We start from the raw sequence: 72089 nt of genomic DNA on the forward strand, positions 1-72089 counted from the left end.
CTGGTGAGAGTAAAAGCTTGATGATTGGTTAAAATCACCCTACCAACCGTTTTAAGCTTTCAAATTACTAATCATGTTTATCTGTATCTTGACTGGAAAATAATTTGGGCTTTGTAGCAGTGTGCAGCACTGATCCTATTAGGCCATCTATAATAAGCTCCACCAGATTTAAAATTAAAAATAATTTTTAGCTGCATCTAGCCCGGAAAATAATTTTGGGGCTCCGAGATGCGCAAGACACATAAGTGCCTTCTTGCTGCACTACCTGCAGCATGACCCTCATATTGTCAGAATTCGAAGTAATCATGACTACTGGGTTGCCACACTCTTAGATCCCCCAAACTTTTCGATCAACCTTTTCATTTTAATAAAGACCAAAAAAATGGTCATTTTTGAAATTATAAGCATTAGCAGGTTGTTAGAAACTGAAATCAAACAGTTTTCAACTCAAATCTTTATTCTAGGTGATGTTACATTTTCACATAGGACCCCTTGTTCGAAAGGAGCTTCTGAACTCTCTCGTCCATTGAATTTGTCAGGTTTTGGATGGTTTCTGCTTCAATTGTTTTGCATGAGGACAGAATACCCTCCCAGAGCTGTTGCTTAGATGTGAACTGCCTCCCGCCATCATAGACACTCCTTTTAATGATGCTCCAAAGGTTCTGAATGGGGTAGAGGTCAGGGGAGCATGGGGGTCACACCATAAGTTTGTCCCCTTTTATGCCCATATCAGCCAGAGATGCAGATGTTTTATGTGCAGCATGAGATGGTGCATTATCATGCAGAAAAATGATCTTGCCGTGAAATACACGGTTCTTCTTCTTGAACCATGGCAGGAAGTGCTGTTTGAGAAAATCCACATACATTATGGAGTTCATCTTTAGCGCCTTCAGGGATCCTAAAGGGGCCGACAATCTCTCTCCCCATGATTCCAGCCCAAAACATTACTCCACCTCCTCCTTGTTGGCGCTGTAGCCATGTTTGCGTGGGGTGTCCATCAACCAGCCATCCTCCACTCCATCCATCTGGACCATCGAGCGCTGCACGGCACTCATCCGTGAACAAAACAGTTTTGAAATCAGTCTTCATGTAATGTTTGGCCCACTGGAGCCGTTTCTGCTTGTGTGAAGTGGATAGAGGAGGTCGACAGGATGGCGTATGCACAGCTGCAAACCTCTGAAGGACCCTGCATCTTGTTGTTCGGGGGACGTTGGAGGCACAAGCAGCTTCAAAAACTTGTCTGCTGCTATGACAAGGCTTTTTTGCCGCTGCTCTTTCAACCTGACGTAATTGCCTGTAGGAAAGAGTCCTCAATTTGCCCTTATCAGCACGCACACGTGTGTACTGTGAATCAGCTACATACTTCTTGATTGCCAAGACACTTCATCCTGATCATCGCACAATGTTGATTGTAGTCATGCCTTGACCTAAACACTCCACAATTTGTTGCTTCTCAGCAGCCGACACATCCTTTTTCTTTCATTTCATTTTGGCAGAAAATGTAGGCTGCTGAATAATGTGAGAGAGCCTTCTTAAGTAGTCTTGCCTTTCATTGGACACACCTGCCAAACTAATTAGCACTGGTGTCTGCAATTGCTTACAGTGATATAAAGAGCCCTGACACAGATCACCATCAATGAGTTTAACTGACAAACAAACAAATTCTTCCCTTATCACTCCTAAACACTTTTTGCATAATAATTTGGAACACAGTGTACATGTGCTTTTCCACAAAACACCAGTGGTTCACGTAGTGAATCTTACAGTTCTAACTTGCCAACCGTGGTCTGTATGGAGTTGTTCAATAAAGGGCCCAAAATTAAGATAACATAGATGGGAGAGGTCTCTATGAATAGGAATTCCTAAGTATTTGATACCCTGTGAGGGCCAGGCAAAGGGAAAGTTGGACTGGATGGAATCCTATATGGATTTGGGGAGGGAGACATCGAGGGCCTCAGACTTCGCTGCATTGATTTTAAAATTTGACCATGTAACAAAGTGATCTATTTCAGCCATAACAGCATGGATGGATATATGTGATTGAGTGATATATACTAGGACATCATCAGCAAATAGAGAGCACTTGTAGTCGGTGCCTCCCACCTCAATCCACCTAATATTGGGGTTATGGCGAATTGATGAGAGCAGGTGCTCCGTCACTAGGATGTATAAGAGTGGGGACAGAGAACATCCCTGCCTTGTCCCATTGGTGATTGTGAAAGGTGATGAAAATGTTCTGACGCGCCCCCTGGGCCTTGGGACACCCGGAGCCGGACCCTTTTTGGTGGATGCTGGTGGTTGTAGTCTCCGTGGCGGCAACCCGGTTCCGTGGCTCAGGGAGGTCAAACCAGTGGCGGAACTATTTATGTGGTTTTGATGTTTAAATGTCCGACTACGCCACCCGTGGATTGCGGTCAGAGTGAACCGCCGCTCCAGGGCAGACCGCTGAGGCTGGTGTTGTGGGTGCAGCAGAGCGTAGCATAACTCCCCACGGGAGGAGTATAGCCTCAGGGCAGTGTATGCAGAGGATGGGGGTGATGGTGCAGGGCAGCAGCAGTAATGACACGGAGTCAATGATGCAGTCCAGGGCCTTTACTCACAGTTCTTATTATCCAGACCACGTCTGCAGGTAACGGCTGCCCACGTCGTACTGTGCTCACCAGGTGAGGGGCTCAGACAACTCCCAGATAACTTTGGAGTGCTTCACAGGACCCCCTTTGTGTGTCCTTTGTCTGGCCTTTCTTACCAACCCTTCTGTCCGGCTGCCTCGGGCCTCCTCTTGGTAAACTTGGCGCCAGTTTCCCTGACCCTATGTGGTGCCTTCCTAGTGGGTGTAGCGAGGGGCTGCGCCACATAAAATGTCACAGCCTCCTGTTTCTAGCTGAGGGTCGTTTCCTGCCTCCACTAGTTTCGGGGACCGGTCTCCCCCTTTGGCCTGACCCCTCCACGCAGGTGGATTCTGGCGTGCGGTGGCGACTCGCCCGTCCGCACCCCTGAGATCCCTTCGTTCCTCGTTCCTGGAGCCTTCTCCGCTCCTCTTCCTTCCTTCTCCCTCTTCCAGGCCTGGGCCTCTGTTACTAGGCCCGCCTCCGGAGCAGAGCTCATGCAGAGCCCCTGCTCCCTGCCACTTCTGCTCAGACTTCTCTGCACTGAACTAAGATGGTGCCCACCTTTTATACTCCCTTCTCAATGCACCCAGGAACTGCTTCCTCCCTGCTCCTGCACTACAGGGTTCCCCTTCCTCAGTGTTCCCTCCCCCCACTCCAGCCAGGGACAGGGACTGTCGTGCCCATCTCAGGGGCATATTGGTCGCCCTGCCCCACGGCAATGTGGTGTAATGCATGCAGGTGTCGGGTCCTGATCCACACTACATCCTTAACTGAGAGTGAGATATCACACCTCTGGGTGAGGTGCAATACCTCTGTAGCAACCGAGCCCTCAGGGTGCTACAGTTCCATTTATCTTCAGCCTAGGTGACGTATTGCGATACAGGGCCGTGATTTTGGCTATAAAAGGGTCCCCTAGACCCCTACCCCAAGCTTTTTAAGAGAATCATATATGGCGTGCCAGGAGACTCTATGGAATGCTTTCTCAGCATCCAACGAGAGTATCTAATTACAAATTTTTAACTGCATCTAGCCCAGGAAATACTTTGTGCCTAGTAGCAGTGTCTGCTAGTCAGCGGATTATCCCAGCTGTTAAGCAAGCTACACCACCTGTAGTTTGGACACTTCATTTTTTCAAAGGAAATGCTTCGGGACCACGGGATACTCAGTGAAGAGCATCAGGAGGCACCCCAAGGCATAGGGGCTGGGACTGGCAGTAGGATGCCTTGCGGTGGACAGCCGAGCTCGATCCTTATAAAAGCTTTTTAACTGCAGCAGCTTTAGTGGACGCTACTGGAGCTGGAATTACGCGGCTGCTGGCATGAGACTTGCCCTCCAATAGATCCTTGTAAATGGATTTAAAGTGTATTCATTCAAATTAGAGAGACAATTTAAATTAAAAAGCTTAGAGCTGCCTCCACCACAGGGGGGCTCGCTCGACCCACCAGCGGACAGGCACCAGTATTGGGAGAGGGGGGCTGGCCATCAGGGTTCACCGCGGCTCTGGCACAAACCCGGCGACACGGAGGTGGCATGGGCAGGAGCGGACTGGCCGTGTCGGCTTCTCACTTTTTGGATTTTAGAAGGGCATGACATGCCTATATCTGTGTCTCCCCCTCCTTTTACTCCTCCACCTCTTTTATTTTCGCATGACTATATGTACTTGTCACTTTTCCATGTGTTAGTTATGTCTTCTGAGCAGTTTGTCAGCTTTTGGACACCTTTGAAGGTGTTTTCTATGTGTTTCTATGTGTTTTTGTTTGCCTGCCATTGGTTTTAACAGTGTTCGAAGGTGTTCGACGAACAGTTCGACGAACAGTTCGGCGAACACACGGGTGTTCGACGAACCGAACCGAACTCTAACACTACGGGGGTGGCTCAACACTAATAACAATAAAGCGCACACCAAATTATATACTTAGTTTTATTTATTTTTTGTCCTAATTAAGGAGTTTTTAGGTTCACTGACCATATTGCCAAATTTTATTTTCTCTAATTATACATCAAGTTGCTAAGAAAATGTTTATTTATGTAACTGGTCTTAAGTAGACACTAGGGTAGAAATCAGATAAAATACTTTACAAGATGTGTTTTGTTTCATTTGAAGGCTGACAGCAGAATTGGCCTCAATATGTGTAATTTAGTCACTATGCTACTGGAAGTCTATAGAAGATTAATGAATAGTCAGGCTCTGTGGCAGTTGTGAAGAGATGCAGGATATAGCAAACTGGCTGCCATCTGTTCACCATGTCTCTTATAGCTCTTTTAAGGAAAACATTTAGCAGCAGGAGATAAGCAGATGGGTAGTTTTTAAATATTAATAATGTTTTGTTGTTTGAAGACATAAAATAATGTGCAATTGTGCATTTAAATATTATTATTCTTTTTTTGCATATATAAAATGAATTTAATTGTAATAATCATGTACAGTTGCAGTTTAGTATACACAAAGAAAAATAATATTTTTCCAACTAAAGAAAATAGTTCAGTGGAGACCAAAGTAGTATTTACACACAGAAGATGACATTTAAAGAGAAGTTTTGCCAGACCAGACGACCTGTAAGTTTAAGTGATCACTGATCCTGTGGAATCCACATTGGAATAATGTGATTTGAGGTTTATGTCACTACACCCTCCAAAATACACTCCAAATGTATTAAATGCTGGTCGAAATTAGCATAGTCAACTACAAGCCAGTACATAAATAATAATAACAATATTTATTTTTATATAGTGCTAACATATTCTGCAGTGCTTTACATACATTATCGTCGCTGTCCCCATCGGGGCTCACAATCTAGATTCCCTATCAGTATGTCTTTGGAGTGTGTGAGGAAACCAGAGAACCCGGAGGAAACCCACGCAAACACGGGGAGAACATACAAACTCTTTGTAGATGTTGTCCTTGGTGGGATTTGAACCCAGGACCCCAGTGCTGCAAGGCTGCAGTGCTAACCACTGCGCCACCGTGCCGCATGTTCTTTTGTGCATGTTAGCCTACCAAAACTTGTTAAAGGGATTTTCCACTTCCAATTACTGAAATCAATGGCTGTGTCGAGGTAGACAGCCAAAGCCACCAAGCTCAGAGATTGACTATGGCAGAGATGTGAGCTGTCGTCGCTGCTGATAAAACATTTGGATCCAAGCAGCAGCAGGACCCCAGAAGAGTGAGTATTTGTTATCCTTAGAGTGTTTCTCATACTTAGAGGAATTTTAGAGCATTTCAGATCTACATTCCTGAAAGTGAAAACAAATATATCAGTCATATATCATCCAGTATGATATATCACTTGCTAATAAGTGCTCCATGGTGGATTTATATGTCACATTGATTCTATGCATACTACCTCTGTACCTGTGTGACCAACTGCTGGCTGACATACACAATTAGGTTCCTGCTAAACCTACAGGGACCAGTGAGAACACAGATCCTTACAGTCTAAAGGGGTTGGTCACATTTTTTTGTACGTGTAGCTTTTTCAAACTGACCAGCACTTCTGTCCATAAAAACAGCTGGATACCTGCTGAAGGATGCAAAATGATCTTAGTCCTTTTCTGAAACCAATAAGAATGTTAATTTAACTATATAGCACATTACTGCAGAATTACAGTATATAGTAAAAGTAATCTAATGCTCTGAGGTTAGAGAAGAGAGAGGAGATTTGTGAATGATCAACTTCTAGTTGAATATCCTAAAATTCCCAGGTCCTGAAAATTTGAACACTCTACAATTCGATTTGTGCAGATCAGCCAAAAAATACATAAATGTCTGGCCCCATTTCACACAATTCACTCACTCAGAGAATGAGCTAATAGAGCCAGGCATGGCCATGAAGGCTTCCCCATAATACCCTACAGCAGTCAGATCACATGGTCAAGCACAACCAATCAGGTTAGCTACCACAGGCAATATAAAACATGGGAGCTGGCCGAGGAACACTATATTATGGTTGTACAGTGTGCAGATAGCAGGTCAGAGCATACAGCTCTTTCCAACAAGCTGTGTTCATTACCTTCAGTAGGTCAAGATTGAAAATCTGAGCTGTTGCCTCAGTCTCTGAATACTAATACCAAAGATTCAAGTGATATACAGTACAGACCAAAAGTTTGGACACACCTTCTCATTTAAAGATTTTTCTGTATTTTCATGACTATGAAAATTGTACATTCACACTGAAGGCATCAAAACTATGAATTAACACATGTGGAATTATATACTTAACAAAAAAGTGTGAAACAACTGAAAATATGGCTTATATTCTAGGTTCTTCAAAGTAGCCACCTTTTGCTTTGATGACTGCTTTGCATACTCTTGGCATTCTCTTGATGAGCTTCAAGAGGTAGGGAACTGTTGTACTGGTATAAAAATGTTTAAAACGTATAAAAAATAAAAATATATAAAATTACACCCTTTTACAGCTAAAAAAAGAAAAAAAGAAACATATTTGAAATCATAGTAGTGTCTGTAAAAGTTGTTGCATTTATCCAAAAAACGCAATTAAAACATTGTATATATCCTAAAAGGTGTGCTAAAGAAAGCCCTCATCCTTCAATGGAAAAAATAAAAAGTAATGGGCAATTTTTTTTTTACCACTTGCATACTTGTGAATATGGTATTACCGTAGACATACTGACGTGCAGAATCATATTGCCAATTCATTTTGAAAGCACAATGAACATGGTTAAACCAACCATCTCACTACCCTACCCTTTGCCAAAAAAATTACTGTATTGTGGTTATTTTTGCTATTTCACTCAACTTGGAATTTTTTTACCGTTTTTTTATCTGTGTTTTTCAAAACTAAAATTTATCCCACAGAAAAATATCCCTCATCCGTCTATGTCAACAGAAAAGTAAAAAAGTTATGTCTCTATCTCTTGGAAGAGGGGGAAGAAACAACAAATGTGCCAAAAATATATATAGGCTGCCCATGAAGCCATGAAGGGGTTAATCTTGTTTTAATCCTTTGTCTTTGTTATCTTAATGCATAACTCCATTGTGCTTAAGTTTCACTTTACTGATAGATAGCTGGAAATTAACTTTTGACGTTCTATTAATAGAAATTCTTTCCAAATGCAGTTTGAGATGCTGGTGTCTGCCTTGGTTCAATACTCAATCATTATTATACTTTGTGCAGTGTCCTTATGTATTTTTAAATACAGACCTAAACTAAGGCCTGAAATTTCCTTCTGGTGAAATTTTATGCTTTCTTTGATGAGATTGAAACATGCAAATGCAAAATTTATTTTATTAAGATCTATTATAACACAGTACTGGACAGCGTGGTATTGCATTTCAATCAGTAGGGTGCCATCAATAGGGTGCCATGAAGAGGGAATTAAATCTTCCTTAATGGTTTAGGTTCGTTGCACCCTTGTAATTTGAGATGAAACCTACAGTACCTGTCGAATGATGGGGCTAGTTTAGTTGTAACATCTTAATAATGTTGACAATATTTAGTTTGTATTCAAGCACCTTAGTGTAATGTGCAGTTAGATTTAGTTATGACAAGTTCTCGTATGAACAGGTGCACTTGTGAACATACAGTGGGATGCCAAACTGGTAAGATTGATAATAGATGATACTGTAGCTATTTTGCGTAGGATATTCTTTAGGTATGTTGTGAAAATTACATTACATCACAAAATTTGGTGTTTTATTTAGATATTTTTTGTTAGATCAGATAAATTCGATTCATTTTTAACCTCTTAAGTATTAAGCAATTTTTTGTTTTTTTGCACTCATATTTTTCCTACCATTCTCGAAAGAGCCAACATTTTTACAAAATTGTTTAATATATATACAGTGTGCAGAATTATTAGGCAAGTTGTATTTTAGAGGATTATTTTTATTATTGATCAACAACTATGTTCTCAATCAACCCAAAAGACTCATAAATATCCAAGTGTAATATTTTTGGAAGTGGGAGTGGGTTTTTTTTTAGATTTGGCTATCTTAGGAGGATATCTGTTTGTGCAGGTAACTATTACTGTGCAGAATTATTAGGCAACTTAATAAAAACCAAATATAATCCCATCTCATTTGTTTATTTTCACCAGGTAAACCAATATCAGTGTACAAAATTTAGAAATAAACATTTCTGACATGCAAAAACAAAAACCAAAAAAATAGTGATCAATATAGCCACCTTTCTTTATGATAACACTAACAGCCTTCCATCCATAGATTCTGTGAGTTGCTTGAACTGTTATCGATCAACATTGCGTGCAGCAGCCACCATAGCCTCCCAGACACTGTTCCGAGAGGTGTACTGTTTTCCCTCCCTGTAGATCTCACATTTTATGATGGACCACAGGTTCTCTATGGGGTTCAGATCAGGTGAACAAGGGGGCCATGTCATTATTTTTTCTTCTTTCAGACCTTTACTGGCCAGCCACGCTGTGGAGTAGTTGGATGCATGTGATGGAGCTTTGTCCTGCATGAAAATCATGTTTTTCTTGAACAATACCGACTTCGTCCTGTACCACTGCTTGAAGAACTTGTCTTCCAGAAACTGGCAGTACACCTGGGAGTTGAGCTTCACTCCATTCTCAACCCAAAAAGGTCCCACAAGTTCATCTTTGATACCAGCCCATACCAGTACCCCACCTCCACCTTGCTGATCCAGCCTCTGGCCCATCCATCTGGCCCATCAAGTGTTACTCTCATTTCATCAGTCCATAAAACCTTTGAAAAATCAGTCTTAAGATATTTCTTGTCCCATTCTTGACGTTTTATCTTATGTTTCTTGCTGAAAGGTGGTTGTTTTTCAGCCTTCTTTACCTTGGCCATGTCCCAGAGTATTGCACTCCTTGTGCTTTTTGATATTCCAGTATCGTTTCAGCTCTGAAATATGGCAAAACTGGTGACGAATGGCATCTTGGCAGCTTCACGCTTGATTTTCCTCAATTCATGGGCAGTTATTTTGCGCCTTTTTTGGCCAACACGCTTCGTGCGACCCTGTTGGCTATTTGCCCTGAAACGCTTGATTGTTCGGTGATCACGCTTCAAAAGTTTGGAAATTTCAAGACTGCGGCATCCCTCTGCAAGACATCTCACAATTTTGGACTTTTCAGAGTCCATAAAATCTCTCTTCTGACTCATTTTGCCAAAGGAAAGGAAGTTGCCTAATTATTAAGCACACCTTCTATAGGGTGTTGATGTCATTAGTCAACACCCCTCCTCATTACAGAGATGCACATCACTAGATTTACTTAATTGGTAATTGGCTCTCAAGCCTATGCAGCTCGGAGTAGGACAACATGTTTAAAAAGTATCATGTGATCAAAATACTCATTTGCCTAATGATTCTGCAGACAGTGTAGTAAGGAGATATTGCAGTTTTTGAAGGAAATTTTTGGATAATGAAAAATCATTTTAAGGGCTAGCACTCTTTCCTAACATAACATGCCAATTTTTCTATAAATTTGAAGATCCTCATTTTTATTTTTGAGCTTTAGTACTCCAGCTAACAACAGTTAGAGCCATTATCCACAAATGGTGAAAACATCTAACAGAGGCGAACCTTCCCAAGAGTGGCCAGCCAACCAAAATAACACCAAGAGCGCCCAGCCAACGAAAATAACCCTAAGAGCGCAGCGACAACTCATCCAAGAGGTCACAAAAGATCCCACAGCAACATCCAAAGAACTGCAGGCTAAACTTGCCTCAGTTAAGGTCAGTGTACATGACTCCACCATAAGAAAGAGACTGGGCAAAAATGGCATGCATGGCAGAGTTCCAAGATGAAAACCACTGCTCGGCATAAAGAACATTAAGGTTTGTCTCAGTTTTGTCAGAAAACATCTTGATGATTGCCAAGACTTTTGGGGTAACACTTTGTGGACTGACGAGGCAAAATTTGAACTTTTTGTAAGGTATATGTCCCATTTCATCTGGCATAGAAGTATCACTGCATTTCAGTAGAGGAACATCATACCAAGAGTAAAATATGATGGTAGTAGTGTGATGGTCTGGGGCTGTTTTGCTGCTTCAGGACCTGGAAGACTTGCCATGTGGTAAGTGGACCCATGAATTCTGCTGTCTACCAAAAAATCCTGAAGGAGAATGTCTGGCCATCTGTTTGTGACTTCAAGCTGAAGTGCACTTGGGTTATGCAGCAGGACAATGATCCAAAACACACCAGCAAGTCCACCTCTGAATGGCTTAAGAAAAACAAAATTAAGACTTTGGACTGGCCTAGTCAAAGTCCTGACCTTAATCCTATTGAGATGCTGTTGCATGACCTTAAAAAGTGGTTCATGCTCGGAAACCCTCCAAATTGGCTTAATTACATCAATTTTGCAAAACTGAGTGGGCCAAAATTTCTCCAGAGCATTGTAAAAGACTCATTGCCAGTTATGACAAACACTTGATGGTAGTTATTGCTTCTAAGGGTGGTCCAACCAGTTATTAGGTTTATAGGGCAATTCATTTTTCACACAGGGCCCTATGGTTTGGATTTCTTTTCCCCTTAATAATAAAGACCTTCATTTAAAAACTGCATTTTGTGTTTACTTTTGTTATCTTTGTCAAATATTTAAATTTGTTTTGTGATATGAAACATTTAAGTGTGACAAACATGCAAAAGAATAAAAAATCAGGAAAGGGGGCAAACATTTTTTCACACCACTGTATATTGTATATGTTTTTCACAACTATTTATTGTTTCGACTTTTGGGATATGCTTCAAGTGGCTCTGTGGCCAAATTTCACTTCAATTGCATATATTAATTAACAGATTTATTAGGCCTGATGAGACTGGTACATTCACTTTGAACATGACGTCAGAATGGCAAGTATCTGTACACCATATATCCTTGATAATTATTAGGGTCTTCACATACCATTTTCAACGTCTGCCAAATTATTGCTAAAAAGTAAGAAATTAGGCTTTTTTTAAGTGTTTAACAATTTAGTAACAACCTCATGTTGAGACATTTAATTTTGTTTTTCACTTTGATTACGTGTGTCGCATTTATCAAACATAGAAACAACATTTAAATATTTGTTATTACGTTCATCTAATTGCATCCTATTTAAATAATCATGCTACTTACTCTTTCCAAATTATTGCTGTTATATCTATTAAATATGGGAAAATTGTCATCTGTGATTGCAGACTTGATTTATTTATTATAATTATTGCTAGGTTTAAAATTGGATAAAATACAGGATTTTATTAACTCTAATTATTTAAGTGAATCACATTAAAGTTCTGTAAATGCAAAACAACTCTAAAAATATGCTCCAGAAGAAGGAACACACTGCAACGATAGGTTAAGCATCATGCTTTACCAGTGGAACAAATTAGAAGTTAAAGTTTATATTTAATATAAAAACATGTACGTTTTGTGATGAAGATGCAAAATTAAGTGAATGTTTCCCATAATATATATAATATTATAACTTTAATATATACAGTGGACATAAAAAGCCTGTACACTTTTGTTAAAATGCCAGGTTTCTGCTATGTGAAAAATCCTAACTAGAAGAAAAATTTCAGAACTTTTTAGCACGCTTAATGTCATCCATATTCTGTACAATCACAGCAGCTAAAATACTAATTGCCAAAAGGTGGAAGTCTAATATAATCATCTCTCTTAAAGAAGCACTCCCATCAAAATTGTTTTCCTCTTAATCAGTGGCGTAACTAGAGTCTGATGGGCCCCTGTGCAAAATTTAGACCTGAAACCCCCACACACACAACCACCCCTCCCCCACCCACGCATGTTGGTCAGATGCATGTGCACTTGAAGCGTTCTAAATCCTATAAGGACATACAACTTGCCCCTGCTCCCCCATTATATAGTAATGTCCCCCATCCTGGGGGTCCTTCCTGGTGTATATCTCCCCCATCATGGGCCCATCCTAGTGTATATGTGCCCCATCCTGGTATATACAGGTGCTTCTCACAAAATTATAATATCATCAAAAAGTTAATTTATTTCACTTCAATACAAAAAGCGAAACTCATATTATATATTCATTACAAACAGAATGATCTATTTCAAGAGTTTATTTCTGATAATCTTGATGATTATGGCTTATAGATGTCTGCGCTGACTTTGGTCTTGATAAAACACAGTGGACCTACACCAGTAGATGACATGGCTCCCCAAACCATCACTAATTGTGGAAACTTCACTCTAGACCTCAAGCAGCTTGGATTGTGTGCCTCTCCACTCTTCCTCCAGACTCTGGGACCTTGATTTCCAAATGAAATGCAAAATTTATTTTCATCTGAAAACAACACCTTGGACCACTGAGCATCAGTCCAGGTCTATTTCTCCTTGGCCCAGGTAAGACACTTCTGGCATTGTCTATTGGTCATGCGTGGCTTGACACAAGGAATGTGACACTTGTAGCCCATGTCCTGGAAACGTCTGTGGCTCTTGAAGCAATGACTCCAGCAGCAGTCCACTCCTTGTGAATCTCCCACAAAATTTTGAATGGCCTTTTCTTAACAATCCTTTCAAGGCTGCGGCTATCCCGGTTGCCTTTGCACCTTTTTCTACCACACTTTTTCCTTCCAATCAACTCTCCATTAATATGCTTGGGTACAGCACTCTGTGAACAGCCAGCTTCTTTAGCAATCACATTTTGTGGCTTACCCTCCTTGTGGACATCTGTCAAGTCAGCAGTCTTTCCCATGATTGAGCAGCCTACTGAATCAAACTCAGGGACCTTTTTAAACACGTAGGAAGCCTTTGCAGGTGTTTTTTGTTAATTATTATGATTTACTGAGATAATGAATTTTGCATTTTCATTGGCTGTAAGCCATAATTATCAACATTAAGAGAAATAAACACTTGAAATAGATCACACTGTTTGTCATGACTCTACATAATATATGAGTTTCACTTTTTGCATTGAAGAACTGAAATAAATTAACTTTTTGATGATATTCTAATTGTGTGAGAATCACCTGTATGTCACTCATCCTGACCCCATCCCGGTATATATGTTCACCATCCTGGTATATATGACCTCCGTCCTGGTATATACAGTATATTTCCTATCTTGTTATATATGTTTCCTATGCTGGTATATATATTCTCCATCCTGGGCACATCCTGATATATATCTTCTTCATCTTGGCTTATATGTTCCTCATGCTGGTGTATATGTTCTTCATCCTGGGCCCATCCTGGTATATACAGTAGAGACCAAAAGTTTGGACACATCTTCTCATTTAAAGATTTTTCTGTATTTTCATGACTATGAAAATTGTACATTCACACTGAATGCATCAAAACTATGAATTAACACATGTGAAATGATATACTTAACAAAAAAGTGTGAAACAACTGAAAATATGTCAAATATGGCAAGAAAAAAGCAGCTAAGTAAAGAAAAACGAGTGGCCATCATTACTTTAAGAAATGAAGGTCAGTCAGTCCGAAAAATTGGGAAAACTTTGAAAGTGTCCCCAAGTGAAGTTGAAAAAACCATCAAGCGCTACAAAGAAACTGGCTCACATGAGGACCGCCCCAGGAAAGGAAGACCAAGAGTCACCTCTGCTTCTGAGGATGTTTATCCGAGTCACCAGCCTCAGAAATCGTAGGTTAACAGCAGCTTAGATTAGAGACCACAAAGTTCTGGCAGCAGACACATCTCTACAACAACTGTTAAGAGGAGACTTTGTGCAGCAGGCTTTCATGGTAAAATAGCTGCTAGGAAACCACTGCTAAGGACAGGCAACAAGCGGAAGAGATTTGTTTGGGCTAAAGAACACAAGGAATGGACATTAGACCAGTGGAAATCTGTGCTTTGGTCTGATGCATCCAAATTTGAGATCTTTGGTTCCAACCACCGTGTCTTTGTGTGACGCAGAAAAGGTGAACGGATGGACTCTACATGCCTTGTTCCCACCGTGAAGCATGGAGGATAAGGTGTGATGGTGTGGGGGTGCTTTGCTTTTGACACTGTCGGGGATTTATTCAAAATTGAAGGTATACTGAACCAGCAGGGCTACCACAGCATCTTGCAGCGGCATGCTATTCCATCTTCTTTGCGTTTAGTTGGACCATCATTTATTTTTCAACAGGACAATGACCCTAAGCACACCTCCAGGCTGTGTAAGAGCTATTTGACCAAGAAGGAGAGTGATGGGGTGCTACGCCAGATGACGTGGCCTCCACAGTCACCAGACCTGAACCCAATCGAGATGGTTTGGGGTGAGCTGGACCGCAGAGTGAAGGCAAAAGGGCCAACAAGTGCTAAGCATCTCTGGGAACTCCTTCAAGATTGTTGGAAGACCATTTCCGGTGACTACCTCTTGAAGTTAATCAAGAGAATGCCAAGAGTGTGCAAAGCAGTCATCAAAGCAAATAGTGGCTACTTTGAAGAACCTAGAATATGACATATTTTCAGTTGTTTCACACTTTTTTGTTAAGTATATAATTCCACATGTGTTAATTCATAGTTTTGATGCCTTCATTGTGAATGTACAATTTTCATAGTCATGAAAATACAGAAAAATCTTTAAATGAGAAGGTGTGTCCAAACTTTTGGTCTGTACTGTATATGTCCCCCATCCTGGTATATATGTCCCTTATCCTGAGCCCTATCCTGGTATATATGTGCCTTACCCTGATCCTCATTCTGGTATATATGTCCCCCATCCTCGTATATATATCCCCCATCCTGGGCACATCCTGGTATATACCGTATTTTTCAGACTATAAGCCTCAATTTTTTCCTTCAAAATTTTGGAGGAAAGTAGGGGGTGCATCTTATAGTCCTAATGTATCTGTGTGGCTGTGGTCGTGGGTGGTGAAGGTGTGGGAGAGTGGCAGTGGCAGAGGAGGCAGGAGCTGCCTGCTGCAGCCTACACTGTGGCTTCTACTATAGAAAATGAATATTCATTGCTCTCCACGACCATGAGTGAATATTCATTTTCCTTAATAGCGCGCACATTGTACCCGTAGTGCGTTTCCTGCAGAGGCCGGTGGTCTGTGTGCCCGCTTCCATGAATATACGCTACAACGCACTCCAATGGGTTATAGTGAATATTCATGCACTTTAATAGTGGGGACACAGACCGCCGGCTGCTGCAGGAGCCGCGCTGCGGGTACATTGTGCGCACTATTAGGGAGAATGAATGGTCACTGCTTCCCACGCACACAGTCCCGGTGTATGGAGCTGTGACTCTTCCGGCACAGCATCTCACAGTGTGAGGGCGCATGGCGGTGACGCCATGTGCGGCTCGCACTGTGAGATCAGTGCTAGCAGCAGAGCAGGACACAGTGCTGGAACACAGGGAAGAAAGGTGAGTAAAAGTGTTTATTATTTTGTGTGCAGCATGGGATGGAGGGTGCCAAGCATAACAGGAAGATAGATGAGGGGGGCCATACATACCAGGAAGAGTGATGAGGGGTGCCATGCATACCAGGAGAGGGATGAGGGGGCCATGCATACCAGGTTGAGGGATGAGGGGTGCCATGCACACCAGGAAGAGGGAAGAGGGGTGCTATAGATACCAGGATGAGGGGTGCCAAGCATGCCAGGAAGAGGGATGAGGGGTGCCATGTATACCAGGATGAGGGATGAGGTGGGCCATGCATACCAGGATGAGGGGTGCCAAACACACCAGGAAGACTGATGAGGGGTGCCATGCATACCAGGAAGAGGCATGAGATGTGCCATACAAACCAGCAAGAGGGGTGTAAAGCATACCAAGAAGAGGAATGAGGGGTGCCATGCATACCAAGTAGAGGAATGAGGGGTGCCATGCATACCAGGATGAAGGATGAGGTGGGCCATGCATACCAGAATGAGGGGTGCCAAGCACACCAGGAAGAGGGATGGGGGGCCATGCATACCAGGTTGAGGGGTGCCAAACACACCAGGAAGAGGGATGAGGTGTGCCATGCATATCAGGAAAAGGCATGAGGTGTGCCATACATACCAGCAAGAGGGGTGTAAAGCATACCAGGAAGAGGAATGAGGAGTGCCATGCACATCAGGATGGGGGTTTGGGGTGCCATGCATACCAGGATGCGGGATTGGGGTGCCATGCATACCAGGATGGTGCTGGTGTCGGAGGACCCCGCACCTTCATGGGCCCTGTTGTGGTCGCAAGCTCAGCGACCGTGATTGTTAAGCCTCTGCTCTTAATATATTGCAGTCATCATATTATATAGCATTGTGTACCTACAATTTATCATTTGCCTCTATACCCAGCTAATTCTTCTCTCTTCCATTAGGTCTATGACATCTTTTGATTAAAAACTGACTTGCTGATTCCTTCTAAGCTCTATGTAGAGACAGGAAGTTTATTTTCCCTGTATGTGTCATGAGTCACTGCAAAAGTTCCTGTCAGGGGGAGGCGCAGAGCAGCTGGGTCAGGAGATGAAGAGGGGAATGATAAATGCAGGGAAATATACTACATGTTTCTACATAGAGCAGAGATGAATTAGCTGGATAGAACGACAAAATGACCAATTGTAAGTACACATCATATTATGATGATTGCAATATATTAAAAGGATAAAAACTTTGCTGGGAGTGCTTCATTAAGATTATATTAGACTTCCACTTTCTGGCAATGACTATTTTAGCAGCTGGGATTGTATAAACACTATAGTATAGTTTGTACAAAGAATATCCTCCATACCAAACTTGGATAGACATTGGGCTGGGGATCGCAGATAAGGAAAACCTAATAGGGTAAAATGGATTTCATTTCAGGGGATCAGGGTAAAGTAGTGGCAAAAAATGTGTTTTATATTACCATTCCATACATTGCATCTCCAACAAGTCCTAGATACATAAGGCTAGATTAGGGAGAGTTTGCATGAAGTAAAAACAATTTGAAAAGGATTTCCCTTGTTGACTCTCGAGTGAGGTGAGCATCTAGAATATTCATGAGCTGCCGTGTAGTCTGTAAAACAGGAGGATTCATTCAGTGAAATACTTCATTCCTAGCTGTGCTCAACCTCTATCAATAGGAGTGCACTGAAAAAGATCACACTGTCAGGATTCAGAAATTTTCAGACTTTCATCCAAATCCTGGACAACCCTTTTAACTTCAATATTTTCTTTTTACCCATTGCTTTTTATCTTCAAGATTGAATTCTCGATTAGATGCATAAGGAGAGAGGGCATTAAATGGCAAAAGAATGTTAACGATATTTAATCCTCTATAGTAAATGCTTTAGAAAGACGAGTTTCAATTTTCACCTAGTGTGGGACTGTGTGTAAATATTAGGGAACCAAAGTTCTCTTTTTGCAATAAGAACATATATAGTAGATGTTGAATCCCTAGGTCAGAATGATTTCCAAATATGTATAGTAAGGAGATATTGCAGTTTTTGAAGGAAAGTTTTGGATAATGGACCATCATTTTAAGGGCAAGCACTCTTTCCTACCATGACATGCCGATTTTTCTATAAATTTGAAGAGCCTCGTTTTCATTTTTGAGCTGTGGTATTTTTATTTAAGTAAGTTGGCTGAAGGGTAAAACACAGAAATCCAGCAGCTCAGCAGTTACCCCAACAGGAGCTTTTTCTCATCAGGAACAATTCAATGTTAGTATCAAACTTTTTCCTATATGCCCCTCAGCAATGTGTACAAATAGCACAACTGTAGCACTCCATCCTCTAAAGCACTATGATGGGTTTGGTTTCTATATTTATATAATATACAGTACAGACCAAAAGTTTGGACACACCTCATTTAAAGATTTTTCTGTATTTTCATAGCTTTGAAAACTGTACATTCACACTGATGGCATCAAAACTATGAAGTAACACATGTGGAATTATATACTTAACAAAAAAGTGTGAAACAAATGAAAATATGTCTTATATTGTAGATTTTTCAAAGTAGCCACCTTTTGCATTGATGACTGCTTTGCACACTCTTGGCATTCTCTTGATGAGCTTCAAGAGGTAGTCACCGGAAATAGTTTTCACTTCACAAGTGTGCCCTGTCAGGTTTAATAAGTGGGATTTCTTGCCTTATAAATGGGGTTGGGACCATCAGCTGTGTTGTGCAGAAGTCAGGTGGATACACAGCTGATAGTCCTACTGAATAGACTGTTAGAATTTGTATTATGGCAAGTAAAAAGCACCTATGTAAATAAAAACGAGTGGCCATTATTACTTTAAGAAATGAAGGTCAGTCAGTCCGAAAAAATGGGCAAACTTTGAATGTGTCCCCAATTGCAGTTGCAAAAACCATCAAGCGCTACAAAGAAACTGGCTTACATGTGGACTGCCCCAGGAAAGGAAGACCAAGAGTCACCTCTGCAGAAAAGTTTATCTGAGTCACCAGCCTCAGAAATCGCAGGTTAACAGCAGCTCAGATTAGAGACCAGGTCAATGCCACACAGAGTTCTAGCAGCAGACACATCTCTACAACAACTGTAAAGAGGAGACTTTGTGCAGCAGGCCTTCATGGTAAAATAGCTCCTAGGAAACCACTGCTAAGGACAGGCAACAAGCAGAAGAGACTTGTTCGGGCTAAAGAACACAAGGAATGGACATTAGACCAGTGGAAATCTGTGCTTTGGTTTGATGAGTCCAAATTTGAGATCTTTGGTTCCAACCACCATGTCTTTGTGTGACGCAGAAACGGTGAAAGGATGGACTCTACATGCCTGGTCCCCACCGTGAAGCATGGAGGAGGAGGTGTGATGGTGTGGGGGTGCTTTGCTGGTGACACTGTTGGGGATTTATTCAAAATTGAAGGCATACTGAACCAGCATGGCTACCAAAGCATCTTGCAGCGGCATGCTATTCTATCCGGTTTGCATTTAGTTGGACCATCATTTATTTTTCAACAGGACAATGACCCCAAACACACCTCCAGGCTGTATAAGGGCTATTTGACCAAGAATGAGAGTGATGGGGTGCTACGCCAGATGACCTGGCCTCCACAGTCACCAGACCTGAACCCAATCGAGATGGTTTGGGGTGAGCTGGACCGCTGAGTGAAGGCAAAAGGGCCAACAAGTGCTAAGCATCTCTGGGAACTCCTTCAAGATTGTTGAAAGACCATTTCCGGTGACTACCTCTTGAAGCTCATCAAGAGAATGCCAAGAGTGTGCAAAGCAGTCATCAAAGGAAAAGGTGGCTACTTTGAAGAACCTAGAATATAAGACATATTTTCAGTTGTTTCACACTTTTTTGTTAAGTATATAATTCCACATGTGTTAATTCATAGTTTTGATGCCTTCATTGTGAATGTACAATTTTCATAGTCATGAAAATACAGAAAAATCTTTAAATGAGAAGGTGTGTCCAAACTTTTGGTCTGTACTGTATATGTCCCCCATCCTGGTATATACAGTACAGACCAAAAGTTTGGACACACCTTCTCATTTAAAGATTTTTCTGTATTTTCATGACTATGAAAACTGTACATTCACATTGAAGGCATCAAAACTATGAATTAACACATGTGGAATTATATACTTAACAAAAAAGTGTGAAACAACTGAAAATATGTCGTATATTCTAGGTTCTTCAAAGTAGCCACCTTTTGCTTTGATTACTGCTTTGCACACTCTTGGCATTCTCTTGATGAGCTTCAAGTGGTAGTCACCGGAATTGTTTTTTACTTCACAGGTGTGCCCTGTCAGGTTTAATAAGTGGGATTTCTTGCCTTATAAATGGGGTTGGGACCATCAGTATTGTTGTGCAGAAGTCTGGTGGATGCACAGCTGATAGTCCTACTGATTAGACTGTTAGAATTTGTATTATTGCAAGAAAAAAGCAGCTAAGTAAAGAAAAACGAATGGCCATCATTGCTTTAAGAAATGAAGGTCAGTCAGTCCGAAAAATTGGGAAAACTTTGAAAGTGTCCTCAAGTGCAGTTGCAAAAACTATCAAGCGCTACAAAGAAACTGGCTCTCATGAGGACCGCCCCAGGAAAGGAAGACCAAGAGTCACCTCTGCATCTGAGGATAAGTTTATCCGAGTCACCAGCCTCAGAAATCGCAGGTTAACAGCAGCTCAGATTAGAGACCAGGTCAATGCCACACAGAGTTCTAGCAGAAGACACATCTATTCAACAACTGTTAAGAGGAGACTTTGTGCAGCAGGCCTTCATGGTAAAATAGCTGCTAGGAAACCACTGCTAAGGACAGGCAACAAGCAGAAGAGACTTGTTTTGGCTAAAGAACACAAGGAATGGACATTAGACGAGTGGAAATCTGTGCTTTGGTCTGATGAGTCCAAATTTGAGATCTTTGCTTCCAACCACCATGTCTTTTTGCGACGCAGAAAAGGTGAACGGATGGACTCTACATGCGTGGCTCCCACCGTGAAGCATGGAGGAGGAGGTGTGATGGTGTGGGGGTGCTTTGCTGGTGACACTGTTGGGGATTTATTCAAAATTGAAGGCATACTGAACCAGCATGGCTACCACAGCATCTTGCAGCAGCATGCTATTCCATCCGGTTTGCATTTAGTTGGACCATCATTTATTTTTCTACAGGACAATGACCCCAAACACACCTCCTGGCTGTGTAAAGGCTATTTGACCAAGAAGGAGAGTGATGCGGTGCTACGTCAGATGACCTGGCCTCCACAGTCACCACACCTGAACCCAATCAAGATGGTTTGGGGCGAGCTGGACCGCAGAGTGAAGGCAAAAGGGCCAACAAGTGCTAAGCATCTCTGGGAACTCCTTCAAGATTGTTGGAAGACCATTTCCGGTGACTACCTCTTGAAGCTCATCAAGAGAATGCCAAGAGTGTGCAAAGCAGTCATCAAAGCAAAAGGTGGCTACTTTGAAGAACCTAGAATATAAGACATATTTTCAGTTGTTTCACACTTTTTTGTTAAGTATATAATTCCACATGTGTTAATTCATAGTTTTGATGCCTTCAGTGTGAATGTACAATTTTCAAAGTCATGAAAATACAGAAAAATCTTTAAATGAGAAGGTGTGTCCAAACTTTTGGTCTGTACTGTATGTCCCTTATCCTGAGCCCTATCCTGGTATATATGTGCCTCACCATGAGCCTCATTCTGGTATATATGTCCCCCATCCTCGTATATATATCCCCCATCCTGGGCACATCCTGGTATATACCGTATTTTTCAGACAATAAGCCTCAATTTTTTCCTTCAAAATTTTGGAGGAAAGTAGGGGGTGCATCTTATAGTCCTAATGTATCTGTGTGGCTGTGGTTGTGGGTGGTGAAGGTGTGGGGGAGTGGCAGTGGCAGAGGAGGCAGGAGCTGCCTGCTGCAGCCTACACTGTGGCTTCTACTATAGAAAATGAATATTCATTGCTCTCCACGACCATGAGTGAATATTCATTTTCCTTAATAGCGCTCACATTGTACCCGTAGTGCGTCTCCTGCAGAGGCCGGTGGTCTGTGTGCCCGCTTCCATGAATATACACTACAACGCACTCCAATGGGTTATAGTGAATATTCATGCACTTTAATAGCGGGGACACAGACCGCCGGCTGCTGCAGGAGCCGCGCTGCGGGTACATTGTGCGCACTATTAGGGAGAATGAATGGTCACTGCTTCCCACGCACACAGTCCCGGTGTATGGAGCTGTGACTCTTCCGGCACAGCATCTCACAGTGTGAGGGCACATGGCGGTGACGCCATGTGCGGCTCACACTGTGAGATCAGTGCTAGCAGCAGAGCAGGACACAGTGCTGGAACACAGGGAAGAAAGGTGAGTAAAAGTGTTTATTTTTTGTGTGCAGCATGGGATGGAGGGTGCCAAGCATAACAGGAAGATAGATGAGGGGGGCCATACATACCAGGAAGAGTGATGAGGGGTGCCATGCATACCAGGAAAGGGATGAAGGGGCCATGCATACCAGGTTGAGGGATGAGGGGTGCCATGCACACCAGGAAGAGGGAAGAGGGGTGCTATAGATACCAGGATGAGGGGTGCCAAGCATGCCAGGAAGAGGGATGAGGGGTGCCATGTATACCAGGATGAGGGATAAGGTGGGCCATGCATACCAGGAAGAGGCATGAGATGTGCCATACAAACCAGCAAGAGGGGTGTAAAGCATAACAAGAAGAGGAATGAGGGGTGCCATGCATACCAAGAAGAGGAATGAGGGGTGCCATGCATACCAGGATGAAGGATGAGGTGGGCCATGCATACCAGAATGAGGGGTGCCAAGCACACCAGGAAGAGGGATGGGGGGCCATGCATACCAGGTTGAGGGGTGCCAAACACACCAGGAAGAGGGATGAAGGGTGCCATGCATATCAGGGAGAGGCATGAGGTGTGCCATACATACCAGCAAGAGGGGTGCAAAGCATACCAGGAAGAGGAATGAGGGGTGTCATGCACATCAGGATGGGGGATTGGGGTGCCATGCATACCAGGATGCGGGATTGGGGTGCCATGCATACCAGGATGGTGCTGGTGTCGGAGGACCCCGCACCTTCATGGGCCCTGTTGTGGTCGCAAGCTCAGCTACCGTGATTGTTAAGCCTCTGCTCTTAATATATTGCAGTCATCATATTATATTGCATTGTGTACCTACAATTTATCATTTGCCTCTATACCCAGCTAATTCTTCTCTCTTCCATTAGGTCTATGACATCTTTTGATTAAAAACTGACTTGCTGATTCCTTCTAAGCTCTATGTAGAGACAGGAAGTTTATTTTCCCTGTATGTGTCATGAGTCACTGCAAAAGTTCCTGTCAGGGGGAGGCGCAGAGCAGCTGGGTCAGGAGATGAAGAGGGGAATGATAAATGCAGGGAAATATACTACATGTTTCTACATAGAGCAGAGATGAATTAGCTGGATAGAAAGACAAAATGACCAATTGTAAGTACACATCATATTATGATGATTGCAATATATTAAAAGGATAAAAACTTTGCTGGGAGTGCTTCATTAAGATTATATTAGACTTCCACTTTCTGGCAATGACTATTTTAGCAGCTGGGATTGTATAAACACTATAGTATAGTTTGTACAAAGAATATCCTCCATACCAAACTTGGATAGACATTGGGCTGGGGATCGCAGATAAGGAAAACCTAATAGGGTAGAATGGATTTCATTTCAGGGGATCAGGGTAAAGTAGTGGCAAAAAATGTGTTTTATATTACCATTCCATACATTGCATCTCCAAGAAGTCCTAGATACATAAGGCTAGATTAGGGAGAGTTTGCATGAAGTAAAAACAATTTGAAAAGGATTTCCCTTGTTGACTCTCGAGTGAGGTGAGCATCTAGAATATTCATGAGCTGCAGTGTAGTCTGTAAAACAGGAGGATTCATTCAGTGAAATACGTCATTCCTAGCTGTAGGTAACTGGGTAAGGAACTTTTAGAGATAGTTTGGGAAATTCATTGTGAACATTTATCCCTGCAAGATGTATTGAAATAAAACAGCTCAAATGTAGATTGTGTGGGTTGAATACAAAAATATTGCATGACATGTGCTAACTTCAAGTTTCTGTTAAAGTCATGTCCAGCAATCTGATATTTATTCATTTTGCCTGAAAATTAGATTCAATGATTATAGATCCAGATTAGGTTAATTTAACAGTGAATTGGACCAGTATCTGCCTATTAGCAAAGTATATGTCAGGAATAATATAGGGGAAGGTTCTCCAGTCTTTAAGGGGTTTCCTGGCTTGGAATGAAAGTCTGCAGTCACCTTTTGTGACTGAAGAGTTTTGAATCCTCACTGCATGAGTTGTGTATGCTGCCAGGATTCTCTGGTATTGGTGGTGTGAGGACCTTGCCTTACATAATTGTAATCACATGCCGACCAGACGTGCTCAACCTCTATCAATAGGAGTGCACTGAAAAAGATCACACTGTCAGGATTCAGAAATTTTCAGACTTTCATCCAAATCCTGGACAACCCTTTTAACTTCAATATTTTCTTTTTACCCATTGCTTTTTATCTTCAAGATTGAATTCTCGATTAGATGCATAAGGAGAGGAGGGCATTAAATGGCAAAAGAATGTCAACGATATTTAATCCTCTATAGTAAATGCTTTAGAAAGACGAGTTTCAATTTTCACCTAGTGTGGGACTGTGTGTAAATATTAGGGAACCAAAGTTCTCTTTTTGCAATAAGAACATATATAGTAGATGTTGAATCCCTAGGTCAGAATGATTTCCAAATATGTATAGTAAGGAGATATTGCAGTTTTTGAAGGAAAGTTTTGGATAATGGACCATCATTTTAAGGGCAAGCACTCTTTCCTACCATGACATGCCGATTTTTCTATAAATTTGAAGAGCCTCGTTTTCATTTTTGAGCTGTGGTATTTTTATTTAAGTAAGTTGGCTGAAGGGTAAAACACAGAAATCCAGCAGCTCAGCAGTTACCCCAACAGGAGCTTTTTCTCATCAGGAACAATTCAATGTTAGTATGAAACTTTTTCCTATATGCCCCTCAGCAATGTGTACAAATAGCACAACTGTAGCACTCCATCCTCTAAAGCACTATGATGGGTTTGGTTTCTATATTTATATAATATACAGTACAGACCAGAAGTTTGGACACACCTCATTTAAAGATTTTTCTGTATTTTCATGGCTTTGAAAATTGTACATTCACACTGAAGGCATCAAAACTATGAAGTAACACATGTGGAATTATATACTTAACAAAAAAGTGTGAAACAAATGAAAATATGTCTTATATTCTAGGTTTTTCAAAGTAGCCACCTTTTGCATTGATGACTGCTTTGCACACTCTTGGCATTCTCTTGATGAGCTTCAAGAGGTAGTCACCAGAAATAGTTTTCACTTCACAAGTGTGCCCTGTCAGGCTTAATAAGTGGGATTTCTTGCCTTATAAATGGGGTTGGGACCATCAGTTGTGTTGTGCAGAAGTCAGGTGGATACACAGCTGATAGTCCTACTGAATAGACTGTTAGAATTTGTATTATGGCAAGGAAAAAGCACCTATGTAAATAAAAACGAGTGGCCATTATTACTTTAAGAAATGAAGGTCAGTCAGTCCGAAAAAATGGGCGAACTTTGAATGTGTCCCCAATTGCAGTTGCAAAAACCATCAAGCGCTACAAAGAAACTGGCTTACATGTGGACTGCCCCAGGAAAGGAAGACCAAGAGTCACCTCTGCGGATAAGTTTATCCGAGTCACCAGCCTCAGAAATCGCAGGTTAACAGCAGCTCAGATTAGAGACCAGGTCAATGCCACACAGAGTTCTAGCAGCAGACACATCTCTACAACAACTGTAAAGAGGAGACTTTGTGCAGCAGGCCTTCATGGTAAAATAGCTGCTAGGAAACCACTGCTAAGGACAGGCAACAAGCAGAAGAGACTTGTTCGGGCTAAAGAACACAAGGAATGGACATTAGACCAGTGGAAATCTGTGCTTTGGTTTGATGAGTCCAAATTTGAGATCTTTGGTTCCAACCACCATGTCTTTGTGCGACGCAGAAACGGTGAAAGGATGGACTCTACATGCCTGGTCCCCACCGTGAAGCATGGAGGAGGAGGTGTGATGGCGTGGGGGTGCTTTGCTGGTGACACTGTTGGGGATTTATTCAAAATTGAAGGCATACTGAACCAGCATGGCTACCAAATCATCTTGCAGCGGCATGCTATTCTATCCGGTTTGCATTTAGTTGGACCATCATTTATTTTTCAACAGGACAATGACCCCAAACACACCTCCAGGCTGTATAAGGGCTATTTGACCAAGAATGAGAGTGATGGGGTGCTACGCCAGATGACCTGGCCTCCACAGTCACGAGACCTGAACCCAATCGAGATGGTTTGGGGTGAGCTGGACCGCTGAGTGAAGGCAAAAGGGCCAACAAGTGCTAAGCATCTCTGGGAACTCCTTCAAGATTGTTGGAAGACCATTTCCGGTGACTACCTCTTGAAGCTCATCAAGAGAATGCCAAGAGTGTGCAAAGCAGTCATCAAAGCAAAAGGTGGCTACTTTGAAGAACCTAGAATATAAGACATATTTTCAGTTGTTTCACACTTTTTTGTTAAGTATATAATTCCACATGTGTTAATTCATAGTTTTGATGCCTTCAATGTGAATGTACAATTTTCAAAGTCATGAAAATACAGAAAAATCTTTAAATGAGAAGGTGCGTCCAAACTTTTGGTCTGTACTGTATGTGAGTCCCATTTATTTCAGCTACATAATTTTTGAAAGCAATTGAGGGTCTTGTTTGACGGACAAAAAATAATTCCTATATTCATTAAAAAATCATGTAATTGCATAACTAATTATATTCACTTTATTAACAAAAAGAATGTGAATAACAGAAGATTTAAAACAGAAAGAAATATTATGAAATGGCCTCTAGACACCTGTTGCACGATTTTTTTATGGTAATCGATTGTTAATCATAATAATTTTCAATGTATTGTTATTAGTGATGAGCGAATATGTTCTGTTAACCCTTTTGCCGAGTATGCTCGGACCAGCACCTAGTATTTACAGCGTGCTCGGTGTTATGTTTGAATCACTCCCGTGTGCATGATTTGCGACGGTTTGACAGCTTTAATACATGTGAGGAATGTGTAAGAAGCAGACATTCCTCACATGTATTAAAGCTGTCAAACAGTCGCAAATTATGCACACAGGAGTGATTCAAATATTTCACTGAGCACGCTGTAAATACTCGGTGCTCGCTCGAGTATACTCGGCGAAAGGGTTAACAAAACATACTCGCTAATCACTAATTGTTATCAATCATATTGTATATTATAAATCATGTTTGATAATTTTTTTGTGATCTTTATTAATTCATTCTGTACTCTATTGCACTTTTTTCCCTAATGATAAATGAAGTATTGGCATGCATTTATATCTTTATATGGGCACTTTGTAAACTGCTTGATAATGACTCATTGCTAAGCCAAAACGCCACATACTATGGTAATAAATCCGAATTTTATCAATTTTTCAAATACCCTGGTGCTGTTGTCCTTTCCTTATTTTAAATAGATAAGATACATGTGTCTTTCTTTTTAACAAAAAGCAACGTAAAATATTTTTTTCGGAAATTATTCCATTGAATTGGTGGTTTTTCTTTGAAACTTTCAGATTTATTTATCCAGTTTTCATTCCCACACTTTGCCATATTAAATTCTGGTTTAGTGTTATTTAAAAGATCTCTTTTATACTTGAATCTATGCATGTATAAAGCAACACAGGCAAGAAAGACCCGTGACATATTTAAACTATTTTGTTCTTCTGTTTATAAAGGAAAACAATGTTTTATTTATGTGCATCTCTATGTGCAATAAATCTAAAGTTCTTTGTTACCATTAAAGACATAACAAAGCATCTACAGGTTATTTACACTGAATTCTAAAAGATATATAGTAATAACATTATTTCCTTTAAGGTCAAACAGCCCATATTTTTTCCGTTTGCCATACTGAGCTGAAAAGCTGCTGTCTTCAGCAGCAGCAAAAGAGAAGACATTAACAATCTGACTCCTGTGAATTTATGAGAAGTACATTACTAAGACAAACATTTGAGCCATGCAATTCCATTCGGCCTTTTTGACTGTGTGTCCATAGCAAGTCAACGGCTAAATTGAAAAATCAATTCCAATTTAAATTATTGGAATAAAGAACACCAGGAGTCAGAGATAAAAAGCCTGTGTTCTCAGAGATCCTTTTTAATTGGAAAGTCATTTCTTCAGGGTATTCTAATGGTTCTGGGGAAAGATTGCAAAATAAAGTTGATGGGCTGGGGGAAGGTTAATAGCTAATGTGTTCTTCCTCATGCACAGCAGTGTCTTGTGTTTGTCACAAAATTCGAACATGTGTGAAGGCTGCAAACCCTTCCGACAATATGTTGCTATTTTTTTAAATGTCTTTTTTGATAAATATATGTAATTGTGCAATATATTTTTACAACATGATATAATGCATATAAACAGAACACATGATACTAATAATAATAAATAATATTATCAATACTTATATATGTTATGCTAAATTGTTATATTAGTTTAGAAAACAAATGGATTGATGAAAATATATTTTTAAAATGGAACTCCAGTGTTGTTAAATAAAGGGAAAAAGAACATCTATATAGTCATATGGAAGACAGATATAAAATGCTTCACCTTTGTAATGTATCTTCATTACCTTCTTTGCAGCGACATTTTGTATTTACTGAACTTGAATTTCCTGATCCTAGCAGAAAAACATCAAAAATCTGCTATCAACATAAATGTTTTCTCGGTCAGAATTACAAAAGCCTAATATAGAAACATATTTGCACATCTATTAGGCTATGGCTACTAGTGATGAGGGAATTTGTTCAAAATCCGAACTTACAACTTAAATTTGACACGAATATGGCACATTCGCATTCGTGATGGGAAATGCGAGCAAAATTTCTTAAATTTGGAAAAAATCTGCAACGTTCGGCGAATAATTGCGGGAACGTGATTGCGTGGCAACTACAGTGTTTTTAACAGTTTTGTCAGCATAGTGCTTGTGTATGATGAGGCGTGGTAGATGAGTGGGGGGGCTGGTGATAGCTCAGAACAGGTCAGATCAGTGGCGCACTTGTATTTTTTTTCTTCCTGTAGGCAGTAACTTTAAGTCAGGAAAGCGCGGCTAGCCAATCAGAGAGCAGGAAGCATCCACACTGTCCAGACACAAGGGCTTCTGAAATTCGCTGCTGAAATCACATGTCCTCTCTATATAAAAAGTGGCAGATGCTGCTGAGTGTGCGCCTGTGTACTGAGTGATAATAGCTACAGTGGTGGCCAAAAGTATTGGCACCCCTGCAATTCTGTCAGATAATACTCAGTTTCTTCCTGAAAATGATTGCAATCACAAATTCTTTGGTATTATTATCTTCATTTAATTTGTCTTCAATGAAAAAGCACAAAAAGAATTGTCCTAATGCCAAATTGGATATAATTCCACACCAAACCGAAAAAAGGGGGTGGACAAAAGTATTGGCACTGTTTGAAAAATCATGTGATACTTCTCTAATTCGTGTAATTAACAGCACCTGTAACTTACCTGTGGCACCTAACAGGTGTTGGCAATAACTAAATCACACTTGCAGCCAGTTAACATGGATTAAAGTTGACTCAACCTCTGTCCTGTGTCCTTGTGTGTACCACATTGAGCATGGAGAAAAGAAAGAAGACCAAAGAACTGTCTGAGGACTTGAGAAACCAAATTGTGAGGAAGCATGAGCAATCTCAAGGCTACAAGTTCATCTCCAAAGACATGAATGTTCCTGTGTCTTCCGTGCGCAGTGTCATCAAGAAGTTTAAAGCCCATGGCACTGTGGCTAACCTCCCTAGATGTGGACGGAAAAGAAAAATTGACGAGAGATTTCAACGCAAGATTGTGCGGATGGTGGATAAAGAACCTCGACTAACATTCAAACAAGTTCAAGCTGCCCTTCAGTCTGAGGGTACAACAGTGTCAACTCGTACTATCCGTCGGCGTCTGAATGAAAAGGGACTGTATGGTAGGATACCCAGGAAGACCCCACTTCTTACCCCGAGACATAAAAAAGCCAGGCTGGAGTTTGCCAAAACTTACCTGAGAAAGCCTAAAACGTTTTGGAAGAATGTTCTCTTGTCAGATGAGACAAAAGTAGAGCTTTTTGGGAAAAAGCATCAACATAGAGTGTACAGGAAAAAAAAGAGGCATTCAAAGAAAAGAACACGGTCCCTACAGTCAAACATGGCGGAGGTTCCCTGATGTTTTGGGGTTGCTTTGCTGCCTCTGGCACTGGACTGCTTGACCGTGTGCATGGCATTATGAAGTCTGAAGACTACCCACAAATTTTGCAGCATAATGTAGGGCCCAGTGTGAGAAAGCTGGGTCTCCCTCAGAGGTCATGGGTCTTCCAGCAGGACAATGACCCAAAACACATTTCCAAAAGCACTATAAAATGATTTGAGATAAAGCACTGGAGACTTCTAAGGTGGCCAGCAATGAGTCCAGACCTGAATCCCATAGAACACCTGTGGAGAGATCTCAAAATGGCAGTTTGGAGAAGGCCTTCAAATATCAGGGACCTGGATCAGTTTGCCAAAGAAGAACGGTCTACAATTCCAGCAGAGCATTGTAAGAAACTCATTGATGGTTACCGGAAGCGGTTGTTCGCAGTTATATTGGCTAAAGGTTGTGCAACCAAGTATTAGGCTGAGGGTGCCAATACTTTTGTCTGGCCCATTTTTGGAGTTTTGTGTGAAATGATCAATGATTTGATTTTTGCTTCATTCTTTTTTGTGTTTTTTCCTTGCAAGAAAATTAAATGAAGATAATAATACCAAAGAATTTGTGATTGGAAGAAACTGAGTATTATCTGACAGAATTGCAGGGGTGCCAATTCTTTTGGCCACCACTGTACAGTCATGGCCAAAAGTTTTGAGAATGACACCAAAATTATATTTTCACATGATCTGCTGGCCTCTGGTTTTTATTAGTGTTTGTCTGATGTTTGTATCACATACAGAAATATAATTGCAATCATATTATGAGTACCAATAAGTTATATTGACAGTTAGAATGAGTTAATGCAGCAAGTCAATATTTGCAGTGTTGCCCCTTCTTCTTCAAGACCTCTGTAATTCTCCCTGGCATGCTCTCAATCAACTTTTGGACCAAATCCTGACTGATAGCAGTCCATTCTTGCATAATCAATGCTTGCATTTTGCCAGAATTTGTTGGTTTTTGTTTTTCCACCCGTCTCTTGATGATTGACCACAAGTTCTCAATGGGATTAAGATCTGGGGAGTTTCCAGGCCATGGACCCAAAATCTCTATGTTTTGTTCCATGAGCCATTTAGTTATCACCTTTGCTTTATGGCAAGGTGCTCCATCATGCTGGAAAAGGCATTGTTGGGCGCCAAACTACTCTTGGACGGTTGGGAGAAGTTGCTCTTGGAGGACATTCTGGTACCATTCTTTATTCATGGCTGTGTTTTTAGGCAAGACTGTGAGTGAGCCAATTCCCTTGGCTGAGAAGCAACCCCACACATGAATGGTTTCAGGATGCTTTACAGTTGGCATGAGACAAGACTCGTGGTAGCGCTCACCTCTTCTTCTCCGAATAAGCTGTTTTCCAGATGTCCCAAACAATCGAAAAGGGGATTCATCAGAGAAAATGACTTTGCCCCAGTCCTCAGCAGTCCCCTCCCTGTACCTTTTGCAGAATATCAGTCGGTCCCTGATGTTTTTTCTGGAGAGAAGTGGCTTCTTTGCTGCCCTCCTTGAAACCAGCCCTTGCTCAAAGAGTCTCCGCCTCACAGTGCGTGCAGAAGCACTCACACCAGCCTGCTGCCATTCCTGAGCAAGCTCGGCACTGCTGGTAGTCCCATCCTGCAGCTGAAACAGTTTTAAGATACGGTCCTGGCGCTTGCTGGTCTTTCTTGGGTGCCCTGGAGCCTTTTTGACAACAATGGAAGCTCTCTCCTTGAAGTTCTTGATGATGCGATAGATTGTTGACTGAGGTGCAATCTTTGTAGCTGCGATACTCTTCCCTGTTAGGCCATTTTTGTGCAGCGCAATGATGGCTGCACGTGTTTCTTTAGAGATAACCATGGTTAACTGAAGAGAAACAATGATACCAAGAACCAGCCTCCTTTTAAAGTGTCCAGTGATGTCATTCTTACTTAATCATGACTGATTGATCGCCAGTCCTGTCCTCATCAACACCCACACCTGTGTTAATGGATCAATCACTAAAACAATGTTAGCTGCTCCTTTTAAGGCAGAACTGCAATGATGTTGAAATGTGTTTTGGGGGTTAAAGTTCATTTTCTGGGCAAATATTGACTTTGCAAGTATAGTAATTGCTGTTAAGCTGATCACTCTTTGACATTCAGGAGTATATGCAAATTGCCATTACAAAAAATGAAGCAGTAAACTTTGGAAAAATTACTATTTGTCTCATTCTCAATACTTTTGGCCATGACTGTAGATAGATGGGTGCTTGTGTGGAAGTCAAATAGTGTAGATAAGTCCTGAGCTGTGTACCTGTTCAATCGACCTTGCAGCACTTTTTTTTTTCTTTTGCAATTACTGAGATTCTAACAGAAAGGGCCCATGCCATAGAACAGTGTTGTGCACCGGTTGTATTGTGCTCCATGCAAGATTATAACTTCAATCTATTTTTGCACTTGCTAATGTGATAAAGCAAGCAAGCCCTTATAGGCCACTTTTTGATTTTGTGGGGTTAAATTTGAGCTATCTGCAGAGCTTGTCACTGCAGAGCTTCTCAGTGCAGTGCACAGAAACCTTTTTTTTTCATTTGCTAATGTGATAGTGCAAGCTGTGTTAGCCCAGTTTGTAATTTTTTTGGTGGGTGAACTTCAGCTGTATGCACAGTAAGACAAATATATTTTTTCTGTTGGCAGGCAGAGTCCACAAAAGATTTTTTTGTGTCACAAAAGTGATACACGCTGCTAAAAGCCACTTACTTTCTTAGTGGCAGTGAACTTCAGCTGTTTTAAGAGTAAAAAAATTGATTTTTTTTGTCTTGCTAAGCAGAGTCCACAAAAGATTTTTTTGTGTCGCAAACGTGATACACTTTGCTAAAAGCCACCTACTATTTTAGTGGCGGTGATATTCAGTTGTATTCAGAGCTCATGCAGAGTAAAAAAAAAATATTTTATTGCCACTAACGGGATACAGCAGGCTAGACGTGAGTTTGAAATATCTTGGAGCATATATTCTATGTTATATAGGCCTCATCCACAGTCAAAAAATACTTTCTTCGATTCCTAACTATATACAGCAGGGGATATCTCAGTTTGAATTAGTTAGAAGAATATCTCATATATTATACAGGCCTCATCCACAATAAAAAATTACTTTCTTCTGTTACTAACGTCATACACTAGGGGACATCTTAGGGTGCCAAGGGAGGGTGGATCACTGCAATCGAGGGGGTTGGCGATACCAGAAAAACTGTTAAGGTGAAGGTACTAGTGAAGGCGAGGAACAAATGGAAGAGGAAGAGGTGATGGGCGAGCAACAGTTGGAACATGAAGAGGACAATCATCCGCTCTCTGTTCGTGTTTGGCAGGAGGGGACGGAGGAAACAAGCATCAGAATTACCCAGCCACCAACACAGCATGGGCTTGAACCTCAAGAGCCCAACATATGAGTGTGTTCTTGCTGCAACATGATCTTAAAGGGGTTTTATCATGAACCAAAGCTGATTTTAATCAATAGATCTTGTAATAATAATAAGTTCCACCATATGATGTGTTTAAATAAAATGTTCCTGTTCTGAGATAATCTAATAAATGTGCCCCTGCTGTGTACTGTGTAATGTCTGTGTCTGACCGTGCAGGAACAATTTACATTTTATTTAACCCCTTAACGACCTTGGGTCTTTCTGTTTTTGTGTTTTCATTTTTTGCTCCCCTTCTTCCCAGAGCCAGAACTTTTGTAATTTTCGTTCAATATGGTCGTGTGAGGGCTAATTTTTTGTGAGACGAGTTGTACTTTTAAACGCCATCACTGGTTTTACCATATTGTGTGCTGGAAAACGTGAAAAAAAATTCCAAGTGTGGTGAAACTGCAAAAAAAATGCAATTCCACAGTTGTTTTTTGGGTCTTTTTTTTACCACGTTCACTGATTGCTAAAACTGACCTGCCATCATTATTCTCCAGGTCATTACGAGTTCATAGACACCAAACATGTATAGGTTCTTTTTTATTTAAGTTGTGAAAAAAAATCCAAATTTTGCTAAAAAAAAAAAAAAATGACGCCATTTTCCAAGACAAGTAGCGTCTCCAATTTTCGGGATCTGGGGCTGAGTAAGGGCTTATTTTTTGTGCGCCGGGCTCACGTTTTAAATGATACTATTTTGGGTTAGATCCGATGTTTTGATCACCCGTTATTGCATTTTATTGCAATGTTGCAGCGACCAAAAAAATGTCATTCTTGTGTTTAGAATTTTTTTTCTCGTTACGCCATTTACTGATCGGATGAATTCTTCTTTTATATTGATATATTGGGCGATTCTGGACGTGGCGATACCAAATATGTGTATGTGGTTTTTTTTATATATATACAGTACAGACCAAAAGTTTGGACACACCTTCTCATTTAAAGATTTTTCTGTATTTTCCTGACTATGAAAATTGTACATTCGCACTGAAGGCATCAAAACTATGAATTAACACATGTGGAATTATATACTTAACAAAAAAGTGTGAAATAACTGAAAATATGTCTTATATTCTAGGTTCTTCAAAGTAGCCTCCTTTTGGTTTGATGACTGCTTTGCACACTCTTGGCATTCTCTTGATGAGCTTCAAGAGGTAATCACCGGAAATGGTCTTCCAACAATCTTGAAGGAGTTCCCAGAGATGCTTAGCACTTGTTGGCCCTTTTGCCTTCACTCTGCGGTCCAGCTCACCCCAAACCATCTCAATTGGGTTCAGGTCTGGTGACTGTGGAGGCCAGGTCATCTGGCGTAGCACCCCATCACTCTCCTTCTTGGTCAAATAGCCCTTTCACAGCCTGGAGGTGTGTTTGGGGTCATTGTCCTGTTGAAAAATAAATAATGGTCCAAGTAAACGCAAACCGGATGAAATAGCATGCCGCTGCAAGATGCCGTGGCAGCCATGCTGGTTCAGTATGCTTTCAATTTTGAATAAATCCCTAACAGTGTCACCAGCAAAGCACCTCCACACCATCACACCTCCTCCTTCATGCTTCATGGTGGGAACTAGGCATGTAGAGTCCATCCGTTCACCTTTTCTCCGTCGTACAAAGACACGGTGGTTGGAACCAAAGATCTCAAATTTGGACTCATGAGACCAAAGCACAGATTTCCACTGGTCTAATGTCCATTCCTTGTGCTCTTTAGTCCAAAAAGTTTCTTCTGCATGTTGCCTGTCCTTAGCAGTGGTTTCCTAGCAGCTATTTTACCATGAAGGCCTGCTGCACAAAGTCTCCTCTTAACAGTTGTTGTAGAGATGTGTCTGCTGCTAGAACTCTGTGTGGCATTGACCTGGTATCTAATCTGAGCTGCTGTTAACTTGCGATTTCTGAGGCTGGTGACTCGGATAAACTTATCCTCAGAAGCAGAGGTGACTCTTGGTCTTCCTTTCCTGGGGCAGTCCTCATGTGAGCCAGTTTCTTTGTAGCTCTTGATGGTTTTTGCAACTGCACTTGGGGACACTTTCAAAATTTTCCCAATTTTTCGGACTGACTGACCTTCATTTCTTTAAGTAATGATGGCCACTCGTTTTTCTTTACTTAGCTGCTTTTTTCTTTCCATAATACAAATTCTAACAGTCTATTCAGTAGGACTATTAGCTGTGTATCCACCAGACTTCTGCACAACACAACTGATGGTCCCAACCCCATTTATAAGGCAAGAAATCCCACTTATTAAACCCGACAGGGCACACCTGTGAAGTGAACACCATTTCCGGTGACTACCTCTTGAAGCTCATCAAGAGAATACCAAGAGTTTGCAAAGCAGTCATCAAAGCAAAAGGTGGCTACTTTGAAGAACCTAGAATATAAGACATATTTTCAGTTGTTTCACACTTTTTTGTTAAGTATATAATTCCACATGTGTTAATTCATAGTTTGATGCCTTCAGTGTGAATGTACAATTTTCAAAGTCAGGAAAATACAGAAAAATCTTTAAATGAGAAGGTGTGTCCAAACTTTTGGTCTGTACTGTATATATTTTATGTTGAATGGGGCGAAAGGGTGGTGATTTAAACTTTTATTTATTTATTTAAAACTTTTTTTTTACACTTTCTGATTGCTTCTATAGCCTCCAGAGGAGACTAGAAGCAGCAGTTGTCTGATTGCTTCTACTGCATACAAGCGATGAGCAGATCGCTTGTATGCAGGAGAAATGCTCACTTGCTATGAGCGCTGACCACTAGGTGGCGCTCATAGCAATTGAGACATGACAAACACAGGCGTCTGCTGCAGACCCTGCGTTCTCATGCCCACCCATTGGTGAACCGCGATCATGTGACAGGGTCACCGATGGGCGGGTCTTATGACGTGCCTCCGGGAAGCGCGAGTTAAATGCCGCTGTCAGAGATTGACAGCGGCATTTAACATGTTAACAGCCGCGGGTGGATCGCGATTCCACCTGCGGCTGTTGCGGGCACTTGTCAGCTATAATAATATGCTGACATGTGCTCGGTTCAGTGCGGGCTCACCGCCGGAGCCCCCGCTGAACCAGCCTTCCCGACCTGGTGCGTCTATTACTGACCAGGTCGGAAAGGGGTTAAATACATTCAATTGTGGAAGTTATTATTATTCCAAGATCTATTGATTAAAATCAACTTTTGTTTGTGGGAAAACCCCTTTAAGATATGTTTTCCCCAAGCCAGCAGTGAGGCACACAGTTCATTGCAGCTCTACACTTCCAACCTCCGGCACGTCAATTTGTCAGCACCAAAATATTAGCAGCAGCAGTAGTGTAAGTGGCAGAAGCAATTTCTGTGAGTCCTTTTACACATTTTTTAGACCAGCTTGTCCACCTGCACAACAGAGTGCAACAACTGCTAGGTTTTGCTGTACTGGAAGAGGTTTTGGTTCAGAATTCAAAATTTCTACTGTAGTCAAATTGATGCCACTTTGCTGGTGTCTGCCACTAATTTTTGTAAATGTGGAGGATCCTGATTGGGTCTCCATCTATTGTGTTGGTTGTAGTGGAAGAGGTTTCCATTATACTACTTCTACTCTAGTGAAATTGATGCCACTTTGGGGGTGTTAGGCCCTAATTTAGGGAAATGTAAACACTCCTGGCTAGGTCTCCATCTCCTGGGTTGGCTGTAGTAATAGAGGTTTTGATCTCCATTCATTAGTATAGTTAGTTATACTGTAGTGAAATTAATTATTTGGTACAGATATTGTTCTCCACAAAGGGGTACACAAACTGTATAAACTCAAAATTGGTTTTCAATAATCAACCATCAGCCGCCCCATCAAACGCATATGCTGCTTCTTCCTCCTCCTCTGTTAACGTATTGTCATGCAGGTCACCGACCGCAGAACCTACGGTTGTATACTCCCTCCAGTTAGGCTGAGTGAGAGCCCGTCAGCTGTAACAGAAGCAGACATGCCTGTTGTATTTGTTTCACTGAGCATACCACATGTTTCTCAATCCACCGTAACATCTTCACCTGCACCTCACTTACGGTCTAGCAGTTTGTCCGTTTCACCGTACTCTGCCCTCTCTCAGCATTGCAGCCAGCCCTCGGTCCCATAGTTGTGGTCACGTAAAACATTGTTTACCCCTATACATGACAAAGCTAAGAGGTTGAAGATGGAGGAGGAAGACGATGAGGTTACGTTGCGTCCTATGGCGCAGACACAGAGTGATGCAAGCACAAGGAGCACTGCATCCTTAGCGACAACCGTGGTAGTGACCAGCAGCGGTCGCAGGTCTTCAGCACACGGGGGCGGCAAGGGTTGCCTAACCTAAGCCTTTTTTGAGTCCGAAAAGGATGAGCCAGCTCACGTTATCTGCAAATATTGCGATTAAAAACTCAGTAGAGGGAAAAGGTTAAATAATTTGACTACTACCTGTATGAACCTTCACATGCGCAATCAACATGCGTTACTCTGGCAATCTCACTGCGATAAAATGCGGACCTCAACAACCATCAGCCGCCCCATCAACCGCATCCGCTGCTTCTTCCTCCTCCTATGTTACCACGTCAAGTATTGTCACACAGGTCTCTCACCGCAGAACTCTGGCTCTCTATCCGCTCCAGTCAGGCTGAGTGAGAGCCTACCAGATGTAACTGAAGCGGACATGCCTGATGCGTTTGTTTCACCGAGCACACAACATGTTTCTCAATCCACCATAACATCTGCGCCTGCACCTCACTCACGGTCCAGCAGTTTGCCCTTTTCACCGTACTCCGCCCTCTCTCAGCACTGCAGCCAGCTTTCGTCCCACAGTTGTGGTCACGTAAATGATTGCTTCTTCCCACACATGACAAAGCTAAGAGGTGGAACTCCACCATTTCCAATCTGTTGGCCACGGAAATGGTGGTGTCAAGCCCGAATTTTTTGAACTGTGAACACTCCTGTATGGCTGCTTCTTTTACTGAGGAGGTAACCAGAGAACCTGGGGGAAACCCCCGCAAACACAGGGAGAACATACAAATTACTTGCAGATGTTGTCCTCTATTATCATAAAGGAGTTTGCTTGTTGTCTAGGAGACGACCACTCCTGCTGTCTACCTTGTGAACATTGTGTTGAAGCTTGCAAGGTGTCACGGTTTACCGTGACAGAGAGGAGCCGGAAGACTGCAGCATCTGATTCATTCCACTCCTGCAGTCATTAGAAGCCTTTCGCCTTTCTATTAATCGGTGGAGGGGTTAATCTGCTCAGTTGTGAGTTTCTGGAAGCTTACAGTGATTTAGGCTCTCAGCAGATTTGTCCTGTGCATCTCCCCTACTGTGATAACACTGTATCCCAACACATCAGACTGTCGCCTACGGTGAAAACCTTGAAGAGGAATCTAAAGACCCACTTATTATGACAAGCGTACAATCTGCAGTAAGCCTCGCTCCAGCATACCGCTACACGACTAGCTGTACCCTGACCTACTGTATCCTCACCCATCCCTTGTAGATTTTTTGTGCGCCCTTGTAGGCAGGATCTCCCAGTCAGTGACCCTTTTTCACATGTAACACGCCACGGAATAAAGGTCATGTAATGTATTAGTAATAATAATTATGGTACTTGTACTCTGGGTCAATTGATGGCACTTTCCTGGTGTCTACCCCTAATTTGATGTGTTTTGGCAGCTTTTGGGCCCATATGATGGTGTTGTATATGCTTTTTTCTTTGTCTCCCCATTGAATCCTATGGCGTTCGGTAATGTTCGATGAATATTCGACTAATAAATTCGGCGAATGTCTAAATATTCAGCAAACATTTCCGAACCTAACATTGAAATATTCATTCATCTCTAATTGCTACACAGAGATTCTTCCTGCAATACTGATTGATTGATAATTTATTGAATTTTAAAAAAGCCCTACCCTTAGAATTTAACATTTGACCATAGCAGTGGCTGAATGACCCAAAGTCTTAGCATCAATTCTTCCTATGATGCTAACAGTCCAGATTATTAGACTTGCTTTTGTGGTGGAATATACAGAAATAATACAGGCACAAAAATACACCCATATTACACTGGCGTGATTGTGTAATTTTTATGAATATTAAACAAATAAGGTTTACAATGGCATGTAAAAGTTTTTTGCACCCCTGGTCAAAATTACTGTTATTGTGAACACTTAAGCAAGTTGAAGATGAAATGATCTCCAAAAGGTCTAAAGTTAAAAATGACACATTTCCTTTGCATTTTATGTAAAAAAAAATAATACAGAGTCATTTTTTACATTTCAAAAATTACAAAAACGAAAATCGGCCAATGCAAAAGTTTGAGCATCCTTGGAGATTTGTGTGCTAAGATAACTTTGACCAAGATTTCACACCTTAATTAGCCTGTTAGGATTCTGGCTTGTTCACTATCATTGTTAGGTAAGGCTAGGTGATGAAAATTTCCAAGCTTTATAAAAACCCAGCCTTCTCTAACCTTGTGCTAAAAAACAGCGGCCATGTGTGCTACTAAGAAGCTGCCTAGCACTGTGAAATTGAAAATGGTTGAGGCCCACAAAGCAGAAGGCTATAAGAAGATTGCAAAGTGTTTTCAAGTTGCTCTTTCCTCATTTTGAAATTTAAGAAATGGTAGTTAACAGGAACAGTGGAGGTCAAGATAAAGTCTGGAAGACAGGGCAAAATTTCAATGAGAGCTGCTCATAGCATTGCTAGGGAGCCAAACCAGAACCACCGCTTGACTGCAAAAGACCTTCAAAAAGATTTAGCCGACTCTGGAGTTGTGGTACATTGTTCTACTGTTCAGAGCTACCTGTACAAATATAGCCTTCATGGAAAAGTCATCTGAAGAAAACCTCTACTGTGTCCTCACCATAAAATTAAGCATCAGAAGTATGCAAAAGAACATCTAAACAAGTCTGATGCATTTTGGAAACAAGGCCGGTGGACCAATGTGGTTAAAATAGAACTCTTTGGTCACAATGAACCAAGGTATGTGTGGAGAAACAAGGGCACAGAATTTCAGGAAAAGAACATCTTACCAACCAATAATTATGGGGGTGGATCAATCATGCTTTGGGGTTGTGTTGCAGCCAATGTTGAAGGTTTTACAATGGCCATCATAGTCCTCTGATCTGAACACCTTTGAAAATCTGTTACTAGACCTCAAAATAGCAGTGTATGCAAGACGACCCAGGAATCTCACAGAGCTGTAAGAATTTTCGAAGGAACAATAGATAAAAATCCCTTCAAACAAAAATTGAAAGACTCTTGTCTGGCTACAAAAAAAATTTTGGCTACTTGGTACCAACCATGCACAGTGCCCAAACTTTTGCATTGGCCCGTTTTCCTTTTTGTAATTTTTAAAATGGTAAAGATGAAAATATATACTGTATTTTTTGGACTATAAGACGCACCAGACCAAAAGACACATCCCTAATTTTGAGGTGGAAAATAGGAAAAAAGTATTTTTTATAAGATGGGGGTCTGTTTTATAGTCTGAATAGGTATCTTATCTGGGGGGAGGTGGAGCGGGGGTCACAGGAGGCAGGGTCTCTCAGGAAGCCAGCGGAAGTGGAGGAATGCTGCGGACCCGGGGTGCTCCAGCAGCGGGGACTTGCGGTGGAGGTGGAGCAGGATCGTAGGAAACAGGGCCCTCCATCCCCTCCCGCAGGAACCCAGCGTCAGCACCAGAAGAGGTGAGATGCTGCGGGGTCAGTGTCTGGCTGTAGGCGGTGAGGCAGAGTGTTGTGTGCTACTTTTCCGGTGGCCACGGCAATCTTCCTGAAGCCATGGGCTTCAGGGAAATGGTTGACGAGCTCCCAGTTTGCGCATGTGCCACCTCAGGTGGCCATTTTACTGTAGATCACGGCTTCAGGAAGATGGCCGCGGCCACCGGAAAAGCAGCACATGCCGCTCTGCCTCACCGCCTACAGTCAGACACCTGCCCCGCAGCATCTCACCTCTTCTGCTGCCGTTGCTGGGTTCCTGAGGGAGAGAATGGAGGGCCTTGCTTCCTACGATCAAGCTCCACCATCACCGCAACTCCCCGGTACATTCTAACCATAAAACGCACCCCCCAAATTTGAGGGGGGAGTCCGTCTTATGGTCCAAAAATACTGTATATATTTTTGCCTAAAATATAAAGGAAATTTGTTATATTTAACTTTAGGCCTTTTAGAGACCACTTCATCTTCAACTTGCTTAACTGTTCACAATAACAGTAATTTTGACCTGGGGTGCCCAAACGTTTACATGCTACTGTATGTATTATAGTTTGGATCTAACTTACTCATCAATGGGTGAAAATCTACTTCTGGTAAGGAGGACAGACAGTGATGTTGTTACGTGGTTTAAAACTGCATGCAATTGGCTGCATGTGGTTTTTGCATAAACAAACGTGGTTTGAAAATGATTTTTTCTGATTATATGTTCTCATTACTTCTATCACATATTGTTTAAATTAGTTTATTTAATTTGAGTAAAGCAGTCAAAAACACACTGTCAGAGCATATTTGTTTATGCTAAAACCACATGTAGTTATCCACACTGTCCTTTGTTATTTGCATTCTCATAATGTACATAACATGATTGCTCAATTATGCAAAAAATGCTATTTTGCTCTGATTTTCCTAAATGATCAATGCAAATGAGTAAGTATAAAACAAATTTCACTGGAAAAACCTCCCAATGATAACAGCATTTTTTTTCTCAAAACTAAGAAAACTCAAACTGCATTGTTCCAAATTATTATGCACAAAGGAGTTTACAAACATTTTATTGGTTGTAAAGAGCCGAAAATGGTCATTTGTTGAATAGTTTCTGCTTGAATTTATTTACAGGATGTCAAAATAGCTTCCCAGATCTGCAGTTTTGATGTGAACTGGCATCCTCACAGATGTTTTGCTTGCTGATACTCCAAAGGTTCTCAACAGGGTTGAGGTCAGGAGAGGATGGTGGCCACACCATGAGTTTCTCTCCTTTCATGCCCACGCACCAAAAACTTTGCATCTTTCACCCACTGAATGCACTAAAAAAGCGCAGGCAAAATCGCAGTCAAAAGATATATCAAAATTGCGGTAAAAATGCAGGCAATAACACGCATCAATATCACGGTAAAATCACGGTAAAAACACAGGCGATAACATGCATCAAAATTGCGGCAAAAATGCAGGCAATAACACTCATCAAAATTACAGTAAAATCGCATTAAAATTGCAGCAAAAACGCAGGTCATAAAAAGCATAAATATCGTGTCAAAAATGCAGGCAATAAAACGTATCATATCGTGGTAAAATCACGGCAAAAATGCCGGCATAAAAAAGGCATCAATATCACAGTAAAATCATGGTAAAATCGCAGCAAAAACACAGGCAATAAAACGCATCAAAAGCGCATCAAAATCAGGGCAAAAACGCAGGCAATAAAATGCATCAATATCGCAGGCAAAATCACGGCAAAAACGCAGGCAGTAAAAGGCATCAAAATCATGGCAAAATCGCAGCAAAAACACAGGCAATAAAATGCATTAAAATCACTGTAAAATCGCGGCAAAAATGCAGGCAATAAAATGCATCAATATTGCGGTAAAATTGCGGCAAAAATGCAGCCAATAACACACATCAAAATCGTAAAACAGGCAATAAAACACATCAATATCGCGGTATAATCGCGGCAAAATCACTGCAAAAATGCAGGCAATAAAACGCATAAAAAATATGGCAAATTTGCGGCAAAAACACACATCAAAATCGTGGAAAACTATCGCGGCCTTCGATTTTGATGCGTCTTATTGCCTGCGTTTTTGACGCTATTTTACTGCAATATTGATGCATTTTATTGCCTGCGTTTTTGCCGCATTTTTGATTTTTTTATTGCCTCAAAATCGTATCAAAATCACGGCAAAAATCATAGCAAATTCGCGACAAAAACACAGGCAATAACAGGCATCAAAATCGCAGCAAAAACACTGGCAATAAAACGCTTCAAAATTGCGGCAAAATCGCTGTGTTTATTTTTGCTGCAATTTGATGCTTGCTATTGCCTGTGTTTTTGTTGCGATTTTGCCGTGATTTTGATGCGTTTTATTGCCTGCGTTTTGCTGCGATTTTACAGCTATATTGGTGCATTTTTGCCACGATTTTGATGCACGCTATTGCCTGTGTTTTGCTACGATTTTCCCGCAATATTGATGCGTTTAATTGACTGCATTGTTGCCGTGATTTTACAGCTATATTGGTGCATTTTTGCCACGATTTTGCCACGATTTTACCACGTTTTTGATGCATGCTATTGCCTGCGTTTTTGCTGCGATTTTACCACGATTTTTATTGCCTATGTTTTTGACGTGATTTTGAAACTTCAAGTCAAAAATACTCAATGTGCGCATGACACTTCAAGTTTCTCATTCACCTTTTTTGATGCATTTTTGCATGCATTTTTTGCAGGTGTCTTTTGATGCATTTTTGTACAGCAATGAATGCTTTATGAAGCGAAATAAAGATATCTGAAAAAAGAAACACGGGACATCGCTTTAACCCTTGGATTACCGTCGGACCCGGGGTGAGTATTTTCGCTGCTTCCAAAATGCTGTGTTCTTATGCCGCACTTATTTTGTCAGTACATGCAGATCCACCACATGAAATGACATTTCAATCAGTCAAAAGATACAGACGTTGACATGCTGCGGGTGAGATTACGCAGCGTCAAATACAAGCACAGTGGGCATGGGATTTCTTAAAAATGAAACAGAAAAGAAGAATTAACTGAAAAAAATAGCGTGGGCTCCCATGTCATTTTCATAACCAGCAGAGGGAAAGCCGACTGCTGGGGGCTGATATTACTAGCCGGGGAAGGGGCCATTAGCCAAAGATGTTCCCTGGCTATTAATAACAGCTCCAGCTGTTTGCTTAGCCTTTACTGGCTAGATTACAGGGGGACCCCAGAATTTTTTTACGCATGGTCCCCCTATAAAATCTAATAAAAGCTAATAATATCAGCTCTCAGCGGCCCCAGAAATGGTGCATCCATAAGATGAGGATTATGGTGGTTTATTATTTCATCTTTATTTCATAAGACAATGGCTTTGGGGATTAGGTGTAAGGTGAGTTATTTTTTACAGGGGATGAGAACATCGGGGTCAAGGTGTAGGTGAGTATAATGTGTTAACTATTTCTATTTAAATAATTATTTATTTTTACTTCTCACATCAGCGCTTGTGTATAGTGACAGAAGGCGCCGGATGATGGAGGTAGTAGTCCCATTAGCCACCTCCTATGACCCGTGGTAAGCTTTTTACCGCAGGTCACTGTCACAGCTGCAGAATCATGCTGACACCTGACAGCATGATCCCGCAGTGCTGTGACCAGCGGTTGTGATATTACCTGTGATCACAGACCCTGTTTTCTGCGTTGTCAGGCAGATGACAGCGTGAGAAACCAGGGATGTTCGGGGAACCATTTGGGTTCATGTTCAGGATCGGGTGCCCAAACACAGACATTTTCTTGATGTTCGGGTTTAGTCGACGAACCCAAACAACAAAACATTTGCTCATCTCTAATTAGCATATTAAGAAACACTATTGCTTCCAGACCAAGAGGAGTCAACATTCAGGTTTATACAGATACTCTTATGTCCTTCTTGATCAACCAAAGAAGAACACATACATTGAAAAGGCAACACAAACACAATAGTGTATTTCTCTTGGCGTAACAAATCTAGATGTCTGGCTAATTAGGATTAGAATCTGTGTCGTCACACAGCTAATGATGTTCCCTCCTCAGTCATTACCTTTGCTATATAGCATCTGAAGTGAAAGCTGTAAGGCATTGGACAGTCATACAGTGGAGCTTAAGGTCATGTGAGCCTTTTGTGGCTGATGTAATTTTATTGTGATTCACACTAATCTAATTACAAATTGTTTGAATTTGCCAGTGACGGCGTGGGATCCAGGGATGTTCATGTTCAAGGTTTGCTAAAGTGCTAATTACATATTGTACTAAGCCATCTAGTTGTTGATTTACAAGAGCAACGGGATACCAACTATGCAAAATGATTAAATGCTCAAACAATGAGACCTAGGCCCTTCACTGTGAAGACACGGGGTCTTCTGTGGGCGTAATACTACTCAGACAACACAGGGCAAGGGTAAAACAGTGTGGCAATACTTTATTGAACCACAAAACAAACAAAAAACAGATAGAACAGTCCCAGCAAATACCCATGATGCTATAGCATTACACAGTCTTACCCTTTCACTCCGCCCATCTGGGATAAAACAGCTGTGTCTTTGGGACTTCCAAGGCCAACTACCTCAATCAGTGGCCCCCCGCTTCTGGCTGGCCTTCACAGAGAGAAGGTAGTGGCAAGCTTTGGAAGCTAGCAGTCCATCAAAGTACAAGGCCAGGAGACCCGAGGGTCCCACCCTGGCCTCTCAGAGTTTCCACGGGGCCAAATGATCCCCATCTGGTGTCTCTGAATGTCTCCATGGGTTGCAGGCGACCAGTGGGTCCCACCTAGTGACCCCAAACAACATATCCATGGGGCCAGGTGACTTCATTGTCCCAACCTGGTCTCCCCAAAATGTATCCATGGTCTATCTGATGGTCAATGTAGCAGATCCGTATCTTTCCAGTCAGGGCTATCTACCCTCAGGCTAGAATCATGTAGAATCCAAATCTGTGTCTCTTTGGGTAAAGCCATCCTTCCAAGCTGATGGTCTGAGAGAATAAATCCTATAAGAAGAAGGAAATACCAAAAGTTTCAAAAAATATAATATACCCAAAATACCTCAAAATTAGAACAAAAACCACCAAGAATGTATGATAAGGGACTACAACAATATAATGTAATGCATAATTCATATATTTTATTAATCAAATGAAGATAAAAAAACAAATAAAACACAAGACTGTACACAAGTTAAAAATGCTAAAAACAGAACAGCTCAAGAGGGGGGAGGTGTATGTCCTCAAAAGTTTGAAAAAATGTACAATATATAAACCCTCTCTCAAATAGATGTTGCCAAAAAGATATAGTTCATATACAACTCTATAAGTGTGACAATATATACCCCCAGTGAAAATCAAAAATATTAAATCATGCAAAATAGTTGATACTAATATATGCAAGAGCAAATACAAAATGAGTACTAATATATACACTGTGTGCAGAATTATTAGGCAAATGAGCACATGATACTTTTTCTACATGTTGTCCTACTCCAAGCTGCATAGGCTTGAGAGCCAGCTACCAATTAAGTAAATCTGGTGATGTGCATCTCTGTAATGAGGAGGGGTGTTGACTAATGACATCAACACCCTGTATAAGGTGTGCTTAATTATTAGGCAACTTCCTTTCCTTGGTGGCAAAATGGGTCAGAAGAGAGATTTGACTTGCTCTGAAAAGTCCAAAATTGTGAGACGTCTTGCAGAGGGATGCATCAGTCTTGAAATTTCCAAACTTTTGAAGCGTGATCACCAAACAATCCAGCGTTTCATGGCAAACAGCCAACAGGGTCGCAAGAAGCGTGTTGGCCAAAAATGGCGCGAAATAACTGCCCATGAATTGAGGAAAATCAAGCGTGCCATTCGCCACCAGTTTTACCATATTTCAGAGCTGCAGCTTTACTGGAGTATCAAAAAGCACAAGGTGTGCGATACTCACGGACATGGTCAAGGTAAGGAAGGCTGAAAAACGACCACCTATGAACAAGAAACAGACTGATTTTTCAAAGGTTTTATGGACTGATGAAATGAGAGTGACTCTTGATGGGCCAGATGGATGGGCCAGAGGCTGGATCAGTAAAGGGCAGAGAGCTCCACTCCGACTCAGACGCCAGCAAGGTGGAGGTGGGGTACTGGTATGGGCTGGTATCATCAAAGATGAACTTGGGGGACCTTTTCGGGTTGAGGATGGAGTGAAGCTCAACTTCCAGACCTACTGCCAATTTCTGGAAGACAACTTCTTCAAGCAGTGGTACAGGAAGAAGCCGGTATCGTTCATGAAAAACATGATTTTCATGCAGGACAATGCTCCATCACATGCATCCAACTTCTCCACAGTGGGGCTGGCCAGTAAAGGTCTAAAAGAAGAAAAAATAATGACATGGCCCCCTTGTTCACATGATCTGAACCCCATAGAGAACCTAGGGTCCATCATAAAATGTGAGATTTACAGGGAGGGAAAACAGTACCCCTCTCGGAACAATTGTCTGGGAGGCTGTGGTGGCTGCTACACACAATGTTGATCGAAAACAGATCAAGCAACTGACAGAATCTATGGATGGAAGGCTGTTGAGTGTCATTATAAAGAAAAGTGGCTATATTGATCACTAATTTTTTTGGTTTTTGTTTTTGCATGTCAGAAATGTTTATTTCTAAATTTTGTGCACTGATATTGGTTTACCTGGTGAAAATAAACAAGTGAGATGGGATTATATTTGTTTTTTATTAAGTTGCCTAATAATTCTGTACAGTAATAGTTTCCTGCACAAACAGATATCCTCCTAAGATAGCCAAATCTAAAAAAAAAAACACTCCAACTTCCAAAAATATTAAGCTTGGATATTTGAGTCTTTTGGGTTGATTGAGAACATAGTTGTTGATCAATAATAAAAATAATCCTCTAAAATAAAACTTGCCTAATAATTCTGCACACAGTGTATATATAGAGTGTATTTCTCTAGGAATAACAAATCTAAACATCAGGCTGATTTAAGATTATAAGCTGTATAATCAGATTCACCTTCCCTCCTTGACCTGTGAATGTGTACTTGAAAGGACAGTTGTGAACTATTTAAGGGTCATATGCCTCTGTAGCAGAAAAAATTTACAAGAAGAATCAGAGAATCAAAAAGACTCTTCCGGAGAGTAGTTTTCTCCAGAGAGACACAGATTTGGATTCTACCAGATTCCAGCCTAAGGGTACACGGCCCTGATTGGAAGGATACAGATTTGCTTCATTGACCATCAGAGAACTCATGGATACATTTGGGGAAACCAGGTTGGGACAATGAGGTCACCTGGTCCCATGGATATGTTTTTTGGGGTTGCCAGGTGGGACTCTCTGGTCACCTGGAACTCATGGAGCCGTTCGAAGAAACCAGATTGGGACCAGCCAGTCACCTGGCCTCATGGAAACTCTTACAGAAGCCAGCGTGGGACCCTCGGGTCTCATGGCCTTGTACATCGATCGAACCTACTGCTCAACACCTCAAACAATACACATTTTGTTTATACCATTTTTCATGACTCTCAAAGGTTGGCAGCTCCTGTACTTCCTAGTCTGAGAGTCCTACACATTGGCCCACACTTATCAAAAATGTCATAATCTGCTTCAAATCTTTAATGTACTAACTTTAACTCCTCACTCCATATTTATAAAATGTTGCACATGAATGATAAATTTGGCACAAGTTACACCTAATGTAAGATAAGAGCAGGGGACCAGTGTGTCAAATGTTGCAAGATATTCAAAAATGTTTGCACAACTTTTTATACATGTGAATTAGTACATTTCCGCATGTTAGATAAGAACAGAAACCAATGTGTCAAATGTTGCATGGTAATGTAGAATTTTGTGCAAATTGTAACATTTTATGCATCTTAAAAAAAGTTGTAAAAATAATTTATTTATACAATGCATTTTCTTAACACAACTATGACCTATGTAGAATATGCAACTTTTTTGTATAATCTAGAATTTGCATAATCCTAGATATGTTGAACTTCATACCAAAAGGTAAACTACACCCTTTTTTCTTGTCATTTTTAAGTTTTGGTGTATGTACTAAAATGTGTAATAAATAGCGTAAAACATTTATAAGGCCACATTCACACGCTCAGTATGTGATCAGTATTTTATAGTAAAACCAAAGAAATGAGCCGGAGCATAAGGTAGCATACGTTCAATGTACGAAGACGTTCAAACTGTGGCCATTTCACAGACAAAACCCAAGAAAAAAAAAAACCAAATAAGCATATACCCTGTAGCAGGTAAATAATAAAAATACACTTAAATAACATAGGTTACTTATTAAGCACTGTAAGTAAAAGCTATACCACCGCGAGAAGGTATGCCTAGTCGGGATTTATTTTTATTTATTATTATTTATTATTATAGCGCCATTTATTCCATGGTGCTTTACATGTGAAAAAGGGGTATAATACAAGAACAATTACAATAATCTTGAACACAATGTGACAGCGACTGGTACAGGAGGAGCGAGGACCCTGCCCGCGAGGGCTCACAATCTACGATGGTCTTATCATGCCTCTGCTTGCTCAGAAAGGGGGACCACGCCACTGTTCGTACAAGAAATTAGAGCAAAACCAAAGAAATGAGCCAGAGCATAAGCTGGTATAGGTACAATATTAATGCATGCTCGCACTACGGCCATTTCAAAGATAAAAAACAAAAGCAAAATGAGCACATACCCTATAGTAAGTATAAGTATAAGTAATAATAATGATATTTTACATCAGTATTTGTAAGTCAAAACCATAAGTGGGTGAAAAATTCAGAACGGGTGCACATTTCTATTATACTTTTCTTCAGATTGTTCCACTCCTGGTTTTGGCTTAGAAATACTGATGTAAAATACTGACCAAATACTGAACGTATTAAAGTTGCCTTAATGTCGATTAGACATATACTACAATGAATTTACTAAAAATAATTTTGCACAAATGGCAGCTAATAACACTAATTACACAGTCCAGATCCTGAATTGTCCAGAGTGGAGACTTTCCTTATCTATTCCCTCCAGAAAACAGGATATTCCCCAAGATTTTACACATAAAAGAAAGAAAAAAAACACTAGTGTAGATTTATAAAACTATCTAAAAGAAAACATGTATTTATATTTCAAATTCTGCTATTAAAATACTGTGATTGGTTGCTATTAGCAAGAAATATTTTTTTTTTCTTTCAGATTCATGATTCTGCCCCACTGTCTTTAACGTAAACACAGCCCAAATGTCACACATTTTTGCATTAATCTGCCTCTAACTTGCTTCACTGCTAGGATAGACACAGATGCAGCTCACTAAATTAGAATATGATCAGAAAGTTAATGTATTTCAGCTCATCAGTATGAAAAGTGAAACTCATATATTATATAGAGTCATTACAAACAGAGAGCTCTATTTCAAGTGTTTATTTCTGTTAATGTTGATGATTATGGCTTACAGCCAATGAAAGTACAAAAGTTATTATCTCAGTAAATTAAAGTAATTAACAAAAACACCTGCAAAGGCATCTTAAGCATTTAAAAAGGTCCCTTAGTCTGTTTCAGTAGGCTCCACAATCATGGAGAAGACTGCTGACTTGACAGATGTCCAGAAGGCAGTCATTGACACACTCCACAAGTTTCCAGGGTTCCAATTTTCATTTGGAAATCAAGGTCCCAGAGTCTGGAGGAAGAGTGGAGAGGCACACAATCCAAGCTGCTTGAGGTCTAGTGTGATTACTCTGTTTGTAATGACTCTATATAATATATGAGTTTCACTTTTTGTATTGAAGAACTGAAATAAACTGTCACGACACAGCTGTTAAAGGATCCGGGACCAGGGACACCTACCCTGTCCCTAACGCTAGGGGCGCCCTAGCTCACCCTACTCCCCGGGATACTTCTAAAGGTGAAGATGCCGGGGCCTCCGCCCTCACCCTACCTCCAGAAAAAGCCCACCATCGTTTGTATGTTCTCCCTGTGTTTGTGTGGGTTTCCTCCGGGTTCTCCAGTTTCCTCCCACACTTCAAAGACATACTGATAGGGAATGTAGATTGTGAGCCCCGATGGGGACAGCAACGATAATGTATGTAAAGCGCTGCAGAATATGTTAGCGTTATATAAAAATAAAGATTATTATTATTATCTGCTCACTTTCCACATCCGGGGAAGAGGGGCGCTACTGTGCACTGTAGTACACTAACCCGACGTACAGGGCAACACAGACAAGGGTAAACAGAAAACTCCAGGCACACAGCTTATTCTCTCACATATAACAGAGGAATGCACCGGGGTATGAAGGTAAGGGAATAAACCAAAGTAGAGAAGGTTAAGGAATAATCACGCATGCAAACAAAACAACAGTCACTGACTACTCCTCCAACTCTCTTTCTCTTAAAAACTCCTCTCCTAACATTAGCCATGCAGCAAGAGCTAGCTCTGACAAGGATTAGTATCAGAGCCCAGATTATAAAGGGAAAAAGAGTGGCTAACTGAGCTGAGCTGTGAACACAGGGATTTCCAACATGGCCGTTTAACCCCTGTTCAGCCAGAAGAAAATAAACACATTTAAAATGACGGAGAAGTGCTTCTTCTCGGAGCTGGAGTAGGAGCCATCTGACGCTGTGGCCTTCAGGCTCCACACTGTCATAGTAACCCCGTGACATTAACATTTGATGATATTCCAATTTAGTGAGATGCACCTATAGATAGATAGATAGATCTCTCTTTTCTCTGCTGCACATCTAGTAGTGCTTGGAATGCTGAGCCCTGTTAACCTCGCCCACCACTGATTGGCAGCTTTCTGTGTGCACTGTATATTGACAGAAAGTTGCTAATCCGTGGTCAGGGTGGGATTACACAGAGCAACTGGATCACCTAATCACCTAGTGACAATCTCTTGCTGATAAAACAGTGATTTTTTTTTGACACAACACACAGCCTAAAAAGTGACACATTGCTGGAATCAGGCTCTAATCTCCTACATCATGCAGTTCTCAGATTACATAGCAAAAACCTTCTGACAGATTCCTTTTATTTATGTATATACAAAGTCAAGCAACATCTTTTAGATCTTGCTTTTATATTAGTACTCCAGGAAATTCTTTGCTATAAGACCGATGGAATAGCAAAACATACTAATAATAATGGTCCTTTTCTTTAGATACTTTTCTTTGGATACCATTGATTTATGAGCATTATGTTTGGCTGGCTCATCTTTTCAGAGCAATTTAGTTATGGGGAAATTTCTGTGAAATACATTGATTGCTTTATTGATTGAAATGTCAATTGTTATTTTGTCTCTGTTTACCGTTTATATGTCCTAACACATTCTGACATAAGAGCCAGCTGTGACTAATGTCTCCTCTTTGAATACTGATAATGTATATGTCATCATAATCATTTCATATGAACCACAGTTTAACAACTGTTAGCTTTGTTGTACTATGTAATTTAGTATGTATTTTTATAATATGTGTAAAGGGCACCAATCTTACATAATGTTCACATCTCATTTTTGCCATACATTTGATTCTCCAACCAGATTTTTATCTCAAACCCTGAAAAACAGGATTTGAGAGGATCCCCGAATGGCACCATCAAACTATAATGAAGGAGACAGTGTCACTTTGCATTCCACCTGGCCCAGATTCCAGCTGTGTCCATGCTTTTATGCATGGTGAAAAAGCGGAGGTTACCGCCCTTTAGTGCCCATCTAAAAAAGATGGATACTGTCAGAATGGAGGCCAGACAGGTTACAAAGTAACTCCGTCTGGCTCATTGTAGTGTATAGCCCCTTCGGCGTTCCAACAGAAGCCTGTTTTTCAGGGCTTCAGATTGAAGTTCAAATGAAGAAACAAATGTGCTGCAGAAATGTAATGTGAATATAGCCTAATGCCTGTTTAAAGAGCTAAAGTATAAACATATTTCAGTGCTCATATAACAGCAGCAAAACCTGGACCCAACCTTTATCTACCAATCAGTGGCCACCGTGGTCACATGCTGTAATATTGCCTATAATACTAAGTGATGAGAGTCATGATGTATCACAGCCAATGGCATTAAATTTCATCACTTGATAGTCATGGAAAAGGATAAGAGAGTAATGTTATAAGATTGATGATCCCTTTAATCAATATGGATGACATGGTTAAAAAAAATTTAAGGGTATTACTTTTTAAAATCACAGCAACGCTTCAAAAAGGAGGACTCCACCCCAGAAAACAGGATGGATGATTATGAAAACTTACTGTTATATGAAAAAGTTTGGGCACCCCTATTAATCTTAAGCTTAATGTTTTATAAAAATTGGTGTTTTTGCAACAGCTATTTCAGTTTGATATATGTAATAACTGTTGGACACAGTAATGGTTCTGCCTTGAAATGAGGTTTATTGTACTAACCGAAAATGTGCAATCTGCATTCAAACAAAATTTGACAGGTGCATAAGTATGGGCACCCTTATCATTTTCTTGTCTTAAATACTCCTACCTACTTTTTACTGACTTACTAAAGCCCTTTTTTTGGTTTTGTAACCTCATTGAGCTTTGAACTTCATAGCCAGGTGTATGCAATCATGAGAAAAGCTACTTAAAGTGGCCACTTGCAAGTTGTTCTCCTGTTTGAATCTCCTCTGAAGAGTGGCATCATGGGTTCCTCAAAACAACTGTCAAATGATCTAAAAACAAAGATTATTCAACATAGTTGTTCAGGGGAAGGATACAAAAAGCTGGCTCAGAGATTTAACCTGTCAGTTTCCACTGTGAGGAACATATTAAGGAAATGGAAGAACATAGGGACAGTTCTTGTTAAGGCCAGAAGTGGCATGCCAAGAAAAACATCAGAAAGGCAGAGAAGAAGAATGGTGAGATCAGTCAAGGACAATCCTCAGACCACCTCCAGAGAGCTGCAGCATCAACTTGCTGCAGATGGTGTCACTGTGCATCAGTCAACTATACAACGCACTTTGCACAAGGAGAAGCTGTATGGGAGATTGATGCGAAAGAAGCCGTTTCTGCAAGCACGCCACAAACAGAGTCGGCCGAGGTATGCAAAAGCACATTTGGAGAAGCCAAATTTCTTTTTGAAAAAAGGTCCTGTGGACTGATGAAACCAAGATAGAGTTGTTTGGTCATACAAAAAGGCGTTATGCATGGCAGCAAAAAAACACAGCATTCCAAGAAAACACTTGCTACCCACAGTAAAATTTGGTGGAGGTTCCATCATGCTTTGGGGCTGTGTGGCCAATGCCGGCACCGGGAATCTTGTTAAAGTTGAGGGACGCATGGATTCCACTCAGTATCAGCAGATTCCTGACAATAATGTTCAAGAATCAGTGACAAAGTTGAAGTTATGCAGGGGATGGATCTTTCAGCAAGACAATGTTAAAAAACACCGCTCCAAATCTACTCAGGCATTCATGCAGAGGAACAATTACAATGTTCTGGAATGGCCATCCCAGTCCCCAGACCTGAATATCATTGAACATCTGTGGGATCATTTGAAGAGGGCTGTCCATGCTCAGCGACCATCAAACTTAACTGAACTGGAATTGTTTTATAAAGAGGAATGGTCAAAAATACCTTCATCCAGGATCCAGGAAATCATTAAAAGCTACAGGAAGCGACTAGAGGCTGTTATTTTTGCAAAAGGAGGATCTACTAAATATTAATGTCACTTTTCTGGTGAGGTGCCCATACTTATGCACCTGTCAAATTTTGTTTGAATGCAGATTGCACATTTTCTGTTAGTACAATAAACCTCATTTCAAGGCAGAAACATTATTGTGTCCAACAGTTATTACATATATCAAACTGAAATAGCTGTTGCAAAAACACCAATTTTTAAAAACATTAAGCTTAAGATTAATAGGGGTGCCCAAACTTTTTCATATAACTGTATGTATGTAAATTCTAATAAATATAAAGCTTTAATGAACAAGTAAATTATTAAAATAAACTGACTGAGGACACACAAAGATTCACTTATATGAATGACACATAGGAAGTTTTTTGGTATACTGCTTAACCCTAAACAGTATAATAACTGGCTATGTCAAAGACTAAACTGTTTAACATGTTTGCTCCTTAGACATTCCACACTGAAAAATAGCTTGCTGATGATTTTAAAATGCATACCAAACTTTATTTTTTTAAATCTTAGAGATTTCATCTTTTCAATGTATAAAGTGAAATTATTAACTAATATGAAGCACAATCCATGTAAAAATTACTATGTGAACACTTTTACTGCTGCAATATATTTCATTCGTTTCCAGCATATTGCTGCAGATTTGCAGCCAAGTTTATAGTGGAAAAAGTCTGTCACTATTTAGCATCTGTGTGTTGAAAGAGATATATGAAAAAAATGAGACCACACCGACTTCCCAGGAGCCAGTCAGAGGCTCACCTAATCCTTCTAAGGCCATGTTCCCACAAATGCACTGCATTATTTCCACTGCATTTTGTGCATTTAACAATTCAAATAAAATGGGTGTTATTTCACAAAGACCAAAGTCAACTGTTCATAGAAAGGAGCTTGACAACTATGTGTTTTTGGTGCATTTTTTCCGTATGGTTTTCTGTAGGGAGTCAGAAAAAAAACACATGGACGAAACACAATTGCATCTTTTAGTGTGAAATGGAGCCAGAAAAAAACACAAGAAAGAAACACAATAGCATCTTTTAGTGTGAAATCCCAACATTTCTGCACTAAGCGTATGTGCACACAACATCTTTCCAGGTGGATTGCAACTAAAATCTGCCTGAAAAAGTGAAAAAAAATATAAAACGACATTGCCGTGCGCACGTTTAGTCTTTTGTTACTTTATTTAAGTGTTTAAGGATTCAAAAATTAGAAACCGGTTAAAAGAAGTAGCATGCTCATTATTCGGTATTTTGAAAAAAAATGCAGCAAGAACCACCCAAAAATATGTCAGAAATGACCCTTAAGGGAAAACAACACCTGCATTTTCCTTCTTCTGCTTCAGAAATTATACAGGTATGTTGGTATCTAAAAGTCATCATGTGAACATAACATAAGGGTAAGGTGAGTCCATACAGAAACCCACCTGAAAAAGCACATAAGAAATGCTATGTTGAGTCTTTTTGCTGGTAGATCTGGTTGAAGTGTTTTGTGGCAACTGTAGGCACCAGTATGAATGTTTCATACAGGGGCATAGCCATAATGGTCACATGCCGCGGAGCATTACTTATTAATGTTTCAACAATAAGACATGTTTGACTTTATTACTTTATTCCGTTTTCTGTATTTTCATAACCATAGACCACTTTCAGGGGGGACCTGTGCCCCAGCCTGGTCCTGCCCAGTAAGCACAGTATTTCTTCACTAAGACTCCCAAGTCTGGCTTACACATTGCCATTTCAGCCCCACTTTGTTTGTTCTGTCCTAGGATCCCCATAACCCACAGATGTACACCGACGAGCAAAAAAGTAACAATGTTTTGAACTTTTGACTTTCAGGCTCCATATCTCACCATCCACTATTGGTTCAAACTTGAGACTACCATCATGTTATAGACAATCATCTTGGCTATCACGTACATAAATTTGACTTGCAACTATATTGCATATGATTAGTTATGCAGATTCTTGTCATGTCACTGCATTGTTACTGTTTTGCTCCTGGTGGTGGAAAAATCTTTTTCTTCCTGTATACTACAAATTACAACCTGTTCTCACATTCCCTAATAGCTCAGTGTGTTATTAGATTGATTCTCAATCGAAAGGTCACTTATTTGATTCGAGGAGCAGCAATAAACAAGAATTCCCAAGGAAAGAGAAACAGCATGATCGATAGTGGTCTCTCGTCCAAGGAAATTGCCAACTGCATCATGTGAGTGCCATTACAGTAGGAAGAATAAGAAAGTCAATCTGTCTATCCATTCAAAAGTCAAGAGGTGGACGTCCGGGCAAAATATCTGAGTCAACAAATTGGCTCATCACAAGGTCTATCAGTTCTGGCACAACAAACATTTCAGTGAAGATGGCTCGTATGCGTAACAATAGTGAGATCACAAACGTCCATGCAAGCACCATGCGATGCACGTTACACAAGTCACCAAAAAAGGCGAAGAAGCCTCAACTTCAATACCATCATAGGAAGCGTCAGCTCAGTTTAGCAAAACAGTACCTCATGGTGGATGATGAGATATGAAGCCAGAAATTCAAAAGTTCAAAACATTGTTAGCCTTTTGCTCATCATTGTACTTCTTTGGTCTAAGGACCAGCCTGCCCGCTCACCTGGGAGCGCACATCAGCCACCTGCCTGCTTGCCTGAGGTCCGACGGTCTGCCTTCCAAATCCTGTCAGTCTGTCTATGGACCAGCTTGCCCGCTCACCTGGGAGCACACATCTGCTACCTGTCTGCTAGCCTACCTGGAGGCTCCGCCGTCACGTGCTGTGACCACCTGCCTGTCCAGTGACTCCTGCCCGCTCACCTGGGAGCGCTCATCTGCTGCCTGTCTGCTAGCCTACCTGGAGGCTCTGCCGTCACGTGCTGTGACCACCTGCCTGTCCAGTGACTCCTGCCCGCTCACCTGGGAGCGCTCATCTGCCGCCTGTCAGTTGGTCTTACTGGAGGCTCCGCCGTCACATGCTGTGACCACCCGTTCATCCAGAGACTCTCGCCTGCTCACCTGGGAGCTCACGTCTATCATCAGCCGCCACAGGTCGTACCAACCCTTTACCTAGAGACTGCCCCGGTCACTTGCCGTGACCATCTGCCCGTTCATCCAGAGACTGCCCCGGCCACTTGCCGTGACCATCAGCCCGTTCATCCAGAGACTGCCCCGGTCACTTGCCGTGACCTCCAGCCCGTTCACTCAGAGACTGTCCCGGTCACCTGCTGTGACTTCCTGCCCATCTTCCCTGGTCGCCACCCGCTCCCTTACAAGGACCGCCCCCTTGTATAGTAGCTCAGAGGTTCCGCCTCCCAGACCCATTACACTAGGCACGGTCCACCAAATATTTATTTGATTCCTAACATTATACAGCAGGGGATATTTCAGTTTGAATTAGTTTGGAGAATATTTTGTATGTTATATAGGCCTCATCCACACTAAAAAATACTTTCTTCTGTTACTAACGTCATACACTAGGGGACATCTCAGGGTGCCAAGGGAGGGTGGTTCACTGCAATCAAGGTGGGTTGGCAATACCAGAAAAACTATTAGTGAAGGTGTTAATGAAGATGAGGATCAAATGGAAGAGGAAGAGGTGATGAGCGAGCAAAAGTCAGAACATGAAAAGGATAATCATCCCCTCTCTGTTTGTGTTTGACGGGTGGGGACGGAGGAAACAAGCATCAGAATTACCCAGCCACAAACACAGCATTGTCTTGAACCTCAGGAAAGAGGCCAACATATGAGTGCATTCTTGCTGCACTATCTGCAACATGATCCCTGTATAGTTATGATTCAAAATAGTGCTGATGACTGGGTTGCCACTCTGTTAGATCCACGTTATAAGAGTAAATTTTGCCAAATCCTTCCCGCCCTGGAAAGGGACCCACGAATGCTGGAGTTTCAAAACACGCTTTTACACAAACTTAAGATAGGTTTTCCCCAAGCCAGCAGTCAAGCACACAGAGTTTATCGCAGCTCTACACTTCCAACCTCCGCCAAAATATTAGCAACAGCAGTAGTGTAAGTGGCAGAAGCAATTTCTGTGAGTCCTTTCACACATTTTATAGACCAGCTCATGCACCTGCACAACAGAGTATAAGTCTGACACATGGTGAATCACTGGAGAGGATGGTGCACTCATGATTGTGAAATTAATGCCACTTTGCTGGAGTCTGCCACTAATTTTTGGAAATGTGGGGGATCCTGATTGGGTCTCCATCTATTGGGTTTGGCTGTAGTGGAAGAAGTTTCTATCTCCATTAAACTACTTCTACTGTGGTGAAATTGATGCCACTTTGCTGGTGTCTGCCACTAATTTTTGGAAATCTGAAGAATCCTGATTGGGTCTCTATCTATTGGTTTAACTGCAGTGGAAGAGTTGTCGGGCACCATTATACTAGTTCTATTCTAGCGAAATTAATTCTTTGGTGCAGATATTTTTGTCACAGGGGTACACAAGATATAATCAAAATTGGTTTTCTTAATACCATGGTATATAAAGCAGGCTATATTTAATCTTTCAATTTTTCGGTGCTGATATTGTTCTCCATACAGGGGTACACATTAGTAATGAGAGAGCACTAAATGTGCTCAACTTAGTGGTTCAGCGGTTTCTCAAAACCTGCCCAGATCTGCCAGAGCTGCTTGTGAAAGTACAAAGTGTGTGTGCCCATAGCTATAGCTTCCGCCACTCTGGCAGTGCTTCAGGAGCATTTGCAGCTTCGAGCTCACCGACTGTTGTGCGATGTCACCACATGTTGGAAATCAACGTTGCAAATGTTGGGAAGGATTTATAAGCAGCAGAGGGCAGTTGTTGAGTACCAACTTCAACATGCCCATCGACATTCAGGTCAGCCTCCACACATAAGAACTGATGAGTGGGCATGGATGTCTGACATCTGTGCCATCCTCCAAAACTTTGAGGACTCCACCAAGATGGTGAGCGACAATGACGCCATAATTAGCGCCACCATCCCACTTCTCTATCTACTGAAATGCTCGGTGCTCATAGTTAAAGAGGAGGCATTGCAGGCGGAGCAAGGAACTATGCAGCCCAGCCTCATCTCATCTCAATGTGGATATGATGATAATGAGGAGGAGGAAGATGAGGAGGAGAACATGGACAGTTGCCTTGGGGAGGACAGGGAAGTCTTGGCTGTTTTGGAAGTCTTGATACCCTTTTTTCAGTCTGTGGGAAAGCTGTATGAGTTTTGCTTAATGACCTTCAGTGGCCTAAACAGTGGATTTGTTTATGCACGTTATTTCTGAAAACGCATTGCAGATCAGGCCATTGTCCAACTCTATAGTGATTAAATTCAAGGCGTAAAGAAAGATCTTTGTCTGTGACTAAGCACCACCGAGAAGTGTGAGCTGATGTTGGACTGGCTGCCATTGCTTATGCAACAAGCTGCATTAGAGGATTTCCTGGGAGAAATGACAGCCTGAGTAGATACGATTTCCTTATATGCCAGTCCTTTTACCGAGCAAAAGAACATTGCTGTGGTAAAATAATACTCTCACCGAGAAACAATGTCAGACTGAAGAACATTGGGCCCACGAGAGGATTTGATTCTGAGGGACCACCTTTCTCCCCCGCTAAAAAGCCCCATAGCAGCTGCAAGGTTTGTGCTATGAACTCTCCTGAAGGAGAAGCCAGGGCCCGCCGAAGAATGCTCCGGTTCTCTGGTGGGCCCGTCCAATACTGCCGAGAAGCATCCATGGCTAAGAAAAGTGTGGATGAAGGTTCCTGAACACTCTATGGCTGCTTTTTTAATGTGGACTGGCTTCATACCGTCCCTGGCCACATTCACTTGTCCACGTGTTTGTGGTTAGGGGGGAGGGCACGGGTAATGTTCTGGGACCCATGCTTGTGGAAGGCAGGAACGACACCGGGGGAAATAGTGGTGGCTGGGGACCGAGTACGGAGACCCGGCCGCCGCCATGAGGTTGTGAAAAGCTTCCACCTCCATGAGCCTAAAAGGCAACATTTCAAGTGCAAGCAGCTGTCCAGAAAGGAGGCAGTTTAGTATTGCCGCTTGTGGGTGGGTGACTGGCTGCATACTTGTGCTTGCATTCCAAGTAACAGAAAACTAAGGAGATGGATGGCCTCATCATCATCACAACCTGAAAGTTTTGCGCTATGAACTCTCCTGATGGAGAAACCAGGGCCTACCGGAGGATTTTCCGGTTCTCTGGTGGGCCCGTCCAACCCTGCCGAGAAGCATCCGTGGCTAAGAAAAGTGTGTGGGGAGGTTCCCGGACACTCTATGGCTGCTTTTTTGCTGTGGACTGGCTCCAGCAATCCATAAGATTGCAATCTATAAGATCCCTTTGCTGGCTCCCAATTGCCCAGCGTATCCAGTTCAAACTATTAACACTGACGTACAAAGCCATCCATAACCTTTCTTCTCCGTACACCTCTGGACTAATCTCCCGATATATTCCCTTACGTAATCTCCAGTCCTGCCAAAACCTCCTTTTTTCCACACTTATTTTTTCCTCACTCAATCACCTCCAATACTTCTACCAAAAATCCCCCATCCCCTGGAATTCTGTGCCTCAACTCGTCCGATTAGCCACCACATTCGGATCCTTCAGACACAACCTGAAAACCCATCTCTTCTAGACAGCCTACAGCCTACCATTGCCTCGCTGCCACCTCACCTCAACAACACTGGAGTTAATGAAACTCCATGATCTACTGTCTCCTTCCCTACCATCCTGTAGAATGTAAGGCTGCAAGTACAGGGTCTATAAGACTTAAGATGCAATATGGCACCTTGGAAAAGCCCAGTTATGTTCTCCCTCTGATATCTAACAATAACAAACAGGTCATACTGGAGAAACTTGCACCTACTGCCACTCAGTGTCTTCAGCTCCTTTGTGAGAAACTAATGTTTGCTCAGCCAGTCTACCAAATAAAATTCCTGAAGTACAGAAATTGTGGATGGCTTTGCTTCTGGTACTGGGTGGTAATACCAAACCGTGGCGTACCATTCACTGGATATTCCTGGCTGGTTGGAGACAAGCTCATTCCTACAGAAAAGTACCAGCAAGCTAAGGAGATGGTGGCCTCTGTCATCATGAAGGAGTTTGCATTGTCTAGTAGTCTGGCTTTTATACTAAAGACCCTGCTCATTTTTATAGTTTTAAGTGAGCACGCAGAGACCGTGGTTTCTGCAGCAGCGCATCCAGGCCAGTATAGTGGCGAAGAAATTGCTGTACCTTCAGGTTGAGGATGCGAGCCATGCAAGGCACATGTCTGAGGTTGCCCTGGAATAGGGCCGCCAACGGGTTTGCACCGTTATTGCACATGGCCTTCTTTTGCTCCAGGTTCAGTCAAGACAGCCATTGCTCAAACTCGGCCTGGAGAGCTGTCCAAAACTCTTCAGCTGTATGACTGCGATCTCCAAGGCATATTCATTTTAACACTGTCTAATAGCAGTGAGACCTGGCTGCGCAGTACAAGGTGGGGGGGGGGGATTCTCTCTGCACTGTTGGAACATGTGTCTCAGTAAGGCAGAGGTTGAGAGCGCAGGTGGAGGCCCTGGAGGAGGTGGAGGATGCAGAAGCACTGGAGGAATTTCAAGATACAGAGGTTTGTCCCGTAAGCCTTGGGGATTCCAACACTTGCTGTCTAGTGACACCATGGTATCTAGTGGTTTAGTTCTCCATCCCCTGATGTGTAGTGGTTTAGTTCTCCAACCCTAGCTGTTTAGTAGGTTAGTTTTCCAACCCCTGTTGTCTTATTAGTTTAGTTCTCCAACCCCTGTTTTCTATTAGTTTAGTTCTCCATGTTCTGGTGTGTATTTGTTTCATTCTCCAACCTTAGCTGTTTAGTAGTTTAGTTCTCCGACCCCTGTTGTCTTATTAGTTTAGTTCTCCAACCCCTATTTTCTATTTGTTAGTAGAGATGAGCGGTGTTCGACTCGAACTGTTCGCCAATCTCAAATTCGAGCTGTTTTGGGCGGTGTTTGAGCCGTTCGGCAAACACGAACAATTTGATAAAAAATCGGCTGTTCAAGGTTATGTTCGACAACTGTTCGTTCACCAAAATCATAACTGGATTTTCTCTCAGTAATGATGAAAATTAATGATAATACACAGTTTGAGTGTACAGCGGGGTGGGGGGGGGGGGGCAGGGGATGGATCTCTGCAGAAATAATGAAGATCTCCATTTTTTTTTCTCTTTCCCACATTTACAGTGGGGAGGTGCAATCTGTCAGCCTATCAGCAGTGCACACACGGAGCGAACTGCTTTTTTTCACACAAGCAAGGGCATGTGACATTGGCAGTGTATGCCACATGTCCTTGCCCTATAAGACCCAGCCATTTTCCCCGTCGCCACCATTTTCTCACTGCTGCAGCTGCGTGTTAGACGGCACCGCTGTTGCTGTGTGCGCTATACTTTGATAATTTCAAGCCAATTTTAGCCCAAATCTACAGATAGCTTGGGAGTAGGGAATAGTTGTGATTGCAGTCCTTTTAAGGACTAGTATATAAACCTATAAGGAAATCACTCAGAGGTGAGATCCATCCAAAATAGACCAAAAAAACAAAAAAAATTCCCTGATCTATGTCATACACTGATAGTGCGCCATAGAAATATTATATTAGAAACTAACGGGAATCCAAACAAACTGTGGAGTCAGTTTTATGCAAAGGTAGTAAATTTTATTCAAGATAGTATCGATATATGACATAAGTACAAATTATCTAAAAGGTATGGAATAGAGGAAAGTGCTGCTATGGTAGTATAGAAAAGGTGATAGAATGACTATCACACTAAAAAAAAGTCCTAGAGACACAAAAGGTCCCATCCAGTGAGAGCAAGGCATTAAAGAAGTTATAAGGCAAATCCCTATGTGTACTGAACTATTAAATGACAGCAGGATTGAATGCCAGCAATTAGTCAGACTCATAATATGCAACCATGTTGGATCCCTATATGTGTAAATGGCCAACTAAAGGGGGTACAGAATGAGGGGATTACCTTGTGCCATGCTCGCAGATGAAGCAGAGCATCTGTGGGACCCGTGCGGTGGCCTCGACGTGCGTTTCACCTTCCGGCTTCGTCAGGAGGCGTGGTTATAACTTAAAAGCAGGAACTATTTGAATGAGTAAGTCTAAGCCATAAGCGAATCGGCGCGCGGCTCGTCATGTTGTCCCGCCCCGTGGCGCGGTCAGCCGGCGCGAGCAGGAGATGACGAGGAGGAGGACGGCATGCGTCATCCCCCCCGTCACACCAGCAACCGTTCCGGCCAGCGACGCCACACGGCGCGGACAGCGCATGTGCGAGGCGCGTCTGTGCTGAGGGAAAGAAGGAATAAGGTCTGAGTGAGTATATGAAGAGATGCACACCAATGCCCACATGGATATGATCTGTATGTGTCAATAGAGGAAAAAGAATAAAAATAACAGGCTGTGAACCAACAAAACTTAACTATTTCCATGCCAGCATCGTTATACAGAGAATTCTATGAAATAGTACAAGGCAGATAATATATATATATCATTATGTGGTGATTAAACCTTTATAGTATTCGCAAGGGATCATATATCACAAATGACAACATCATCAGCGGTATAAGAAATAACATCAGCAATATAGAAAATACATCAAATCAGATCAAAGAGTATGGTAAAAAGGCCATATCCTCGGTAAATGACAGATGTCAGCCTTAGGTTAATGAGTAATCATCATAGCCGATAACTGGCCTATATATGATCCACAATGGTATAATATCAAAAAGGTAAAAAAGTAAAGGAATGATCTACAAAATCAGTCAAAATATAATAGTTGCTGAATCATACATGAGCGTCCATATGACAGTGTGCATCTACTTAAGATAGACATGTAAATACTGTAAGTGCGGGAACAGTTACATCCCCTACCATGCTATCATCGTTTCTAGTCATAGTAATAACATATTCCCGCACATACAGAAAAACATTGTTAGAGTGCACATATCAGCACCATATGTGCAGGAACGTCCATCCTCAGATGGAATATCCTCATCTCTGACCATATTTGCTATATCCTCCCACACATATGTATCTATGCATGCACGGAAACCGTACACCGAGGCCAATAATAATGATAATAGTTACAGACGTAATATGCAAAATGATCGTCCAGACCCTTTCATGGAGGCAGTGAGGTATTGTTCTTTATGGATGCTTGTGCAAGAAACAAATTGATCGGAATAATTGATCCAGGAGGTAAAGACAGACCATATGAATTCTCTTCTCCAAATGGCTATTCACTGAAGAATCGTGACAAAAGAAATTGCGACACTAGAAGAAGATCAATAGACAATATCTAATTCAAAATCAGACACAAAAAAGCATAAAAACATACATAGCTCCCGCGGTTAAAACAAAAAAGCACTCAGAGGAAATTACAAAAAAGACTTGAAACTGATGGCTTCATTGAGGCCATTGGGGACTAGCGTATCCAGTGTGACCATCCATTTAATTTCTTTTTTAAGTAGTTTCTGTTTTATGTTTCCGCCCCTGATCCCTATATAGATGCGATCAATGCCGCAGGCCGCAAGACCCTCAGGGTTGCAGCTGTGATGTTCAAAGGAATGCCTGGGGATAGTTTTTAATAACTGGGGCTCGATACAGTTTGCTGCATTCTCAATATCCCGAACATGTTCCTGTATCCTTATTTTTAATGCTCTCGAGGTCATACCAATATATATAAGCCCGCATGGGCATTTTATATGGTAGACCACTGCTTCAGTCTCACACGTAATGTGATGAACAATTTTAAAGACCCTAACATTTTTAGAATTTGAAAAGGACTTGGTCCTTGGGATATATTTACATACTGAGCAGCAACTGCAGGAAAAGCAGCCCCAGGGGGGGCCCGGGCTGTCGAACAGAAACTTACTTCTAGGTGGTACATAGTGGCTATTGCAGAGTATGTCCCCCAGTGTATGCGATTTACGCCATGTGATGGAAGGGTATTTAGGGAGCTCATAATGTAAACTCCTATCAGTACGTAGTACTGACCAATGTTTAAGTAAAATACCCTTAATGTCCTTCGAGTTGGTGTTGAAGGTAGTGATAAATCTTGGAGGGGCATGTGTTAGGGGAGATTTTTTTCTTGCCCTGTCCCATAAGGAGAGTTTGTCTATTGGTTCCTTTAGCGTGGTTGAAGCCTCTGCAGATATCCCGATATTTATAGCCCCTATTTGTAATTCTATGAGATAGCTCCGCTGCCTGTTCACAAAACCGTGTATTGTCCGAACAAATACGGCATGCTCTGAGGTATTGACTGACTGGGATGGATTTTTTCAAATTGAGTGGGTGTGAAGACTCCAAATGCAGGAGTGCATTCACAGATTGGCACCCCTGCAATTCTCTCAGATAATACTCAGTTTCTTCCTGAAAATGATTGCAATCACAAATTCTGTGGCATTATTATCTTCATTTAATTTGCTTGCAAGGAAAAAACACAAAAAGTATTGTCCTAAAGCCAAATTGGATATAATTCCACACCAAACCTAAAAAAGGGGGTGGACAAAAGTATTGCCACTGTTTGAAAAATCATGTGACACTTCTATAATTCGTGTAATTAACAGCACCTGTAACTTACCTGTGGGACCTAATAGGTGTTGGCAATAACTAAATCACACTTGCAGCCAGTTAACATGGATTAAAGTTGACTCAACCTCTGTCCTGTGTCCTTGTGTGTCCTTGGCTTTTTTGTGTCTGATTTTGATTTGGATATTGTCTATTGATCTTCATCTAGTGTCAGAATTTCTTTTGTCACGATTCTTAAGTGAATAGCCATTTGGAGAAGAGAATTCATATGGTCTGTCTGTACCTCCTGGATCAATTATTCCGATCAATTTGTTTCTTGCACAAGCATCCATAAAGAAGAATTTCTCACTGCCTTCATGAAAGGGTCTGGACGATCATTTTGCATATTACGTCTGTAATTATTATCATTATTATTGGCCTCGGTGTACGGTTTCCGTGCATGCATAGATACATATGTGTGGGAGGATATAGCAAATATGGTCAGAGATGAGGATATTCCATCTGAGGATGGACGTTCTGCACATATGGTGCTGATATGTGCACTCTAACAATGTTTTTCTGTATGTCCGGGAATATGTTATTACTATGACTAGAAACGATGATAGCATGGTAGGGGATGTAACTGTTCCCGCACTTACAGTATTTACATGTCTATCTTAAGTAGATGCACACTGTCATATGGACGTTCATGTATGATTCAGCAACTATTATATTTTGACTGATTTTGTAGTTCATTCCTTTACTTTTTTACCTTTTTGATATTATACCATTGTGGATCATATTTAGGCCAGTCATCGAATATGATGATTACTCATTAACCTAAGGCTGACATCTGTCATTTACCGAGGATATGACCTTTTTACCATACCCTTTGATCTGATTTGATGTATTTTCTATATTGCTGATGTTATTTCTTATACCGCTGATGATGTTGTCATTTGTGATATATGATCCCTTGCGAATACTATAAAGGTTTAATCACCTCATAATGATATATATATATATTATCTGCCTTGTACTATTTCATAGAATTCTCTGTATAACGATGCTGGCATGGAAATAGTTAAGTTTTGTTGGTTCAGAGGTTGTTATTTTTAATCTTTTTCCTCTATTGACACATACAGTTCAGATCCATGTGGGCACTGGTGTGCATCTCTTCATATACTCACTCAGACCTTATTCCTTCTTTCCCTCAGCGCAGATGCGTCTCGCAAATGCGCTGTCCGCGACGTGTGGCGTCGCTGGACGGACGGGTTGCTGGGATGACGGGGGGGATGACGCATGCCATTCTCCACCTCGTCATCTCCTGCTCGCGCCGGCTGGCCGCGCCATGGGGTGGGACAACATGACGAGCCTTGCGCTGATTCGCTTATGGCTTAGACTTACTCATTCAAATAGCTCCTGCTTTTAAGTTATAACCACGCTTCCTGATGAAGCCGGAAGGTGAAACGCGCGTCGAGGCCACCGCACGGGTCCCACAGACGCTCTGCTTCAACTGCGAGCATGGCACAAGGTAATCCCCTCATTCTGTACCCCCTTTAGTTGGTCATTTACACATATAGGGATCCAACATGGTTGCATATTATGAGTCTGACTAATTGCTGGCATTCAATCCAGCTGTCATTTAATAGTTCAGTACACATAGGGATTTGCCTTATAACTTCTTTAATGCCTTGCTCTCACTGGATGGAACCTTTTGTGTCTCTAGGACTTTTTTTAGTGTGATAGTCATTCTATCACCTTTTCTATACTACCATAGCAGCACTTTCCTCTATTCCATACCTTTTAGATGATTTGTACTTATGTCATATATCGATATTATCTTGAATAAAATTTACTACCTTTGCATAAAACTGAATCCACAGTTTGTTTGGATTCCCGTTAGTTTCTAATATAATATTTCTATGGCGCACTATCAGTGTATGACATAGATCTGGGAATTTTTTTTTTTTTTTTTCTTTTAAGGACTAGGTTACATCATGTCCTACGCCTATTATCAGGCAGGACTGTGCTCTTAAATAGATAGGTTGGGAGTAAAGACTAATTGTAATTGCATTCCTTTTCAGGGCTAGGTTACATCAGTTCCTATCACTTTTATCAGGCAGGTCTATGCTCTTAAATAGATAGGTTGGGAGTAAAAACTAATTGTAATTGCAGTCCTTTTGAGGGCTAGGTTACATCAGTTCCTATCACTTTTTGCCAGGCAGGTCTGTTTTAGTGCTGTGCAAGTTTTTTTCACAGCATTTGGATAAATCTAGCAAAGCAAATCCTTTTTGTCCTCATGCAGTGTGTGTTACTCAGTGGAGAAGCCTATCTGTATTGCAAGCTACACCACCTGTGTATAGAATACAAATTTTTTTACTGCACCTAGTAAAGTAAAACATTTTGTGCATAGCATCATTCTATTAGTCCATCTATACTGACCTCCACCAGGTTGAAAATTCAATATAATTTTTATCTGCATCTAGCTCTGAAAAAATATTTCGGCTTGTAGCAGTGTGTGGCACTTGTTCTATTAGTCCATCTATACTAACCTCCAACAGGTTGCAAATTCAATATAATTTTTATCTACATCTAGCTCTGAAAAAATATTTCGGCTTGTAGCAGTGTGTGGGACTTGTTCTATTAGTCCATCTATACTAACCTCCACCAGGTTGCAAATTCAATATAATTTTTATCTGCATCTAGCTCTGAAAAAATATTTTGGCTTGTAGCAGTGTGTGGGACTTGTTCTATTAGTCCATCTATACTAACCTCCACCAGGTTGCAAATTCAATATAATTTTTTTCTGCATCTAGCTCTGAAAAAATATTTCAGCTTGTAGAAGTGTGTGGGACTTGTTCAATTAGTCCATCTATACTAACCTCCACCAGGTTGCAAATTCAATATAATTTTTTTCTGCATCTAGCTCTGAAAAAATGTTTTGGCTTGTAGCAGGGTGTGGGAATTGTTCTATTAGTCCATCTATACTAACCTCCACCAGGTTGCAAATTCAATATAATTTTTTTCTGCATCTAGCTCTGAAAAAATATTTCAGCTTGTAGCAGTGTGTGGGACTTGTTCTATTAGTCCATCTATACTAACCTCCACCAGGTTGAAAATTCAATATAATTTTTATCTGCGTCTAGCTCTGAAAAAATATTTCGGCTTGAAGCAGTGTGTGGCACTTGTTCTATTAGTCCATCTATACTAAACTCCAACAGGTTGCAAATTCAATATAATTTTTATCTGCATCTAGCTCTGAAAAAATATTTCGGCTTGTAGCAGTGTGTGGGACTTGTTCTATTAGTCCATCTATACTAACCTCCACCAGGTTGCAAATTCAATAAAATTTTTATCTGCATCTACTTCTGGAAAAATATTTCGGCTTGTAGCAGTGCGTGGGACTTGTTCTATTAGTCCATCTATACTAACCTCCACCAGGTTGCAAATTCAATATAATTTTTATCTGCATCTAGCGCTGAAAAAATATTTCGGCTTGTAGCAGTGTTTGGGACTTGTTCTATTAGTCCATCTATACTAACCTCCACCAGGTTGCAAATTCAATATAATTTTTTTCTGCATCTAGCTCTGAAAAATATTTTGTCTTGTAGGAGTGTGTGGGACTTGTTCTATTAGTCCATCTATACTAACCTCCACCAGGTTGCAAATTCAATATAATTTTTTTCTGCATCTAGCTCTGAAAAAATGTTTCGGCTTGTAGCAGTGTGTGGGAATTGTTCTATTAGTCCATCTATACTAACCTCCACCAGGTTGCAAATTCAATCTAATTTTTTTCTACATCTAGCTCTGAAAAAATATTTCGGCTTGTAGCAGTGTGTGGGACTTGTTCTATTAGTCCATCTATACTAACCTCCACCAGGTTGCAAATTCAATATAATTTTTTTCTGCATCTAGCTCTGAAAAAATATTTCAGCTTGTAGCAGTGTGTGGGTCTTGTTCTATTAGTCCATCTATACTAACCTCCACTAGGTTGCAAATTCAATAAAAAAAATCCTGCATCTAGCTCTGAAAAAATATTTCGGCTTGTAGCAGTGTGTGGGACTTGTTCTATTAGTCCATCTACACTAACCTCCACCAGGTTGCAAATTCAATATAATTTTTTTCTGCATCTAGCTCTGAAAAAATGTTTCGGCTTGTAGCAGGGTGTGGGAATTGTTCTATTAGTCCATCTATACTAACCTCCACCAGGTTGCAAATTCAATATAATTTTTTTCTGCATCTAGCTCTGAAAAAATATTTCGGCTTGTAGCAGTGTGTGGGACTTGTTCTATTAGTCCTTCTATACTAACCTCCACCAGGTTGCAAATTCAATCTAATTTTTTTCTGCATCTAGCTCTGAAAAAATATTTCGGCTTGTAGCAGTGTGTGGGACTTGTTCTATTAGTCCATCTATACTAACCTCCACCAGGTTGCAAATTCAATATAATTTTTTTCTGCATCTAGCTCTGAAAAAATATTTCGGCTTGTAGCAGTGTGTGGGTCTTGTTCTATTAGTCCATCTATACTAACCTCCACTAGGTTGCAAATTCAATAAAAAAAAATTCTGCATCTAGCTCTGAAACAATATTTCGGCTTGTAGCAGTGTGTGGCACTTGTTCTATTAGTCCATCTATACTAACCTCCAACAGGTTGCAAATTCAATGTAATTTTTATCTGCATCTAGCTCTGAAAAAATATTTCGGCTTGTAGCAGTGTCTGGGTCTTGTTCTATTAGTCCATCTATACTAACCTCCACCAGGTTGCAAATTCAATATAATTTTTTTCTGCATCTAGCTCTGAAAAAATATTTCGGCTTGTAGCAGTGTGTGAGAGTTGTTCTATTAGTCCATCTACACTAACCTCCACCAGATTGCAAATTCAATATAATTTTTTTCTGCATCTAGCTCTGAAAAAATGTTTCAGCTTGTAGCAGTGTGTGGGAATTGTTCTATTAGTCCATCTATACTAACCTCCACCAGGTTGCAAATTCAATATATTTTTTTTCTGCATCTAGCTCTGAAAAAATATTTCGGCTTGTAGCAGTGTGTGGGACTTGTTCTATTAGTCCATCTATACTAACCTCCACCAGGTTGCAAATTCAATATAATTTTTTTCTGCATCTAGCTCTGAAAAAATATTTCGGCTTGTCGCAGTGTGTGGGACTTGTTCTATTAGTCCATCTATACTAACCTCCACCAGGTTGCAAATTCAATATAATTTTTATCTGCATCTAACCCCGCCAATACTTTTGGGCTAATACCACAGTTTGACCACTCAGCTCTGCTCGGTTCCCATCCATTGATTTTTGTGCAAACAACTCCAGAGTTGTGAATTAGTTAACCACCAAAATGAGTGGAAAAAGGCCTGCTGCTGGTGGAAAGGGGAATAGGCGTGTTGGGAAGGGAAAAAAAGGTTGTGTCCTTGGGGTAGGTGTTAAAGCAACAGTAACATCTGCAGAAGAAAGACCATCTTCCAGCCAAACTAAGATGCTTACTTCTTTTAGCGGACAATGTGATAAGATCCCTTTCTTACGGCCACGCCA

This window comes from Phyllobates terribilis, unplaced genomic scaffold (assembly GCF_046119375.1).
Source record: "Phyllobates terribilis strain yellow unplaced genomic scaffold, ASM4611937v1 Scaffold_2__4_contigs__length_985480577, whole genome shotgun sequence".
Classification (NCBI taxonomy): domain Eukaryota; kingdom Metazoa; phylum Chordata; class Amphibia; order Anura; family Dendrobatidae; genus Phyllobates; species Phyllobates terribilis.